Raw genomic sequence first — 72,089 nt, 5'->3', positions numbered from 1 at the left:
TACAGTAAGCGGCCCCAGAAGGTATAACTAGGTAGATTCAGTTACAGGGTTACATACGATATACAGTCCAATGACATAGTTACAGCGGGTATACAGTGAAAGTTACAGTTAGTTACTCATATACTTTTCTAGGTAGCACGAGGCATAACAGAGAGTGTGCTAGGTGATATAGTGGAGGTGCAGACCTAGACTGACGGGCTCTTTTATACAAAGAGCTGGGTTTTTAGGGCCTTGCGGAAGGCTGTGTGAGAATCAATTGATCTAATCTGAGCTGGGAGGTTGTTCCATAGGGTCGCTGCCATAGAAGGGAAGCTAGTGCCTCCTGCCCGCACTCTACGCGTGTGCGGGACAGTGATGCGATTAGCATAGGCTACTCTAGACGGTCTGGTGACTGTTTGTCTGGTGATCCTCTGTGTCAGATAAGGGGGGGCCTGATCGTGCAGACATTTATGTGTAAGGGCCAAAGTTTTGAAGACTACCCTTTCCTTAATGGGGAGCCAGTGCACCTGCCTCCTGATCCCTGAGATGTGTTCCTTGCGTGAGGTGCCCGTAGCAGCTCTTAAGGCATTATTTTGTGCAATCTGGAGTTTGGTGAGGTTTTTTTGCAAGGTTCCAATGAACAATGCATTACAGTAGTCCAGTCTGGAGCCAATGATGGCTCTGGCAATTGAGATGCAGTTTTGCTGAGATTGGAAGGGCCTGATGGCATTGATGAGTTTGGAGTGATATGCTGCGGAGGAGGCGACGGCATTGACCTGTCTGTCCATGGTGAGGCTGGGTTCTAGATATACACCCAATGTTTGATGGTTTGGGAGACTCTGATGGGAATATTATCCACGGTGAAAGATTGATAGTTGGCGTCAAGTTTGCCCAGTGTAGATGGGGAGCCGACAAGCAGTAGTTCGGTCTTATCACTGTTTAGACAGAGCCAGTTCTCAGCCATCCACGATTGGATGATGGCATAGATCCTGTTGAGTGTGTCCAGGTCTGTGGTGTAGTCACCTGACAGGGGGATGAGGACCTGTGTGTCGTCTGCATAGTTTGTATATGAGATGCCCAAGGAGTCCAGAATCCTGAAGAGAGGCCTCGTGAAGAGATTGTAGAGTGTGGGGGCTATGCAGGAGCCCTGTGGGACTCCGCATTTGATGGAGCTGGGCGTAGCGTTAGCGGAGTCAGGGAAGACCTTCATTACCCTCTCTTGAAGGAATGAGGAGATCCAATCCCATGCTTTGGTGGAGAAGTGGGCTGAGTTTGTGAGATGGTGGCATAGCGTTTTGTGTTCGACCAGATCGAAGGCCGCAGAGAGGTCAAGGAGCAGGAGGAGAGCTGGTTTGTCCGCATCTCTTAGGTCATCTATTTGATTTTTTAGGTCAAGTAGTGCCGTCTCGGTACCATGTTGAGGGCGGAAGCCCGACTGGCGTAGGCCAAGGAGGTGGTTGTCTTCAATAAACTTTTGAACCTGCAGGTAGGCTGCTTTGTACAAGATCTTTAACAGAAAAGGGACGGTGGTGATGGGACGGTAATTCCCAGGGATGGAGGGGTCGAGAGAGGTTTTTTTTAGGAGATGTTTGACCCAAGCTTCTTTTAGAGAGGTTGGTACATGTGATGATTGGAAAGAGGCGTTGATGAAGGCAGTGATGATAGGAGCCAGGGCTGGAGCGCAATCTTTGATAATGTGGGCGGGGCAGGTATCTCCCTTGCAGTTTGAGGGCTTAATGGATTGTATGAGTGCAATGACCTCAGATTCAGTCATGTTCGAGAATTCAAATTTAGGTACTTGACTTGGAACGTCTGGCGATTGTGCTGAAGGAACTTTAGTGCGGTCAAGTAGAGCGGATAGTGCTTTTTGGTGCGCTAGGATTTTGGAGTGTAGGGTATCTAGCTTGTGTAGCATGGCTGCTTGAATTTGGTTGCACTATGTCTCATCTTTGGTGATGGTGGAAGGTGGTATGGATGGAGATTCCAATTCCCTGAATATAGCGAAGATTTCCTTAGTATCAGAGTTGGCGTTGCTGATCCTAGTGTTATATGAGTCGGCCTTAGCCTGTGTAGTGGCTATTTTGTAGTCTTTGGAAATAGTCTTGAAGGCAGTTTTGTTTGTCTCGGAGGGGTGCTTTTTCCAAATGGTCAGTAGCGCTCTCTTCTTAGTACGGAGATCCGCAAGTTCTTGTGTGAACCATGCGTTGGAATGTTTGGTTTTTTTTAGCTTTTTTTGCGGTGAGAGGTGCGATGGCATCTACCGCTGTGGTTATCGCTTGGCTGAATTTGTTGGCTAGGATGGTGGGATCGTTCGGGAAGGGGATTGAAGAGCTAGTGTGAGCAGATGGGGAAGGAGCGAATCCTTAGTTAGTTTTTTAGAGCTCCTTGAAAGCCCTGCCGGCAGAAGGAAGGAGGGCCTTGCTGGTTCTGGTGAGGCGTCGACGTGAACGTTGATGCAGTGGTGGTCAGACAAAGGGATGGGATATATGTCGTGTAGGAGGATGGGGCAGTTATGTTGTGTCACCCAATCTAGTGTGCGTCCTTTGATGTGTGTGGGTTTAGTGATAGCTTGGAGGAATCCTATCGAAGCAAGCGCCTTTTGTAAGGATTGGGCGTTGTGGTCCTTGGTGTCGTTGAGCCCTAGGTTCATGTCACCCAGCAGCACGACTTTGGATGTTTTTTTAAGGTTGTTTGAGATTGAGTGGATAAGGGCTTCCTGGAAGTCATTGGCGGGTCCTGGGGGGCGATACACTAGATGGAATGCAATAGTAGTGTTCTGGGAGATTGTGAGTTTGATGGGTAGGTAGTCTGCGTTAAGGCCTATTTCTGCCTGTGTTCTTCTAATGTCAAGGGAGTCTTTGGCTATGATGGCCACACCTCCGCCCCTCTGTCCTGTCCTATCTTGTCTGTAGATAGTATAAACATCAGGAATGGCCAGTGAGAGGGCAGGTCCGGAGGTGTCCTGTAGCCATGACTCGCAAACAAAGAGCAGGTCAAGCTTGTCCCTGGTGATAAGGTCATGCACATCGAGCGTATGTGCAGGGATGGAGCGTGCATTGACTAGGGCACAGTTGAGGCTTGTCAGGGAGGGGCTGGTGGGCTGTGAGTTGGAAGTGGCAGTTGGGTCCGCCCTATTGTTCACAGCATTAGTGGGCATAGCAGTAGTGGTAGCAGGGGGATCAGGGCCAAACATAGCATTAGCATCATCAACAGTGGGCATAGCAATTGTGTCAACAGTAGCATCATCAACAGTGGGCATAGCAGCAATATTAGCCTCATCAACAGTGGGCCTAGCAATTGTATCAACAGTAGCATCATCAACAGTGGGCATAGCAGCAATATTAGCCTCATCAACAGTGGGCATAGCAATTGTATCAACAGTAGCATCATCAACAGTGGGCATAGCAGCAATATTAGCCTCATCCACTGTGGGCATAGCAATTGTGGCAATAGGGGCAGCAGGGCCCAGCCTAATGACTGCAGCCGAGGTGGGTAACAGGTGACTTAGAGTACATTTGTGTGAGAGTGCAGTGATTGACCTAAGGACCTTTGTCTGTGGAGGCAAGCTGAAGTTCTGAGCAGGCACATGTGAGCGGGAGCGGCGGCCGTGGATGAATCTCATACCAATGCGCGCATTCCGTGTGGCGAGGCTAGGCGGCTGGTTGTGAGGGGAGGGCATCATATGCAGCATGGTGCGGTAGCATAACAGTGCATTACGGCGGTCAACGCCCTGGGCGCAAGTTTTTTTAACAAGCCGGCTATGAAAGGCAGAGGCAGCCTTACCTTCAGAATTGGGTGATAAACTCCTGGGCGGGAACTCCGAGCAGCGGAGAGCTGCAGAGAGCGAGCTTGGCCTTTTCTCCTGGCCTTCGATCCTCAGCGGCTTCGCCTGGCGGTGAGCCCCCCCTCCATTAAAGGCAGGAGGGGAGGGGTGAGCTGGAGCAGGGGACCAATTGCGGGCCTCGGCAGAGGCATGTTGATTCCTGGTTGCTACGGCAACCACGGCGGCGGCCATCTTAGCATCTCCGTACTTCTCGTGGCCTGTAATGGCCATGTGGGGCATTATCATGCACTCCGGTGCTATGGCGGCATGGAGGACAGCAGATGCTGTTGTAGCACGTTGCTGTGGCCTGGAAAGCATTTCTGAGCACTCCTATGCTATGATGGTGCTCGGCATGGCATTCCTCTTAGAAGCAGCTGATGGAGGAGGGATCAGCTGGTAGTTCGCTCGCAGCGGAGCTGAGGAGAGCAAGCGTGGCCTTTTCTCCTGGCCTTCGCTCCTCTGCGGCTTTGCCTGGCGGTGAGCCCCCCCTCCATTAAAGGCAGGAGGGGAGGGGCGAGCTGGAGGAGGGGACCGATTGCGGGCCTCGGCAGAGGCATGTTGATTCCTGGTTGCTACGTTACAATGCATGGTATGTGATGGCATACCTTGGCGTATGAATGCCGTATCTGTCATGTGGTGTGAACACCTCGGCATATGATGATAATAACTGCTTCTTGATTGCAGTACCTGCGCACGTGATGCCAATAATTGGCATGCGGTTGCAGCAAATGGGTATATTAGAGAAGTACTTGGAGCCTGCCACCTGGTATATGATGAAGTACTTGAGCATAATGTGCCAATATACGGTACGCGGTGGAGCACGGCAGCATATGTGATATGACATCATTTAATGTAATGTAACAATGTAAAGTGGCTATCTATAGTGCACCTCTGCCATTGTGATGGCTTCACTACACATGCACCTGCATGGAAAGATGGCAGGTGGGGATGACGATGGTGAATACAGGAATAATTCCAGTAGTGTTGATGCTTGCTGGTTAGAAGTACTCAAATCCACAGTGCGGGTGCGATTCCTCGTGGATAGATACCCAGAACAAGACCTTGGGTGTGTGTTTCCTCCACAAACTAGAGCCCAAGACTGAACAGTTGATCTCCATTTAGTGTGCATAATGCAATGGTGGTGCTTTGATTGTTTGCGTTCTGTAGAACTAGAGGTGTAGATGGTAAGCCAATCTGTTTGTTAGAAGGCAGCTTACTCGCTATATTGCCATGAGCCTCAATGTTTACCTTTTTTGAAGAGATTACATTTGGGTGTACACTATCTGGCAGTTTATTCCTTTGTGAACATTTGAAGGGCTTCTTAGGGGCCATAACATCAAGGGTGTATGTTATTCAGTTGCAGAGATTTTCTGGTATTCTCTGGTTCTCAATCATGGACTGGGGTTTGGATGATTCAGGTTTTTCCAGCAGGATGCCCACGTGGGTCAGCTTTCTAGCCATGATTAATGCAGAGTGAGCTTTGATTGACTTTGCAATTGGTGAAATTATCATTGCAGAACAGAAGATTCAGTGTGTAACCAGCTGTGTGTGTGGATTTTTAACCAGTTTCTTAAGGTGTACTACAGCAATAATTGTAGTGAATGATTTTGTAGCTGTGCTTTACTCCTATTTCCACTAGAGATTGAAGTCTCCCAAAATAGTTGGGTGTTGGCAGTCTGCTGCAAATTTGGCGGCACCATCCCACAGGTTATCTGTGAAAGATGAGTTGTCAGATGGTGGTCTGTAGATGAGAATAACAATCAACAAGGGTGTGAGTGGTGGAGCAGATCAGGAGAAGTCCTGGATGTTGTCGCATGATGGGATTTTGAGTTTATAGAGTTTTGTGTACAAGTGTGATTTGTCATGTGAGGGTGACTTTAAGGATAATGGCTGAGTAGTCCCCTATACACCAGGCCTCTATGCTGAATAGTAGGTCTTTTAAATCCTTATGGAAATGATCATCTATGTCAGAGGGGTGTTTGGCCATGCACAAATATTTGGTTCCAACTTTTTGTTTGAGACTCCCTTCTGTTGCCATATTAGCCCAGATTGCTAATATGTTTGGAGATTTGGGTTTTTCAAACTTCTGAAATTGCTGTATTCAACTTTCAAAACCCTGACCAGGTTTTTGCTTTGGGTCTGGTTGGTCGTTGTGATTCCAGCGACCACTGGTTAGTAGGGAACTGTTTCATTTTGGGTGAGTCGACCCTGTAGAGAAGTGATAGATTGCAGTGGAAGAGGGGTGTCTGTTTCTGGTGTGGGAAGTTGTCTGGAAAGGTATCATGCAAAGAAGGATGTCAGAGGTCTATTCAGTGGGTGGCAACCACACAATGTGATGGAAAGTATTGGGCCTATAATTACAAGATTTGCTATGCAGTAGGATTATGTAGGTAAATCATTGTTGATCACACATTTGAGGACTGTATATAACATAATCAGTGAAAGAACTGCGTTAAAAGGACATTATGGTTAAGTTGCTCTATAAAAACCAGTGAAATTCAGTCAAAACACGTTTTTAAAGGGACACTATGTTTACTGTGCAAAATTGAAAAAACAAAAGAAACTCACCAGTTATGGTATGCTGCACAACTATAATTCATGCTGTCACCATGCACTGCACAGACTAATACCCAGGACATCAAAGATAACATCACAAATGGCATCATCGATGACATCACTTAGAAAAATCACATCACGTCTACCCTCTTCCTCTCCCCGCCCCTCCAGCTGATCCAGAATAGGGCTGCTGGACTTATCCTTGGCCTCAAGCCCAGGGACCATATCTCTCCATCCCTAATAATCTCTCAGTTGGGTCCCGGTTGCTGCAAGGATTACATTCAAATCCCTCTGCATCATCCATAAGAGTGTCTGGATCAGGGGACCACGCTATCTACAACTTGCTCTCACCAAATACTCTCCCTCCAGATCCCTCTGATCTTCTGGCTCCAACTCTCTGCATGTCAAGTGCTTCTCTAAGCTGCGAGCGGGCAGCCAATCTCTTTTTTCAGCTGGCTCCCACCTCTGGAACAGCCTCCCCCTTCCTCTCCGACTTAAACCGATCTCCTAAAATTCCACAAGCTCCTCAAGACTCTACTCGTCTGCTCCTCCTTCCCACTCCTGTGTGAAACCCCACAGTCACTGTTATTGGTGGCCCTGGCCCTTATGTGCCCTTCTGGGTCCCGGCCTTCTGTCCAATCGCCTACAGACTTCACCTCTTCCCTTTGGGCTTCCACTGACCTGTGCTGTCCCACAGGCCTGCACTTATTGTATTGGCAGGTGTACACTCTTTACCAAGTGGCCTCTGCCAGGCATTTACCTTTTTTCCTACAACTGACTCTCTGGCACTTCCCCCTCTGTGGAACCTCTAGCACTTAAACTGTGTTCCCTTTTCCCTTTTCTTTCTCTGCATTTAAACTTTTTGAATGTTCATAGGGACTAGTAGGACCGCCTCGGTCTTCGTTCATCATTGTTATTTTATTTGCCTTATGTTCCCTTCTTCCCTCCCCTGTGCCCTGTGGGAACTTTGAAACACAACTTCTTGTCATATAAGTGCCTCACAAATGCACAATAAATACATACTACATACATAAATACATTAATATCATGGTAATGTCTTTTTGTTTAGTGGCAGTAAGCAGTTTAAGCACTACCTGCATTGAAAACATTATAATCATACATTCATGGTTCTATATATGTAAGCCTTCACCATCCAGGATGTTCTTAACAATGTTTTTAATGTTCCTTAGGGTTTGGCCTGAGTCCTGGTGCACATACTGGAATAAGCAGGCCCCAGACAGATAATACAATGTGTATCCTTTATATTTATGATGACTGACTCTAATCTTAGTTTAATTCTATGGTCATAGGGGGTCATTACAACCCAGGCGCTAATTGCGCCATCTTTACCACCATGGTGTAAACTATGTTTACACCATGGTGGATGGCAGATTTACCGCCCCATTCCAAGGTGAGTGGGGCGGTAAATCCCCATTTCCCATTTTCCCTTCCCCATTCCCATTTTTGCCCCATTGGGCATAATGGGAGTGGGGAAGGCGCTAATTACGCCACCGTAAATTACGGTGGCGTAATTAGCATCATGGCAGATTAGCGCCATGGATTTTAACGGCTGCTAAAAGCAGCCGTTAAAATCAGAATAGGCGTTAAGGGTTAACGACGGCGTTAACCCTTAACGCCTGGGTCGTAATGAGGCCCATAGTATTTGTTTCCCACTTACTAGATGTTACTTGTCTGCGCGTATCCACCCAAGTGTCTTCTTAGCCCTTGGCTACAAGTTTAGCATTGCTGATTGTCCTGATAGACTTGGATTTATAATTCAGCTGACCAAATCTACTCGATAACGACTAATATACTTCAATGGTCCATGCTGCAACCATTGCCTATATTAATGTAATTTAGATTGTTATATCATCAACAGAACTTCAGTAGAGAATGATTGTTTGAAAACGTGTATTTTGTGATTCATGGACTAGTTCATGAGAGGCGTACCCACCACACTTAATATGTTGGTAGCAATACTTTGAACAGAACCCTTTGTAATGACCTTCTGCCAGGAGAGTTACAAATTAGTGATGTCATATGTGATGTCATCAGTGATGCCATCGATGATGTCATTTATGATGTTATCTTTGATGTCCTGGGTTTTGGTCTGAGCAGTGCAAGGTGGTGGCATGAGTTATGGTTGCATAGCTTACCATTACTAGTGAATTTCCTTGGTTTTTAGATTTTGCCTTGTAACAATAATGTCCCTTTAACAAAGAATTTTCTCTGAATGTTATAGGTTTTTTTAGAGTAACTTAACCATAACATCACTTTAACAAAACATTTGTATTGCATTTGACAGTTTTTTTATGACTAAAGAAGTTTCATGATGTATAGGCACTGTATATAAATTAATAATAATTTCACTTTAACATATATGAAAGAACTATAACACTCCTTTAACAAACATATTATTAACACTGCATTCTGGTGTGTGTCACTTTGAGCAGCACTTATTGGGGATGGGTGAACTGCATGAGCCTCAACCATGCCCCTCCAAACCACCCTCAATCTCCACTGGGTTTAGCCCAGTGTGTCCAGTGTCCACTATTCCCCCATAACAGCATTGAGAGCCACTGTCCATGGTGTACACCTACGACCAGTGGAAGCAATCCGCGCGGCATGGGCTTCTGTCATATCACAGTCATCATCAACCAATCCACAGTAGAAATTGGGCAAGGAAACTTAATCCTAATTCACCTTTAACAAAGTTATTTCAGTGAATTTCAATTATTTGTATAGCTGAAGAGGTTCCCTTCTGTTCCGGCACTTTATATACATTATTACAAACTACTTTTTAAAATATATGAAACAACTATAATGTTCCCTTATCTTTTTTTGCTGCACACATCGACATGCTTCCCTTTGAGCAACATATGCTGGGGATACAAGTTATGCAATACAGAAAGGTGATGGCTGGAAGGTTTTGAATAAATCATAACCACTGGCAAAGCTCTGGGCAACCCTCCAGACCATCGTTTTTCAGCCTGCCAAGCCATTACAGAAGGGGAAAAACCATATACAAATCAGGCTTGGTCCTACCCCAAAAGGGGCAGTCCAGCCCGAACTGCTAGGTCACATCCCTTCTGCACGAGACCACAAGCATCCCCAGACATGTTTCAGCCTTGTTGGGTGTCATCAGTGAGGAGTAGCTTGGGTCTCTAGGCCCGGCAGACTCGGGACCCACGTCTGGGCATACCCGTCCCACTCGGGGTGACTTTAGCAATACAGAAAGGTGATGGCTGGAAGGTTTTGAATGAATCATAACCACTGGCAAAGCTCTGGGCAACCCTCCAGACCATCGTTTTTCAGCCTGCCAAGCCATTACAGAAGGGGAAAAACCATATACAAATCAGGCTTGGTCCTACCCCAAAAGGGGCAGTCCAGCCCGAACTGCTAGGTCACATCCCTTCTGCACGAGACCACAAGCATCCCCAGACATCTTTCAGCCTTGTTGGGCGTCATCAGTGAGGAGTAGCTTGGGTCTCTAGGCCCGGCAGACTCGGGACCCACGTCTGGGTATACCCGTCCCACTCGGGGTGACTTTAGCAATACAGAAAGGTGATGGCTGGAAGGTTTTGAATGAATCATAACCACTGGCAAAGCTCTGGGCAACCCTCCAGACCATCGTTTTTCAGCCTGCCAAGCCATTACAGAAGGGGAAAAACCATATACAAATCAGGCTTGGTCCTACCCCAAAAGGGGCAGTCCAGCCCGAACTGCTAGGTCACATCCCTTCTGCACGAGACCACAAGCATCCCCAGACATGTTTCAGCCTTGTTGGGCGTCAACAGTGAGGAGTAGCTTGGGTCTCTAGGCCCGGCAGACTCGGGACCCACGTCTGGGCATACCCGTCCCACTCGGGGTGACTTTAGCAATACAGAAAGGTGATGGCTGGAAGGTTTTGAATGAATCATAACCACTGGCAAAGCTCTGGGCAACCCTCCAGACCATCGTTTTTCAGCCTGCCAAGCCATTACAGAAGGGGAAAAACCATATACAAATCAAGCTTGGTCCTACCCCAAAAGGGGCAGTCCAGCCCGAACTGCTAGGTCACATCCCTTCTGCACGAGACCACAAGCATCCCCAGACATGTTTCAGCCTTGTTGGGCGTCATCAGTGAGGAGTAGCTTGGGTCTCTAGGCCCGGCAGACTCGGGACCCACGTCTGGGTATACCCGTCCCACTCGGGGTGACTTTAGCAATACAGAAAGGTGATGGCTGGAAGGTTTTGAATGAATCATAACCACTGGCAAAGCTCTGGGCAACCCTCCAGACCATCGTTTTTCAGCCTGCCAAGCCATTACAGAAGGGGAAAAACCATATACAAATCAGGCTTGGTCCTACCCCAAAAGGGGCAGTCCAGCCCGAACTGCTAGGTCACATCCCTTCTGCACGAGACCACAAGCATCCCCAGACATGTTTCAGCCTTGTTGGGCGTCATCAGTGAGGAGTAGCTTGGGTCTCTAGGCCCGGCAGACTCGGGACCCACGTCTGGGCATACCCGTCCCACTCGGGGTGACTTTAGCAATACAGAAAGGTGATGGCTGGAAGGTTTTGAATAAATCATAACCACTGGCAAAGCTCTGGGCAACCCTCCAGACCATCGTTTTTCAGCCTGCCAAGCCATTACAGAAGGGGAAAAACCATATACAAATCAGGCTTGGTCGAACCCCAAAAGGGGCAGTCCAGCCCGAACTGCTAGGTCACATCCCTTCTGCACGAGACCACAAGCATCCCCAGACATGTTTCAGCCTTGTTGGGCGTCATCAGTGAGGAGTAGCTTGGGTCTCTAGGCCCGGCAGACTTGGGACCCACGTCTGGGCATACCCGTCCCACTCGGGGTGACTTTAGCAATACAGAAAGGTGATGGCTGGAAGGTTTTGAATAAATCATAACCACTGGCAAAGCTCTGGGCAACCCTCCAGACCATCGTTTTTCAGCCTGCCAAGCCATTACAGAAGGGGAAAAACCATATACAAATCAGGCTTGGTCCTACCCCAAAAGGGGCAGTCCAGCCCGAACTGCTAGGTCACATCCCTTCTGCACGAGACCACAAGCATCCCCAGACATGTTTCAGCCTTGTTGGGCGTCATCAGTGAGGAGTAGCTTGGGTCTCTAGGCCCGGCAGACTCGGGACCCACGTCTGGGCATACCCGTCCCACTCGGGGTGACTTTAGCAATACAGAAAGGTGATGGCTGGAAGGTTTTGAATAAATCATAACCACTGGCAAAGCTCTGGGCAACCCTCCAGACCATCGTTTTTCAGCCTGCCAAGCCATTACAGAAGGGGAAAAACCATATACAAATCAGGCTTGGTCCTACCCCAAAAGGGGCAGTCCAGCCCGAACTGCTAGGTCACATCCCTTCTGCACGAGACCACAAGCATCCCCAGACATGTTTCAGCCTTGTTGGGCGTCATCAGTGAGGAGTAGCTTGGGTCTCTAGGCCCGGCAGACTCGGGACCCACGTCTGGGCATACCCGTCCCACTCGGGGTGACTTTAGCAATACAGAAAGGTGATGGCTGGAAGGTTTTGAATAAATCATAACCACTGGCAAAGGTCTGGGCAACCCTCCAGACCATCGTTTTTCAGCCTGCCAAGCCATTACAGAAGGGGAAAAACCATATACAAATCAGGCTTGGTCCTACCCCAAAAGGGGCAGTCCAGCCCGAACTGCTAGGTCACATCCCTTCTGCACGAGACCACAAGCATCCCCAGACATGTTTCAGCCTTGTTGGGCGTCATCAGTGAGGAGTAGCTTGGGTCTCTAGGCCCGGCAGACTCGGGACCCACGTCTGGGCATACCCGTCCCACTCGGGGTGACTTTAGCAATACAGAAAGGTGATGGCTGGAAGGTTTTGAATAAATCATAACCACTGGCAAAGCTCTGGGCAACCCTCCAGACCATCGTTTTTCAGCCTGCCAAGCCATTACAGAAGGGGAAAAACCATATACAAATCAGGCTTGGTCCTACCCCAAAAGGGGCAGTCCAGCCCGAACTGCTAGGTCACATCCCTTCTGCACGAGACCACAAGCATCCCCAGACATGTTTCAGCCTTGTTGGGCGTCATCAGTGAGGAGTAGCTTGGGTCTCTAGGCCCGGCAGACTCGGGACCCACGTCTGGGCATACCCGTCCCACTCGGGGTGACTTTAGCAATACAGAAAGGTGATGGCTGGAAGGTTTTGAATAAATCATAACCACTGGCAAAGCTCTGGGCAACCCTCCAGACCATCGTTTTTCAGCCTGCCAAGCCATTACAGAAGGGGAAAAACCATATGCAAATCAGGCTTGGTCCTACCCCAAAAGGGGCAGTCCAGCCCGAACTGCTAGGTCACATCCCTTCTGCACGAGACCACAAGCATCCCCAGACATGTTTCAGCCTTGTTGGGCGTCATCAGTGAGGAGTAGCTTGGGTCTCTAGGCGCGGCAGACTCGGGACCCACGTCTGGGCATACCCGTCCCACTCGGGGTGACTTTAGCAATACAGAAAGGTGATGGCTGGAAGGTTTTGAATAAATCATAACCACTGGCAAAGCTCTGGGCAACCCTCCAGACCATCGTTTTTCAGCCTGCCAAGCCATTACAGAAGGGGAAAAACAAGTTATGGCTGAGGAATCTGGGGCATGCAGTTCAGGCATGCCCCAGGCCCCACCAGGCCACTCATAAGAGCCATTGGACCAAGCCTGCAGCCGGGTGCAGTTCCCACTATAAGATAATGGGAATGTGGGCCACTTTCCATGGATTATGACCATGGTCATGGCCACAAACCCTGGGGCATGGGCTTTAGAATTGTTGCAAGCCTAACAACGCAACCCACAGTGGAGATTGGTCCTGGTCTGAAGCCCGGCGCAGTGTCCGTTATAGCCCAATTGTGGGACCATGGCGCATTAACTACACTCCCTAGGCCGTGATATTCTCCCATATTGCCTACCCCACGAAGCAACCCACAGTAAATATTGTCCATGACCTGTAGCCTGGCCCAGTGGCCACCTTTCCGCAACAATCGGACAGTGGGCTACTGTTCAATGCTTGAGGCTGTGGAAAGAGTCCACAATCCCTGGGGCAGGCTCTGCTAGCCAACTCAGAGTAGACATTGGGAATTACCATAGACCATGGCCAGTACCAACGTTAACCCTATAGCTGATCCCCTGGTGTCCATGGCCAGTGGTCAGTGGCTGGAATGTCTGGGGCATGGCCATTTTCCAGACAATCTGGCCAATGTCCATGGCCACAGGTCCTTACATTGTGACACTTTTAAATAATGAAACACATGACGGATTAACAACACATTTTTCATGCTTTTAAGTCCTGGTCAAAGCTCTGCACATATGTTTGGTGAAAGTCCATCCAGAGGTTTGTGCTGCAGGTGTGACAGAATTTCTTTCCTATGCAAGCCAATTCAAATTTTGAAGGTTTAGGGACCCCCTCATATAAATCTGTTCCCCCTGTAAGGCTGCAGAAGTAAAGCATGTACACAAAGGTGACATAGCTTTGGTTATGCACTTTTATTAACCAGTAAAAGGGTTGGAAAAATGGCCTCTCTATCCCTGAAGCTAAGAGGTGTTTCCCTGTCTCAAAGAAAACAAATTAAAATGTCAGGATGTCAAATAAATAGTCAAGCACTGCCGTGCCCAAAAACCCTATTTCTTACCCTAACACGTAACTGAATTCTAATGTGCAAGGATGCTATATTCAGAACAAAAGTGATGAAGACAATCCTTGTCAACATAAAGTTCCCAATGTATCGGGTTGTCAAACAAAATAAATGTTTCTTTTCACAATGTAATATTCCAATGATTAGGGATTAGCTCCTTTCCACTGCATTTCTTCTTGTCCTACTTGGCAGGCTAGGAGCTTGTGTTATGTAGTTTCCTTTACTTTAGATGCACAACAAAAGTTTCTTGCTTTTCCGTGAACAGTCCTTCTTTGTTCACAAAGGGCTTATGTCAGGTTAACTCTCCTGCCAAAACATATCCTAAAACATTATAACCGAATTCCTCTTCATGGGTCCCAGCTCCCATACTTTCAGGAATTCTCTTCACTTTGATGTAAGACCTTCATATGAGTGCAAGTCCCATACTCGCAATGATGAATCATACAAGCTTGGTCTACTCTCCTACCAAGCATATGGTTTCCTCTTGTTTGTCTCTTTTGCTTTTTACAGTCCCAGACCCTCTTAATCTCTGGCTCTCATATGGGTGTGGGTCCCAGACTCGCAATGCAGCATCACAAAAGCTTGGTTTACTCTCCTGCCAAGCATATATGTCCTTCTGGACCGTCTCTGTTTCTCTCACAGACCCAGACCCTCTTATTATTGGGATCTCATATGGGTGCAGGTCCCAGACTCACAATGTTTCTGGCCTGCTTGGTTTAGGTGCCTGAAAAGCAAATACTTGTTTCTTTCTCTCTCTTCTATTCACATTCCATCTTATTTTGCACTCTGCAGTTGTTCCATGATTCCTCCTGGAACTCTAGCAACTCTCGATCTGCCCTCATACCCATTGCATGATTCTCGTCTTCCGAGTGGGAGTGGTGGTGCTCAGCTATAAGTCTATAAGGCTCTGGTAGGATCTTTTCTCCAGCAGCTCCCCAGACTTTGGGACCCCCAAAGAGTTGGTTATGCAGCAGACAAAGTAGCTCCTTCTCCCTGGACTACCTGTGCTTCCGTGCTCACTGTTTCGGCATTTCCCAGACTTCCTCCTTGGAAAATGACTGTGTCCATCTTGCTTTCCCTCTTCTATTTTGTATCAATCAAATACCGTGAAAAACTAGACAGTTCACTCCCATTCACTGGAGTGATCTTCATACTCATGAACATCTTCTTCTTCACAGTACTTGCATTGGAAATATATGGAAAGCAAATTATGTTCTTTGGTGCTTCAGTCAGATCTGATATACTGGGTTGGCTGACTTTACAATAAAAGATATTGCCACTAGTTGGGCAGAGGGAAGGAGAGCTAGGAAGGGAAAAAGAGGGTGGATATGATAAAGCTGTGGTATACTGTGTTCTCAGGGAATGGTTGTCCCTAATCCCATTAGGGCCTTCCTCTACCATGTGATCCTCCCTCGAAGTACCACCCCCAGGGAGACTATTCTACTGTGGATGAACCACCTTGGCCCCATGGGAAAGGTCTCCCGCTAGGGGAGAAGGGATGACATCCACAGATGTGTTACACCCCTTAAAGAAACAGCGCCAAACTTTCCCAAAATGTGTTTACATTTTTTGGGAAATGTTTTGTGCAGATTTGTCCAATGGTGCAAAAGTTAAAAGCCACCCAAAAAGTGCTCTTCCAATTGGGAATGCATCTGAACCACAACTATATATATATATATATAATTACATAGCCCGCAGTAGCGGCCGTGTAGTTAATGTTAAGTTGGTAAACTCATAGGAAGAGCACTTTTTCGGCAGCTTATAACTTTGATCCCCCTGGACGAATCCTCACCAAACTTTGCAAAAAAAAGTATATGGCCCGCTCTGAATTTTTTCTGCCAACTTTAGTGAGGTTTCATGCGGGGGGGGGGAGTTATAGGAGGTTCCCACATTTTTTTTTCCATAGACTAAATGGGGAAAAACTTTGTGCATGCCTACAGGCTGAACGGCTGGATGGATTTGCACCAAATTTGCGGCAGGAACTGGGGCTTTGGTCAGAAAGCGTGCTTTTGTGTGTTTGGTGGAAATCTGACCAGTACTTTTGTTGCAAAGGACTGAAATATACTGTTCCCTCCACAGACAGAAGTGTCATTGGCTTGCGGTACAGCGTGCTGTCAGAGAACTTTGGACGCGGCCGGTGGTTGGCTGGAGGGAAGCGTGCTCTGCATCAACATTTGTTGGTAAATGCTGCCATGGTGTATTGGGGGACAGTTCACCGGCGGAAGGGTCTACAAAATGTACTGTACGTCATGTGTTGGCAGCAAGAAGGAAGGGAATGGATGGGGGAGTGAGAAGTGGTTCATGTGACATATGTAAAAAGGTGGAAGAAAACGGAGGAGTGGCTCCAGTATTTGTGTGTATTGTGCCAATTCGCGGGTACCTAGGCAGGCAACTACTCTGTGTGGTGATTGGAGGCAGCTGTTGTAACGGCCCTATAGATTCTGCCCCGACTTGTTTGCGGCAACCTTTTTCAGTGGTGAGTGGTGGCAGGTGATTTTTGGAATGGGAGTAAATTGCACATGACATAGGTTGGGTGGGAGCGCGGGTGGCTGTACTCTGCGGATGGATAGCGGCAGTTGGGCACATAGTGGCATGCCTGAGTGCATGAAGTTGCAGTGGTTCTGTTGAAGGATTATATTATTGGGTGCATGGCAGAAGGCCGTAGACCGTAGGGCATGCACTTAAGAAACCTATGGCTTGAGCACACTCACTGCAGCAATGCATGTCTGACTCTGCATCCGGTAGAGGGTGGTGATTGCATAAAGTGGTGTATGCACATTGGTTGGAGTAGGGCCAATGTTGCGAACAGTGTGTGGGTAGGATGGCAGTGACACAATACTTTGTGAATGGAAGTGGGTACAGCCGTAGTATGTGAATGAAAGTGCACAGGGGTGCAGGAGACAGGGTTTTATTTGTACATCATGGTAACTGTTGCAGTTTTTTTCCTGCAAAGCTCCATGGTGGTGCACATGTTGGGTAGGAGTGCTGGTGGCAATGCTGTGTATGTGGATTGTCGTAGTTGGTGACATGGTGACATGCACAGTGGCATTACATTGCAGTGGGTGTGAACAAGGCCTAGACTATTGGGTGCATGGCCGAAGGCCTTATGCCGTAGGCCATACACTCAAGAGCCTAGGGCTTGCGCACACCCACGGCAGTAATGCATTTTTGACTCTGCATCAATTAGAGGGTGGTGACTTGTACAGAATGGGTGTGGAGCATATTTAGATGCAATAGAGCAGCCGAAGTGAGTTGCCATGCGTGTACGTGTGGTTTCGCAGGTCATGTGACTGTTAGAAAATGGTAAAGTTTTCCATGTGTGGTTGGAGATGGAGCAGTGAAAAGTCATGCAGTGTGGGCACTGGGCACAGTGTTTGCATAGTGTTAGTATGGTATCGCATATGGTTGGAGGGCAGCTTATATGTGCTTGGACAGTGTGCTGTGTTCAGATTGCTTGGAGTATGGGCAATGTGGTGAAAATTTTGTGGTTAGGTTGGCAGTGGCACAATACATTTGATTGGAAGTGGGTAAGACAATAGTATGTGAATGAAAGGGCATAGGGGTGCCGCAGACAGTGTAATGTTTGTACATTATGGTAACTGTTGCATTTAACACTGTGCATATCCATTCTGGTGTGTAGGTTTTGTAGGAGTGTTGGTGCCTGTGGTGCATATGTGTATAGTGGTAGTTGGCGACATGTTGACATGCATGGTTGCATTATGGTGCGGGGAATGTGTGCAAGGAGAACACCCACTTCAGCAATGCAGGTCTGATAGTGCATCAGGCAGAGGGTGGTGATCTCTGGGAAATGGGGGTGGATCACATTGTAGACATGCTACAGCAGCATAAGTGAGTTGCAAAGCGTGTACTGTGTGTTCCATGCTTGTGGTGATCGTTGCAACATGCTACAGTATTTGAGGTATGGTACGAGATGGTGCAGTGAGAAGTTGTGTAGTGTGGCCACAGGGTGCAGTGTTTACGTAATGTGAATATGGAAGAGGATATGGTTGAACTGCAGCTTATATGTGCTTGGTTACTCTGCTGCGTGCAGATTTATTCAAGTAGGCCCAATGTTGTGAAGCCGTTTTGCATAGGTTGCCAGAGACACAATACTTTGTGAATGGTAGTGGGTAGGGGTATTGCAAGCTGTGGTATGTTTGTGGATGCTGCTAATTATGACACGTTTTCCTGAATGAGTGTTTTATGGTATAGGGAGTTGGGTTGAAGTGCAGGTATGGTACGCTTGTGCATAATTTTAGGTGCCGCCATGGTCGCATGCATGGATCCATAGTATTGTGGTGGGTGTGGAAAGGGCTGCGCTGTTCTGTGCATAGCCAAAAGGTGTGCTGGGTGTGCCTCATGATCTTTGTGGATGCTGCAATTGTGCATTCTTTAGCAGATGTTTCTGATTGAGGGGCTTTGGAATCAAACGGAATGTGTACTGAGATTGTTTAATGGTAAATATGGAGTGGTGTAGAGAAGTGATATTGTGCAATACAGATGTTTTGTATGTGATTGCTGCATGCGTGTTTGAAAATTTGACAGCACCCAATGGGGGAGTGCTGCAAAAATCCCTGTGCAAAGGGAAAAAGTATTGTGTGTGCTTTACTGTGCCGTGACCCTCACTGTAGATGGGAAAACGCACGTGCCACATGCTGCCATTATGAGCATGATGGACATGGAAATGGAATTGTGGGAAAGAGGCAGTTAGGTGTTTAGGGTGTGGTTGACCGGAAGGGGTGGTACCATATCTTCCCAATACAGTGTTGTGAGGTTGGTGGAGATGGAGAGACGCACAGTGCTTATCGGCTGTGATACCTTTGTGCACCATCTGCACAGGTGTTGTGTGCAACGAGGCGTTGCTGGTAATTTCGGGTTGGAAGGAGTGGACACTTTCTGGGGCTGTCAGGGTGACTCCAGTTTTCGGTGGGATGCTTCAGTTTTGCAGATATGTGACGTCCGTCACGAATATTGACATTGTCGTGGTGCACGAAGGAAGTTTACATTTAGGTTACGTGTCATGTGGACCGTAAATCCGTCACCTGAAGAGTTCGCTGAATGCAGGGATGCAGATTTTTCCTACTGCCAAGGTCGTTTTCTCATGCATAACACCAAGAGGAGTATGGGTCCATGACAGTGTAATTTGTCCCCAGCCAGAGGTCGGAGGTGTGTTATAAACTGAATTATGCATGAATTTATGCAGACTGCTGGCATGTTCTCCACCCACTATGAGATCAAGAGGTCGCAAAATATGCAGTGGTTCTGTAGAAATAGCATTTATTTGAGCGCCATTGGCCATACCGTTTTCTTTTACACTGTGCAAGAAGCATGACCAGAATGTGGTAAAAATGTTAGGAGAGACAAACAGAAACGCATAGACAGAGAAACAACAAAAAAAGTTGCTTGCACGCCCATAAAAAAAAAAGAAAAATACATCTACGATGGAAGAACCAATCCCCTACCCAGCTTGATATTTCTTACCACGCCACCCACTGGTGGCCCCCCACCCCCACGCCCCCTCACTATCACGAAAAGGTAGCAGATTCCATGGATCCTTTGGGATTACACGTGCCACATCCTGGGTGGCCATGCGGATGTCTGCAGGTGGAGAATTTGTGCATACTTTTAGTGAACTTTGTAGTGGACGTGCTTTGGAATGGCACGACACTTGTACTGTAAATGTGTAACGGTACAATTGAAGTGTTGTACAGGAGTGACAGTGTTGGATGATGCCGGCTTCAGTGCGATTGGTGGATGCGTGTGTGCATATTTACGCGTAACCCAATGAGATAGTGCTGCAGAGAAGATAGTGCAAAGTGAAGAAGGACTGCTTCAGCTTTACAGGGGTGCGGCCCTCACGGTACTTTGGAAGGCGCATGTGCCAGAATCTGCCATTCGCACCATGTTGCGCAATTGCATGGCACTGTGGGGATTAGCCAATCAGGTACTGTGGGTGTGGTTAACAGGAAGGGGCTCTGAAACTGCTGTACATTATACTCTGTGTAGTGAGGGTGGCTGACATGGTGAAACGCATTGTGTTGACTGTATGGGATCCCTTTGTCATAGATCTGCACAACTATGCCCTTGAAAGACACTTTAATGGCATTTTTAGTTTGGAAGGAGTGGACACATTGTGGAACGCTGTTTATGAGTGCAAATTTGCCGATATGCATGCACTTTGTGAAGACATAGCCAAATTTCAAGCAGTAGATTTTATCATCATCCACTACAGCGGCATGCATATGGGTTACCTGGCTTGCTTAGATTTGTTCCCTAGATTTAGGAGATTGCTGGATCTCGTGAAGATGCTTTTTCCCACTGCTAAGGTGCTTTTCTCATCCATAATACCACAAAGAGTATGGGCCACTGCTCATGGATGTTGTTCCGAGCCAGACGCAGGAAGGTGTCTCATCAACAGAAGCATTTATACTTTTTTGTCCACTCGTACAATGTTCTTCTGCAACAATGACCTCATTAGTTATGGAAATGTGGAGTTTTTCCAAGAAAATAGCATTTTGTTGTCACCCATTAGCAATGCAGTTTTGTTCGCCCGTCTACACGATGCAGTGAAGAGTTTACTGTACTAATGTGAGCACAAGATAACACAAAAGCAAATAAAAACCAAAAAAAGGTGTTTCTGTAGAAGCATCTGAAAAAAAGGCTCTTCTAAGAACCAGCCCTTACTATGATCTCCCTCTACCCTTTTTGCAAGTTATTCCCCATGCCTGCATGCAGCATGAAAGCCACATCCGGGGATTTTGCGGGTGGTGGTCATGGAAATGGGACTGTGGGGATTGTCCAATCTGTGCTTAGGGTGTGCGGCAATAGGAAGAAGGACTCCTGCCACACTCGGGCCTGGCCCTCGCCGTACTTGGGAAACCACACGTGCTGCTAGGCCCTGAAGACCCTTTGCATATGGAAACAAGGCACAATCACCATACACTAGTGATACGACAGACACAAGGTTCCATTTCCAAGCACTAGGGTTTATTGCAAAGCAAAGCAAATATATTCTCAGTCTGCCGACTGGGGTCTAACGTCTCGCAACGTGTGTCACCCAGACCTCGTGAGACACAAGAGAGCGAACATTCTACAACAGTATCATATATGCGATCATACAATCTTTTTGTGACACATCAAAACCGCCCATAATGTATCTTCTCGAGCTAGGGTTCAGTAATTGACAATTATGACAAATGTGACACATTATGACACGTTTCTTACTCAATCTATATGACTCGTTTTAGCAACAGTTGCAATTTGCAGCTTGCAGACATAGTTCTTTGTTATGAAGAACATAAAGCACTTGTTCGGCAAGGATACTGTGTTTGTGGGAGAGACACATTCCAAAGCGTGTTATCTACTGGTTTCTATTTGTGAACTGTGGATCAGTCTGCTCTAAGAAGAGCCAGAGGGGGGGGGGGCTCTAGAAAAGTATAATTCATGTTTAATGGCCTGTTTATTTAGTTTCAACGAGACCGGCCGGCATCTGGGCCGCTGATTAAATGCCTCTCTGCTTGCCTTCAAGGACTTGTGAAGGAGGAAAACCATGTATTTCTGTACTGTTTGGCATTTCTGTCTGGGCCGGTCTCTCAACACGTAGACTGTGGCCTCGTTCTGTGCATGAGCTTTCGGAATAAAATACATTTTGCAAAGCGTTTAACAGAAGGGAAGAGAAAACAAATGGTGGATGTTACACAAAATGGACGCCCTATGGTTATGCTGACGATTCTCTCTTGGCAATGTAGGGCATATGATGCGATTGGTTTTCGGCCGACATAATATACCTTCTATACTTGCTTAGGGTAGTTTCTATACTTACAAACCCTCATTTTGGCCGTAAGCAAAGATCATCAACCGTACATCGCATCTTCATCTGACCATGTATCTAGTTCTGAACTATGCATGCTACTGTAATCATCCTCATCAATATTAATTGACATGAATTCTTTCATTGTTTCCATTTCGTTGTTTGCAATCGTATTCAACTTGGGAGTTATTTTTTCTGTTACCATGTGTACACATTCATTTGTTATTTCAGAGCAAAAGATTGGCAGACAGCGTATGCAAGAAAACATGTCATGAGGATTCCAAGTAATGTTACATGTATTGCAATTAGTTTACATCCCCATGAGCGCAGTAACTCCCTAAACCATGAACTTATATTCAGCTCCCAACCGCCTGTCAGGGTATGAATGTCAGAACTCAGAATGTGCAATTTTTTGATTGCCTCAAAAATTGTAGGGGAGGAGTCAATCACAAATACACAGCATGCTGACCCCACGATTTTACACACACCTCAACGATCGGCCAAGATTATAAAAAGAGCCATTCTATTTTGAAGTGTCATTAATCTAACTACCTTTTCTTCTAATTTCATATTATATAATATATTGGTTGTGCCATTTATTGTTTTTTCTAATGCCCTGGACAGTCTTCTTATATTCCAAGAGTTTATGGCTTGCCCACAAAATGGGATAAATGATTTTGCTATGTCCTCTGCAATTAATCCTGTGTCATCTTGCTGTGGCCTAGATCTGGATAATTTGGATATGTCTGACGTTTTGGAAACAAATACAACAGGGAAAAGGATCCCTAAGTTAACAGGTCCCTCCCCAATTTCTAGGCAACCAGGGATAGGTTTTTCTCCACATTTAAAATAAACGGGATCACCTAAATATATTGGTTCTTCTTCTTTCTCAAGTACTGCAATATTCATGCATTTAGTGAATGTCCCTACCGAGTAAGAACCCTTCTTTTGTAAACAAAATGGGACAGTGCACAGGTTGTACCTAATAGTATAGGAGTGGGGCACAACGTCCTTGTTCCCTACTGGATTCATGTGAAAAGTGATTACAGATGATTTATAAGGCACATAAAGTCTATCTACTGGTCTCACCACTGGTTTGATTACCCTTACTCTGTTAAATATGGAACAACCCACCGGTTCCATTATCACTCTTTCAAACTCATCTATGTTTGTTCCATCTAATTGACCCGTATCACTTTTGTTCCATTTCCGATAAAATAGTGCACTCAATTATGCATAACATGCCGTATTAAGGGGTAATGGATGTACATATCAACCCATTCCTTTCCCTCCATGCTGGGGTAAATGGGAGCAGATCCAACAATTTGTTCTATTCAGAATAATCTGAGTTATATTCATGATCAAAAGCAATGTGTTATTGTCATACCCCCTTCTGTGTCTTTCTTCTAGAGGAGAGAGAGTATAAGAGAGTACATGGACTGGACTGTCTGTAGCAGGAGCATTGGTAGCAGGCAAAAAAAAAAACTTAATGGATGCACACCCTCCAGATGCCATAATAATGGGATCAATCTACTCAAAATGTAGTGTTATAATCATTAGCATACATTTCCTACAGCAAATTCTTCTAGACAGTTTTTTTGTCTCTATATCTATAACATCATCAGTGTTGGTGCAGGAGGGAACAGAAGTGAGTATAGGCATTGTCTGAAATTCTTCTCTCGGCAATGTTCATCGCAAATAATTTCTTCAGAGCAGCACCCGTTTAAGCAGGAAAGCGTCTAAAAAAACCCAGCAAAGCGACTAGGCCAGTTCTCATTATCCTGGATTGATAAAGGTGTGGCAAGATTATTGTGACTCTGCACAGTGCTCCAAAGACTTTAGAGCAAGCATCAATTGTGTTGGTACCATACGTGCCCCACTTGTTCGCACGGGGTGATCAACACAGGTCATTCACTTTTCAAAGATAGCACCGGGAAGCCACATTCCAGAGCTTTCAATTTGATGCAGATTGATACAGTTCCCACGCTCCACTTCCCTAGGCCTCCGATTCCCAATTCATCCTTGTCGGGAATAGAGGCAAAACAAACATGTAGATCAGATCACTTCCGATTTTGAGAACAGAGGTTGTACCTTATCGCTCCAGGTACTGTGTGATCCATGAACAATGCAGTTTCACTTCCGGATGCAGGCTCAGTGTCAGCCTGTGATGCAATGAATGATGATGCAGGCTCAGCTGGGCAAGGTTAAGGAAGCACCTTCGGCCCTCTTTTCCTTGTTGCAATTTCCCCAGGCCCTTTCTTGTGTTTAGGCAGCACTTTTGGCAGAGAACTGGCTATGGTGTCTTTCTGATCAAGTGCAGCTTTTTCTTTTTCGACATCTGGATCAGGCAGCTCTTTCAACGGGAATGGAATTCTTTTCATGTGAGTGGCATGGATCCATGCCTTTCGACCATCCACTCGGACTGCAGTCTGTGTTGCCAGGAGGATCTGGTAGGGGCCCTTCCAACGCAGTGCAAGCAAAGACTTTCTTCTTTCAATATTCTTTACCAGAACCCATTCTCCTGGCTGCAGACAATGCTCTGGGCCAGTGTATCTGACAGGAAGAGCCTCCTGCACCTGCTGATGATTCAAATGCAGTTTTTGAGTTACCACTTTACAATAAGTGCTGAGCAAAGGGTATTCAATTTCATTCAAACATCTAGGCTGTGGGGTGCTACAAACATTCGCGGGTCTCCCCATCACGATTTCATGTGGGGAGAGTCCAGTCCTTGCCTGCACAGACGTGCGCATGCACAACAAAGCTAAGGGCAGCGCATCAGGTCACTTCAACTGACTCCCTGAACATATTTTGCTAATTTTGTTTTTCAAGACACCTTTCTGGCGCTCAACAAGACTGGCACTCATCGGGTGTCTGGCCGAATGGAATTGTTTATCAATCTGGAGGCCTGCACAAATTTGTAATATTACGGCGGCAACAAAATGCGGGCTGTTGTCTGACCATATGACACGTGGCAGGCCGAGTCTGGAAAAGTACTCCTTCAGCATCACTTTTGCTCTGCTCATCGCTGTGCAGTCCTTAAGCGGGTATGTTTCCACCCATTTACTGAATGCACAGACTACCACCAGGATGTACTTGAGGGTCTGACACCTTTCCATTTCTATGAAATCAAAATGGATGAGTTCAAAGGGCATAGAGGGGGGGGGCAAAACTACCTACTGGAGTAGTGGTTCCTTTTACAATGTTATGTTGCAAACATGTCATACAGTTCTGGACCAGTCTTTCGGCAGTTTTTCTAATGTGAGGATTATGCCGTAATGTGTTTCCTGGCACATATGTGTTGGGCTGTGGGCCATAATGACCATTGCTGTTACATAGGAGTTGGGCAGCATACACTTTTTACTCTCTTTGTCTACCCAGCAACCCTGTATGTCTAATTCTGCTGTACCCTCAGACCAATCTTTTATTTTGCCTGCAGTTGCTTCTGTTTGCATCTCCTTAACTGTGGCAATCCCATTTTCTATCATGCAGGGTACTTCTTCTGACCTCTCGATACACATCTTTGTATGTAAATCGGTGGCAGTTTGTTTCGCAATTTTGTCTGCAAATGCGTTTCCTTTTCCGACGTTACATGTTACTTTCTTATGCGCTTCCCATTTTATTATTGCTAATAGTTTAGGACGCACAAGTGCAGACAACAATCTTGCTATCAAAGAACCATGTTGAATCTTGGTTCCATGTGATGTTAGAAAACCCTTCTCAGCCCAGAGTTGACCAAAATTGTGTACCAACCCAAATCCGTACTGACTGTCAGTATATACGTTTACATTCAGGTTTTCAGAAATTTCACATGCTCTGGTTAACGCTATTATCTCTGCAGCCTGTGCTGAATTGTATGGGATCCTTTTGCTCTTTACAATACTCTTTAGTGTCGTGAAGGCATATGCAGCAGTTGATGTACCATCGGGTAATTTGAAACAGGAACTGTCACAAAACAGTTCTCCATGTGGCTCTTTCTGAGAGGTATCTGTTAGGTCAATTCTTCCTTTCGTTTCTTGTTCAGTAACCATTCTAATGTTCTACATTAGAGCAACGCTCATACAAATCAGTTCATGAGAGAGTCAATTGTGTGCGACCCGTACGTGAGGATAACCATAAAGTCAACCAATTAGAAAAAAGGAAACTACGTCTAAATATTAAAAAGTTAGTTCACTCCAAAAAAGGGGTGTTAAATGGCTCATCTATAACAGAACACATTTGTGACCTAAAAAAATGCCACAAACAGTGGTTAAAAACTCATAAAAAAGAACTTGAGTTAAAACTGTGGCAAAAGATAGCCAGACTATCCCTGTTAGGTGATGGCAATGCAATATGGCATCTTTTAGCTAAAAACAAAAAAAGAGACCTGACAATAAATTGCATTAATGAAGAATCTTGGGCCGACCATATAGCTTCGACTCTAGACAGTACTGAAACTGTCGCTGCAGCCCTACCTATCCCCAATTCTACGTGGGAATGTAAGGCCTCAATATTGCTCCCTTGCTGACTATTCTTAGAGAGGCACAGCTCCTCCCTACTGATGAGGTCCAACCAGACCGAAACACGTGTCTGGGGATGCTGTTGGTACTCTTGTTCAGAGGAGAATTGCCTAGCATTTCGGTGCTGGACTGCCCCAGGGCAGGACAAAGACTGATATGTTTGGGATATTTCTTCTCTGTGAAAGATAGTGAGCTAAAGACTCTGGGCAAGTCTCTTGTAACCAGGACTAATGTCTGGCAGAGGGACTCCCAGGACCCCCTTGTTAGTTTGCATATTTAAGTAACTTTGGGTCTCACCCTAAGTTACTAGGGGAATCCAGACGTGGACCCCTTGCTCACTATTCTTAGAGAGGCACAGCTCCTCCCTACTGATGAGGTCCAACCAGACCGAAACACGTGTCTGGGGATGCTGTTGGTACTCTTGTTCAGAGGAGAATTGCCTAGCATTTCGGTGCTGGACTGCCCCAGGGCAGGACAAAGACTGATATGTTTGGGATATTTCTTCTCTGTGAAAGATAGTGAGCTAAAGATTCTGGGTAAGTCTCTTGTAACCAGGACTAAGGTCTGGCAGAGGGACTCCCAGGACCCCCTTGCTAATTTAGGCCTCAATATTAGACATTATTGCCATTATTGAAAACTTAAAATCATCTCGTGCTGCTGGCCCCGATGGCATATCCGATTTGGTTTTAAAAAGTGATCCTCCATTATGCGAAGCTGCATTGCATATATTATTTGGCCATATTGGCATTTACGGAAATTTACCACAATCTTGCAAAGCTAGCAATATTCTAACTGTACATAAAAAAGGGAGCCTGGGATGTTCCATCTAACTTTAGAATGCTTGCAATGCTAGATTCAACATCTAAAGTATTCACTAAAGTATTACTCCATGAATTAAATGCTTGGATCGACAAACAGAAGATCCTTCCCCGAATCAGATTGGTTCTAGATCTAAATCTAGCACGTTACATAATTTGCTTATCTTAAGCTCAGCAATTGAACACTCTTGGGCGCGGCGGAATTTGGTTGTTTACTGTGCTTTTATTGATTTTTCCACCGCGTTTGACGCGGTATGTAGGAATCATTTATGGCGCAAATTGGTCAATTGGGGGATTCCAAGTGGATTGCTCCGTAAGTTGATGCTTCTTCATACAGATACTTCAGTTAGTGTTTGTCTTAATGCTTTAGGGAAACTATCTAAATCTATGCCCACTAAACTCGGCATCAAACAGGGCTGCATGGTAGCCACAACACTTTTTAACCTTTACTTGGCTGATATGATTGCTTCTTTAAATATCTATGCTGCTAATCCTATTAAAATTAAAAATGTCACCTTGGGATGGCTTGCGTATGCCAACGACCTTTTACTTCTTGATTATACCCCAGCTGTCCTACAACTTATGCTGAATGCATTAGCCAACTATGCATCCAACAATGGCCTAACTATAAACTATTCTAAAAGTAAAATTATGGTCTTCACACAGAAATTAAGGCCTAAGCGTCTACATTGGTTTTTAACTGACATCCGATTGGAGCAAGTCTCCTCCTATAAATATTTAGGCATCATCGTAGCCGACAAGTTGAATTGGAACTCTCATTGGGATGAGGTAAAATTGAAATGTGAGGCCTCGGTTAATTCACTCAGTGCATTTATTGGTCGCAATAATGGTTTTAGTGCATCGGCAGTCTTATCTATTTACAACTCGAAAATAATAGCCATGCTGCCATACGCAATAGCCATATGGGGACACAAATTCAAAAAAGCCCTCATCAGATTTGAAGCCAAACTTTTGAGGCGACTGTTTTGTTTACCTAAATGCATAAGTATTGAATATCTATACCTTGAATTTAATATAAAGGGTATTTGGAATGTTCACCTATCTCAATGTGTAATGCTCTTCCAACGGTTGATTACTGTGCCAACTGATGTGATAATTGCCCCGTACATGCAGGCTTTTTTAAGTCTGTATGTTACTACACCGTTGGGTACAACTGGTATTCTGAAATGTATCCATTATCAGTGGCTATACGAAGGAAGCAATTCATATGTCTCAGGTAGTATCAAATATTGGCTTAAAAGTAAACTATCTGAGTCTGCGTTCTTGAAAAATATCCATCATTTAGAAACCTTGACATCTGCCACTGAATACTGCAATTACGTATGGGCTCATAAATCTACTCCGCAATACATCTTAGCATATCCGAATCCTAATATATTCCGGGTTTACCTTCTTCTCAATTTGAATGTATCAGTTGTGCTATCACCGACAAGTTGGATGAACAAGAAAGTCTACAATCATAAATATTGTAGACTATGTGGTAATCTGTTGGAAGAAACCTTGTATCATTTAATCACTGAATGTGAAAGTTTGAACTGTCTCCGAATGAAATATTTTAAGTCATATAACAATGTTGTTACGGTGCTAGATATTCCCTGCTTATGGTTGAAATGTATTCAAGGCACTGACATCAATCTAATTTATTTTATTGTTAGATTTTATATGCATCTTGTCAAGATTTGTAATTGTTTAATATCATTTTAATTGTGTAAACTGATGAAAAGTTTTTAAGTTGTATGGAAACGACATATTTTAACTTGTATATCTTGTATTATGAGCGCATTTGGAAATGTTTTATATGGAAAGTTATACAAAGCTTTTGCTATATGTATATCAAATAAACTTTGAACTTTGAATTACTGTAAAAATTATACAATCATGGGGTGATGGTTCCTTTTCACCCGTACTTTCATTGGGAGGGGGCATTAACTCTGCAGGATTCAAAGCGCAACATCTCAAAATTTGAATATACGGTGCAAATAGGACAATTTCATATCTCGTCAGTCTAGCTGATGTAAGATGTTGCATCTGCGTTTCATTTAAAAGAACGTCTACTGTGTGAGGCACCATTAAGGTTGAGGCATGACCCAAAACCATTCCCTCAGTTTGTTTGACTGCCGCGGCAGCCGCAGCAACAGCTCGCAAACAGTGCGGCAAAGCGCATGCAACAGGATCCAGCGCAGAAGAAAAATAACTGCATGGTCTATTTCTCCCTCCTTGTTCCTGAGTCAAAACAGCCAAAGCACAACCAATACTCTCATGCACAAATAACTTGAAATCCTTTTCATAATTTGGTGTGCCCAAAACTAGAGCTGAGCACAATGCAACTTTGAGCAGATCAAATGCATCCTGACATTCCATGCTCCAGGGCAAAGGCAAAGCAACATCCTTCTTTGTCAATGCCACCATCGGTTTTACAATCATGGCGAAGTTAGCAATCCACTGCCTACAATATGAAGCCATGCCTATTATGGCTCTGACTTCCTTCTGTGTCTTTGGAATATGCATACCAGAGATGTTTTCTATTCTTTCTGATGTCAGTCTCCTTCCCACCTTCGAAAGTAGGTAGCCGAAATAGGCCACCTCCTTTCGACAATACCGGACATTTTTTAATGATGCTTTATGCCCATGTGCTGCCAAATGTGTCAACAATTTAGCGGTACTCTCTTTGCAAATGTCTTCTGTGTCAGCCGCAATCAATAGGTCATCAATGTATTGCAATAGTACACAACCCGTTGACAGCTCTAGCATGTCTAGTTGTTCTTTTAATGCTCTGCTATAAATACTCGGGCTCTCAGTGTGACCTTGTGGAATTCGTGTTAATGTGAAAGAACGTCCTCCTAATGTAAAAGCAAATAAACATCTGCTATCTGGATGTACCAGAATGATAAAAAATGCATTCTTCAGATCTATAACACTAAAATGCGATGCGGATGCTGGAATCATAGTTAAAATGGTAGTAACGTCTGGGACCAATGGAAATTGTGGATCAACTAATTTATACAATCCGTGCAAATCAATTATGAAACAATATGGTATTTCATTCCCTTTCTTGTAAACTGGAAGAATTGTACTATTGCAAGTGCTACCAGTAATTTCTTCAATTACTTTTCGTTTAATCAAATCAGAAACAATGCATTTCAATGCTTTTTCACCTTCTACTGAAATTTCATACTGTGGAATGCGTGGCAATGTAATTCCCTCCTTCAAAACTATTTTTACCAGCTCCATTTTCAAACAACCAACATCATTATCATTCATCGCCCATATACAAATTGGTACACTACTTAATTCAGTTGGTAATGGTTTAGACTGGCATCTTTTGTGGTGATATTGTCAAATACACTCCATCAGGAGAGTAATGAATAACCGCACTCAATTTTTTCAACAAGTTTAAACCCAATAAATTTTCGCCGCAATTTTGTGTCAAGAGAAATGGGCAAGACTCAGTGAATGGGCCTAATGTTATAGGTACTGACTGTGACACTGGGCTAATTACTGGTCTACCTGCGAAACCTACTGAAACATTCTTTTGCCCTGACAGTGGTATTTCTGGAACCAAGTGATGGTCAATTGAGCACTTCTGTGCACCTGTGTCAACTAGAAAAGTGTGCTCTCTATTCCTAACCTTCATTTCTATGTAGGGCCCTTTCTGGTCTACGGGAATAGATACTGGTTCCAACCCCTGTCTTGGGCTGTCCTAGTTGAGCAATACATCATCAGATTTAAAGTCGCCAGAGTAGTATGAAAAACACTGAGTATCAAAAATGTTTCCTTCCCCTGCACTATTCTGCTGATTATGGTTTTGGTTCTGATTCTGTTTGTGCATTCCCTCCGCCCCTGCTATTATTTGCTACCTGCTACATTAATACTCTCGTTTTTAGATTAACTCTGTCCCTTGTTTCTTTCTCTTTCTCTGTATTTAATCTATTCTTATAGTATTGTGCCATGTGTAATACTTCACTCTCTGACTTTGCTTGCCACACACTTTCAGATGTCATTATTACATTTTGAATTTTCGGTAGCAACCCTGTCACATACTTGTCAACAAATAATCTCTTCCCGGGTTCAGTACTCAAATCTTGGCCACTAAAATCTGGAAATACTTCTTCAAATCTATTGAAATAGTTCATCTTTACCTTGCACACATGCCGTTAATTTATCCCAGACAATTCTTTTTTCAGGTAATTTCTGTACAATTTGCACTGGTAATGCTAACAGAACCGGCGATGGCTTCTCGCCAGCTTTTCTGTCTGTATCCTCTTTAATCAAATGTTCCCATGTCCCACCCAAAATATCAACATCATCTACATTTCTAATTTGCTTCCATATATCTATCGGGAGAATCACAGGAAATAATAGATCAATATCACTCATTGTGAAAATAGACGATTTCAAATAGGACTCAATCTCCTTATAAAATCCCGCTGGATTCTTCCTTAAATCAGGGATTGTTTGTTTTATATTATTCACCTCCTGGCTGGAAAAAGGGACATGCACGAACTGCGCCCTATAATGGGCTTCTACTACCCTCGCTGGCTGTCCATCAGTGGCAGCAATCTCTACTTTTGGTACAAAAGGGGGGTACTTCCCTCATGGGCAATTGTAAACTAGGCATTTCCTCAATGGTTCGGTTATTAAGCAATATAGCTAAATCGAGGGGTAGGGCAGACCTTCCAGTTTCAGGTAAAAACGCTCTTTTGTATATTGTCATTAAATCGGGGGGGGGGCTCAAAAATTATTTTCAAAACACTCATCTTGCAAATACTCAACCATCAACTGCAATACCTTCCTCTGCATCTCTACCGTATACTGATCAAACGTATCATGCACCTCCATTAGAGTAATGTTAGCATCCGTAATCCATCTAATTGCCTCTCGCGTACACATTTTCATCTCTTCACTAATAGGTTTTAACGGCGAAAAAAATCAGCGCTTGACATTTGATACCACCTGTTGTTCCCCTCTTTTCATCTCTTCATGCAATTGATCAAGTTAACTTTTAAACTCAAATAGCTGGTCTACATGTTCTTTTACTTCTGCCGCACTTTCCCTCATATGCAAAAAAGCATTTAGATCCCACAACTTCTGCGGTGCTAACATACCAGTCAATTTCTTCCATCTATCTATAAGATACTCCCCCATGCATTCTAACAATACCTGTTGTTCACCAAGCTTCTTATAGTCATACATTGCACTCAGCGCGGATCCCTCATCATTGCCTTTAATGTACGTTTCTGCCCATTCTTTCAGTTCTTCTTTTCTCTCCCTGCTAACCGTACTACGAGTTACTCTAGTGCCCTCTCTTTGCGCAGGCCCCACCTCCGTAGAACTGCCTCCTGTCGCAGCTGCTAATTCATGCTCTGTCGGTGGTGGGGGAAATGGTGTCACGTGCACAGGGGGAGATGGTGCAGATGGAACAACAGGAATGGGGGGTGGCAACCGAGGTGGAGCAATGTGTATTGGTGCATTAGTGTCAACATTACTTTGTTCGTTCAGAATTTTATTTATTAGTTCATCTGATGCATGCAACTCTTGTTGTGGATATATTTTTTGTATGCCTAATTGAAAACTCCTATCCCCTCTCGTGATATCCTCTGTCACTTTGAGCTCATCTAGTTCTAGCATTTTTTCTGTGTTTGATTTGTGTCTTTTCTGCATGTTTCTCCCTACATTTTAAACAGAGATTAGTTTCCTTCCTCCAGTCTCTTATGACATCAAATGTCGTGAGGCGTGCTTTCTTGCGCAGCAGTACTGATTCTAAGTGTTCTATGCGTGCCAATTCAAAAGTCCCATCTTTCGGCCACTGAAAATCTGCTACATGTCTGTTCTGCGTATGCCAAAATACATTAAACATTATTGCTCCTATTCCATATTTCACATACATTTCAACCTGGCCAGTTTCCAAAGATTGTCTACCGCAGTGGAAAAATTCCACCAGACAGGAAGACAATTTCCCAGGCATATTGATCTTATTCGTACCTTACCCTGGGTGTGTGATCTTGCAAGAGCAACACTCAATCAATATCAGGGCTGTTAAGAATCGGGGCACGACTCACCTGATCAATCAGCTCGTCTCTCAAGACGCAATTCGTCCGTATACAGACGCAACCAGGGATCGTCGTGACTGCGTATCTGGCTCAATCTGCCTCGCTTCGGGACCCTCGCCTTCTTGCTCTCTGGCCGCTGCGCGTCGATCAGGGACCGGTTGTGTACAGATCTGCAAAGGAGTCTTTTATCACTTTCAGAGTAGCTTCCCGTACACCTCTCGATCCCGGCTCGACGGCCTAGTCCTCGATTCGTTTTCACCTTCTTCAAATTCAACGTACACGATGGAGCAAAAGGGGGAGGGTCCCTATTCAGGCGCCATTTTTTGCTAGGCCCTGAAGACCCTTTGCATATGGAAACAAGGCACAATCACCATACACTATTGATACGACAGACACGAGGTTCGATTTCCAAGTTCCAGGGTTTATTATAAAGCAAATATATTCTCAGTCGGCCGACTGGGGTCTAAAGTGTCGCAACGTGTGTCACCCAGACCTTGTGAAACGCAAGAGAGTGAACATTCTACAACAGTATCATACATATAAATAATCGATCATACAATCTTTTTGTGACACATCAAAACCGCCCATAATATATCTTCTCGAGCTGGGGTTCGGTAATTGACAATTATGACACATATGACGCATTATGACACGTTTCTTACTCAATCTATATTACTCGTTTTAGCAACAGTTGCAATTTGCAGCTTGTTATGAAGAACATAAAGCACTTGTTCGGCAAGGATACTGTGTTTGTGGGAGAGATATTCCAAAGCGTGTTATCTACTGGTTTCTATTCGTGAACTAGGGCTCAGTCAGCTCTAAGAGGAGCCCCAAAGGGCGGGGCTCTAGAAAAGTATAATTCATGTTTAATGGCCTGTTTCTTTAGTTTCAACGAGACCGGCCGGCACCTGGTCTGCTGATTAAATGCCTCTCTGCTTGCCTTCAAGGACTTTTGAGGGAGGAAAACAATGTATTTCTGTACTGTTTGGCATTTCTGTCTGGGCCAGTCTCTCAACATGTAGACTGTGGCCTCGCTCCGTGCATGAGCTTTCGGAATAGAATACATTTTGCAAAGCGTTTAACAGAAGGGAAGAGAAAGGAAATGGCTGATGTAACACAAAATGGACGCCCTATGGTTATGCTAACGATTCTCTGTTGGCGATGTAGGGCATATAATGCGATTGGTTTTCGGCCAACATAATATACCTTCTATGCTTGCTTAGGGTAGTTTCTAGACTTACAGTGCCACATTCAGCACTTCTCACCATGCTGGCCTATGGAAATGGGACTGTAGGGATTGTCCTATCAGGTGCTCAGGGTGTGCGTCACAGAAAAGCACGCCAATAGGACGAAGGACTCCTCTAGCTTTACTGGGGCGCAGCCCTCGTGGTGCTTGGGGAAAGGCACGTGCCACATTCTGTGCTTCTCACCATGCTGGCATATGGAAATGGGACTATGGCCTTTGGCCAATCAGGTGCTATGGGTGTACGTCACCGGAAAGAGCACCAATAGGGAGAAGGACTCCTCCCACTTCACTGGGGTGCAGCCCTAGCGCTAATTGGGGAAAGGCATGTGCCACATTCTGCGCTTCTCACCATGGTGGCGTATGGAAATGGGAATATGGCCTTTGGCCAATTAGGTGCTCATGGTGTACATCACAGGAAAGGGCGGCAATAATTTCTTCCATTACTTTGAGTAGTGCGGCTGGCAAGCATGGCAGGATGCACAGTTTTCATCATAGGTGATGCCTTTATGGATGATCTGGTCGTGTATGCCCTCCAAGAAGCCTTGTTTAGCAATTTCAGTTTGGAGGGAGAGGAGGCTTTGTGGCGCAGTGTAGAAGCATGCTATTTCAGTGGAGTGCTTGTAGAATGTCAACACATGGCCTCTTCTGGACCTGTACATGTTGTGATCGTGCACTTTAGAGACTTTGTTTTGGTTTCAGGCCTTGTTTCCTGTGTGGACCGTCAACTGAAGAAGATGATGAAAGCAGTGCAGCGCATTTTTCTCACTGCCAAGGTCCTTTTCTCATGTATACCCTAGAGAATAGTGTGGAACTATTCCAATGATTCCTGTCGCCAGCCAAAGGTCGGAAGGAGTCTCATCAACAAAAGCATGTGTGACTTCTTGAGTGCTGCTGGGATATTCTCCTGTGAGAATGACATTTCTTCTCGATTTATACACTTTTTTCCTTGGAAATGACATTTTCTTTCACAATCTACATGACGCAGTGAAGACCCTATTGTAAGAATGTGAGCTGATGTTGAAAACACTGAAATACTTATAAAAACTGCCAAAAAAGGTGTTGCATGGAAGCACCTTAAAAAAACAAAAAAACAAACAAAGGCTCTTTTAAGAGCCGCCACAACTAAAGACGTCCCCTACCCTGGTTGAAAGTTATTCCCTTACTCCCGCGTGCGCACAGCACAAAAAGTCAGCGAATATCATTATAGTTGCATGGTGGCATGTGTTAGATACGCCCCTTTTGCAAATGACGCCCATACAAATGGGCTTGTACAGGCTATGGGATTGGTCAATAAGGTTTGTGGGAGTGGTGTGTACGCAGAGACTGTGGTACACAATGTATTTGTTGACAGAAATGCAGAGGGTGCGGTTAGGGCTGTGTGTTTCACGAGCCACAGTGTGCAGGTATTAGGGGAGTTTGCAATACATTGGCTGAAAGTGAATGGAAAACACTGTGCAGTGGCTGCTCATTTTGGAATCTATCACATTGATGTGTAGAGCTATGCAGTCCTTACAATGAAGTGACTGATTTTGGTTTGTCTGTGTGACACTTTGGTGACACGCAATCATGCTGATATTATTGTTGTTCATTGTGAAAGGAAAATTGCACATCATGTTACACGAGTTTCAGTGCCGTTTGCGATGAAGGAGGCTCTTGCCCAGGTCATGCGTTTGTTTCCGATGTCTTGCATAACTTTCTATCGCATTATCCAGACACTGATGTGGCTATGTAATTTTCTATTTGGTCCGCAAAGGGAGAAAGGTTGGTACATTGCGAAGAAGTGTATTTGTGCCTTTGTACGACATGTGCCAATGGCATAATTCACACATGGGAATATGACGTTTCACAGCACAAACAGTTTTCCCTAGATATACCGTTCATCTTACTATGCCTGCCACTCCTCTCGCCCTCCATCGGTTCATTGAGAATTACATCTTTCCTCTGTAAAAGGTCCTTTCCTTATTTCCCTTTTTTTCTATCCCAGTTCATTTCCATTTATTATGGTATTCTGACACACGCCACATAAGGAACGCAGTAAAGGCCCTGTACAGAAGAGTCAGCACTTGCATGGATATTATAGGGGACGTGCCGGGAGATGGAATTAATGGGTGGCCCTCGTCTACATAGGCGCCAGTCATTGTCATGCTCCCAGAGGACCCTTCCCATACACTTCCAAGTACCTTCCCTCTGTAGAGTAGTGTGTTGCAGTACATGCACAATATAATGCCCTTTGTTGGGTAAGGGTCTGTAGTGTGGCATATGCTCTGCAAGGATGTTGGATGTTTTAGAGCTACGCTGTCCTAAAGGAGTGCCCCTCTTGTTACCCGCAGCAGATGTGCCAAATGCTTTACATGAAATTACCCTACGTAATTGTTGGAAGGGCGGTAGAATGCCCACTGGTCTCTTGTGCTTTCATTTCCGTTGTCGTCACATGCAGTATAAACACTTCATGCTACGCCATTAGTCTTAGGGGTAGCATTCCCGGTGATGCATACATTGTGGAATACAAGAATGTTTATAACAACGCGAAACACAGCTTCATTACGTGCAGCAGGAAGCCATTTATTCTGTGTGGCACATGCAGCTACAGTACTTTCCTAACCACCACTAAGATTGTTTGCGCTCTGCGTATTGTTCTGTTTGCTTACTTGCCTTTACATGCACTGGTATGTGCGTGACCAAGTCACAGCAGGTTTGTCTTTGTGCAGACTCACTACAAACTGTCCCACCTGCAGTTACATGTTTTCTTCAACTGTACGACCCGCAAGTGACCTCTTGACACTTTCTGCCACACTGCTCAGTGCAGACACGATGGGTCTGTTTCACGGGTCATCGAAATGCAAGCAGCACATCAATCTAATTAATGTGACATTTAACATGCCCACGTTACACTGCAGGTTGCTGTTCCTTGTTTACCAGTGGGCATCATACAGCCAGGCGTGCTTTAGCCACCAATTGGTAGCTTTTCAGAGCCATCCACGTAGTCGGCAGGAGTACCTGAAATGCGGTAGTCTACGTATGAATCCGTAGGACTGGCGACAGGGGCGTTGTTACCAGCACACAGTGCATGACCTATGCATGGGTATAGGTGTGGAACGGATACACGTGCGCTTCCACAACTACTTAAAATTGCATTAGAAGATACGGACATGCAGCCACTAATGGAGTCCTACTGATACTTGCAGTGTGACTGCACATATGCTGACCAGGTGCAGTCTACCTAGGAACGGTCCATATTGCTCATCTGTACTCATCTCGACCAGTACTGTGCGCTGTGCGGCACAGATTCACCATGCAATTTTAACACAAAAAGTGAAACTACACAAACACACACCAACATTGACAATGTACATCTGTAATTGCTAACATACCCCAACACTATTCGGAAAAGGAAGGGGTAGTGCAAATGGATACATACACCAGACAATTTGGCCTTTTCACACGTTAATCTTTAGGGCAGCCAAGGAATCACTAACAAACCGTTGTAAACGGGACGTTATGGTTCCGCTGCAGTTCCAAATAGCTGTTATCTTTACAGAAAACCCCATGCTAAAGCAACATTGTGGTTAAAGGTGCCCTACTTAAAACCTATAAAATTCACTAACAAAAACATTGTTAAAGGGACATTATGGTTAAGTTGCACTAGCAAAAACCTATGAAATTCTATGGAAAAACGTTGTTACAGTGACGTTATGGTTACAGGTAAAACCGAGAACAAAAACGAAATCCGCCAGTTATGGTAAGCTAAGCAACCATAACTCGCGCCACCAGTGTGCACTGCAAGGACTAACACCCATGACATCAAAGATGCCATCACAAATCGCATTGATGAAATCACTGATGACATCACATGTTCATTTACTTTTCATGGAAAGCCTCCACAAGGGATTGTTATTGTAATGGTGGCAAAAAACGATCAAAGATCATTGGAAGAACTATCATGAGATAAGTAGTTCATTGAGCAATGCACTGCTATACACACCATTGTATTACATACATTCTTGCAGTACATGAACCAACTCATGTGGACACGTAGCCATTGTCTGCACCATGCCCCATAGAAGTGTAATCTTGAATATCTTCCCATGTTACATAGCGAAATCATGAATGCTTTCGTTTTAGAGTTTCGGGTACTGTGAAACATGTAAGAGGTAGCTACCATTGCCTTAATAACTACTTAATTGCACTACTGCACAGAAAACATGAAGAAATCACAATGCATACAAATATGAGCATATACAGGGAAATTACAGTAGGCAAACAAGGATCAGTATTACCGGAAAGTGTTCATAACATAACTGATTACCTGCATGCACAAAAATGATTGCTGTGTTTTACGCTTTCTTCTTCCATTATATGTATATGTATCATATGATGTGAGTGAACCCTGAGGAATGTAGTGCAAGAACATATGGGAAGGGTGCCATACACAAAGAAATCAGCTTTTGAATTGTTACTTCCTGACTGGTAGCGAAGAAAAGCACCTGGCCTACCTATGTCACTGAACAAAAAAAGGGGAGCCACACATGTGATGCCATAAGTGATGTCATCAATCGATTTGTGATGGCATTTTTGATGTCATGGGTGTTAGTCCTTGCAGTGCACACTGGTGGCGCGAGTTATGGTTGCTTAGCTTACCATAAGTGGCGAATTTGGGGGATTTTTCGGTTTGACCTGTTACCATAACGTCCATGTAACAAAGTTTTTCCATAGAATTTCATAGGTGTTTACTAGTGCAACTTAACCATAACGTCTCTTTAACAATGTTTTTGTTAGTGATATATATTACACAGACACAGTAGTGGCTGTGTAGTTATGGTTAAGTTGCTAATCCCATAGGAAGAGCACCTTTTGGGTGGCTTATGACTTCGCTCCCCCTGGATGAATCCACACCAAACTTTGCAAAAAAAGTATATGGCCTTCTCTGAATTTTTTTTCCACCCAAGGCCATGCACCCAAGACCGAAGTTGTAAGCACTGAAGTTATAAGTCAGCATGGGTGTGATATGCTGCGGTGGTTGTGGGTGTGATATGCTGCGATGGTTGTGGGTGTGATACGCTGCGGTGGTTGTGGCCAGGGCCTAGAGTCTTGGGTGCATGGCCGCAGGCCGTAGGCCGTAGGCCATACAACCAAGACTCTAGGCCCTGGCCACAACCGCCGCGGCATATGACACCCATAGATCACACACATAGAATCGAATATTTATCAAATGTTTGAAATCTACAGTTTCCGTACTGTTTGATTTGTATAGTTTATATGTGAAGTTTTGGCTATGTCATGTCATTAAGATTGTAGAGTTTGGTAACAAGCACTGTAGTATGAAATATCCATGGAAGTGAACATTTTGTATTGTGGTGTATGGTTAGATGTTTGCTTCAATGTTTGAAGGAACTTGCTGATGATTTTGATTAAGAATGTTTTGCCTGAAGCAGCTTCACCACTGACAAATAGTAGTAAAGGTTTGTAATTTTGGCAGGTACATTCTTTATTTTCATGATGTACACCATGTGCAATTTCTTTTGTTACTTCTTCAAAAATGGTGCGCTGCTCTTTGTTCAGTTTTAATTGTAGTACAGTTAAGTCTACTGTATCTTCTTCATAGTGACACATGGGGCCTCATTCCGACTTTGGAGGTAACCACGCCGCTATTTGAGGCATGGCTGCCTCCAAAATTGTTCCGACTCCGCCCTGGTGAATGGAGTAATTACCGGTCCATTCCAAGGTTGGAGGGACCGGTAATTCCCCATTCACCAGGGCCCTTCCCATTCCCATTTGAGCCCCCATAGGGCGCAATGGGAATGGGGAAGGCGCTAATAACGGTACCGTAAATTACGGTACCGTTATTAGCACTAAAGTGCTTTTGCGGGTCCCGTCCTTAACGCCTAGGACCCACAAAGGGAACTCGTAGTAGGGCGGTAAGGGTTTAATGGCACTGGTCTCATTACCGGTGACCGTTAACCCTTACCGCCCTACTCGGAATGAGGCCCATGGTGTTTTCTTCTTCTGTCATAGCTAATTCTGCCTTATTTGCTAATAGTGGCTGTCCCAGTGGTTCTTGGCTTCCTGTTACATAAGGTTGACTACTGTCGGGAGTGTCCTTATCTAGTTGAGCCAGGAGTTCTTCTTCGTGTTGCTGCTCATTGTGCAACATTTTTTTTTGTACTGCATAAAGTTTACATTGGTGATAGTGCTTTTATTTGTTTTGAAAGCATCTTCATAGGAGTCATAGTTATCTAGTATCTCTTCTTCTTTTCTCCATGGTTAAAAAAGTTGTAGCAGAGACATGTAATATAGTTCTTTCTGTTGAGGAGTTTTTAATGACAATTTGATATGATTAATTAAGCTTCGTTTGGTAAGTTTCACTAAGCTGCCTTCACAATCTGTCACTCTATATCTATCTTTTTTTCATCGGGTTTTATATTATTTTTGTATGCAAAGTTTTGGGCTATGTGGTATAGACACATGGTTTCCAAAGTGGTACTCCTGTTCGGGTAGTATGTGTCTAGTAAATTGTTTTTCAAAATGTCTTGGCTGTTGGGATCATTTTTGGCTATTGTTTCTATGTCGTCGTATGATTTGAGAACTCTTTTTCTAGGACCAAGACTTAGCCATACTATATTTTCAGATTTTCCATACAAAGCAGTACCGGTTAAATGATCTGCAGCTTAATAGGAGCCACATTCCCTATGAGAGAGCGTTTTTATGCCTAAGCTGTACAATTTCAGAGATAGTGTTTTGTCCGATGATAGGTAATTCCAGAGGTCTTGAAGCTCTGTTTTTTCTGCTTTTGTTAAGTAGGCTGTAACATATCGTGCAACTGCAGTGGAATTGTTTGCAATGTACTGCACATCTATGTTTGCATTCCATAAGCGGGCAATGATTGCATTGTAATTATTGATATATTTTGCTTCATCTGTTCTTTTTATGTAATATGTGTCCTTAGGTGATTTACATTTAACACTATGGCCCTCATTACAACTGAGGTGCTAAGTGCACCAACTTTACCACCATGGTGTAAACGTTTACACCATGGTGGATGGCGGATTTACCGCCCCATTACAAGGTGAGTGGGGCGGTAAATCCCCATTTCCCATTTTCCCTTCCCCATTCCCATTTTTGCCCCATAGGGCATAATGGGAGTGGGGAAGGCGCTAGTTACGGCACCGTAAATTACGGTGCCGTAATTAGCACCAAGGTGCCTTAGCACCATGGAACTTAACGCCTGCAAAAAGCAGGCGTTAAGGTGGGAATCAGGCGTTAAGGGTTAACGGTGGCGTTAACCCTTAACGCCTGAGTTGTAATGAGGGCCTATGTCTAACTAAAGACATGAAGTTGTTCACTTCACCTGTTTCTGTAACTGGTCTAGGGAAACCAAAGCGGCATTTGGTGTAGTATTTCCCTTTGTTTTTGTATTTCCGACAACAATATTTGCCACATTTGTGTCTTTGAAATTGTACAATTTGTGCATGAAGATCACTATTTGTTGCTTCCGATGGAATTTCACAAATGACATGTTTTTCAATAAACTGGAAAACAGTGGTATCACTGTCTTGGACCAAATTTAGGAGCATCTTTAATCAATAAAAGCATGTGGATATGTGGTGCTCCTCTGGCTTGGTATTCTTTTCTCCAAAAGAAGTGTTGCACTTCTCTGAGGGGAGGAACAGTTTTATTACAAATAAAGTGTAGCATAGCAATGAAACGATGATGGAAATATCTTGAAACATTAACAGGATCTAGAGAGCAAAGTTCTCCAGATGTTAGTATATCTTTGTTTGTTTCGTTTTTGTTTCATATGCGTAGGAAATCATGTAAATCTTCCCATGCATATTCTGCACAACTTAATGTAACAAACCAAGTGGGTGGGCCAAGGTTTCTTATCATACAACATACATCTCTGTGACGTCGGAACCAGTACTCTTTCGTACCACGCATGTTTGCTAACAGATTAGTAATGCTTGATTGTAAAACGTCATCTTCTTCTTGCACTTTTTGTGTTAATTGCGTAGCTGACATATTTTGAAAGTGGGTTCCTGATTTCAATGTGTGTGCAACTCTGTAACACAGAGTTGCTAGTTCACTTTCAAAGAGTAGGTGGAATATGTATTCCACATTTTGTCTAAATCTGGGATCTTCAGAATACATTCGTAACGAGCGGTATTCTGATGCTGTTATCTGAGTGGGTCTATCATCGTACCTTCCTGCTTTGCCAGTAGGGAAGAGTAGAGGAAAAGCATGTGCTTCTATACTTTTTTCCCATATGCTGATCGGTGATATTTTGGTTTGTCGCATTAGGTATGTTTCTAGTGCATCATCTATGCTGTCATTAGAGTGTAATGGATGAATTGCATAATAGTCTAAAATACTGGATACTGTAGCAGGATCTAGAAGTTCAAATTGACCAGTTTCTGGTGACTCTTGAATTATTTCAGTTGTTTCCCTTAAGTTTTCTTCAATATTTATTTCTTTGTAGTATTCATTATTGTCTTTTAGATATTGCAAGGCTTGTCTAACTTTATGTAAGTTTATGAGTTGTTGCCAATTTTTTTTGTCTTTTGGAGGTACACCATTTACTAAGACAATTAAAGATTGCTCTATTGGACGTTGCACTCCCAGAGTGTGCACATTTTCTTTCAGATCTAATGGTAAATAAACTACTTTGCCACAAATGCCTTTCACCAATTCAGAGGGAGGTAATTTTGCTGTTTTTGGTTGAAGGCGTATTATTGCTTGAAATGGGTGCACTGTTTGTATTATGATGCTCTCATATAAATTGAGTTGTTGCAGGGATTTTGGTAGTGGGAATAATTCCAAGTTATTTGTGATAGCACGTGAAAGAGTTTGGTTGTTGTCAAGTTTTGTAGTGCAGTAACTGCAAAGTATTAAGTGGTCAGTTATTTCGTATTTGTTTTCTGCTATAAGGTAGAGAGCTAATTCAAACCATTTGGAATCTTCATTGTCTTCTATTTTGGATGTTACGTCTACAGTTTTTGTGTTACTTTTATAAAAAGTTCTGCGGCAAAACACACACACATGGTTTGGTACTTCAGCGGATGTACTTTCAAATTTTAGTATTTCTTTTTTGTATGTGTGTAGTAGAAGGTTGCCATGTGTAGAATTGTTGCTAGTCTGTTGTAAAGCTATTGCATTTTGTGAGTGGCTTTCACTTCCAAAATATTTTTTCTGGATATGGTTGATTTCTTCGAGTAGGTCTTTGGCTGTACCATGTAGAAGATTATTATTTAAATTGGCAAGTGCTAAAGCAGGAATTTTAGCATAGTACAATTTATAGACTAGATTTTTTATAGTTGAATGATGTGTTCATATCATTTTGATATTATGGAATGTGCTTTTGCAAATAGGTCCTGAAATGCAGGCTAATGAATGTCCTTGTAGTCCTGTGTATTTGCGCACTGGACAGGTATCCATATTTTGCAGCAGTTTCATTTTGATTTTGTCTTTGCCTTTATCATACTGATTGAGGAACTGGCGTAAAGATTTGAAAGATTTTTTGGGAATGTTACACATTGACGTGCATGGCCATTTGTATACTGGACGTTCTGGTTCAGTCGAATGGAGAGGTAATTCTGAGCTTTCTGGGGATATTTTTGTAAGGAGTATTTCTTATTCCATTATGGTATTATTAAGTTTTTCATAACCTCGTCCACTGCTATGTATGGCAATTGTGTTTGTTTGGTTTTGTTTGTATGCTACTTCATTAAAATATGGTTCTTTGCTCGTGGTGTGACTCCATTCACCTCTTAAAGATATTTAAGAAGTTATTTTTGTTGAAATTCCTTTAATTGAGAAGTCTTTCTTGTAATTTAGTAGTTAGTTTTGTTAGTGCTTTCATTCTGTTCAACACTAAAATAAATAACTTTCTTTTGAGAAGGATTGCACTGTCTATCAAAGCTTCTAAGATTAATTTTCTACGGTAGGTATTAAGGGTTGTGCATGATTTGTCTCCTGTTTTTATAAGATTCTGAAGGACTCTGTGGCGGAACATTTTTGCTGAATACTTTTTTTGGTATGGTTACTTGCTAGTATATCAACATTTATAGGAGCAGTTTTAGCAGTAGTGGTAGCTGAATTCTTCTTAATCATTTTCTGTTTCGTTTTACATTTTGATAGAGGAGGCAAAGTTTTTGTACTAAAAGCTTAATTTATTTTGCTAAATGACTGTATTAGCTGTTTTGTTTGAACTTTTTGTACAAACTCTGGTAGAGATGTATGCTTATTTTGGACACTTTTATTTTCATTTGCTCTATTTCTGCGTTGCTTTCTACGGACTTGCTTTTTGGTAGGCATTCTTTGGGGTCTGTTGAAAAAAAAAGAAGGTATGGGTTGGGCCGTTCTGCAATGTATGGGTGCTGTGTGCATGAGTGTCTGAGTATGGTGGGAAAGATGTATGTGGTGGTGTGTGATTGTGCATTGGGTAGCTACAATTAGTTGGGACGGCTATTCTTCTATTTGTGTGTTACTATACTGTGGTTCACATGAGAGTAGAAAGTGAGCTAGTGGTGAGGAGAAGCATTAATAGTAAACCTAATGGTATAAAATTAAAACAGTTCTTTGTTTTGTAATACTAACATTCTAGGGGTTGAGTTATGTTATTTGTGTTCCAAAAAACATGGATTTGTGAGCCATTCTGCCTGCTAATCCCTCTTTAATAAATGGGATTTGTGGGCAGAATGGTTCAGAAATCTCATTTTTTTTGGTGCGCAAATTACATGAATGAACCATACAGTGGGCCTCATTACGAGGTATGCCGGTAGCCATGCCGCTATTGGCGGCATGGCTGCCGGCAAAACCGCATCCGTGTCCGTGTCCTCGGAATGAGGACTTACCGGACCATTCCGAGTTCGGATGGCCTGGTAATTCCTCACTCGAAGACATGGACACGGTTCATCCCCATTCCCATTTCAGCCCCCATAGGGCTGAATGGGAATGGGAGAGGGAGTAAACAACGGGCTATTACGAGATGGCCAATTGTTTGCTCCCTCTTCCCCTCGCGGGACCCGGTATGCACGCCTGGTTTTCCCAGGCGTGCTTAACGTGTCCCGCGAGGGGACCTCGTAATGTGGCGGAACGGGTTGAACGGCGCCGCAGCCTTTTACGGCACCGTTTAACCTGTTCCGCCAGGGTCGTAATGAGGCCCAGTGTGTTTGAGGAACAGTAAGAATATTAAGGTAGTATTGTACTTACTCTTTTTTTGTGGAATGATCAGGTTTCTTCGGATATATTGTTTGTAGTTCAGATGCTGCTGATTTTCAGGAGAGTGGTCTTCACTGCAATTGTAAAAGAAAGAAGTTAGTAATTTTGTGTGTTTATAGCACTGATGTTAATTTAGACATTGGGCCTCATTACGAGTCTGGTGGTAACCGTGCCTGAAATTCCGACAGGTTACCGCCGGACTCATATTACCATTCTGCCTCCGTGATTCCCAGAATTACCGGGGCATTACGACCCCTGTGACCCGGGAATTCCGGAGGCGGAATTCGGTAAATCCCCATTCCCATTGAGTACAATAGGACTCAATTGGAATGTGGAAGTGGAAACACCAGCACCATCTACTGATGGTGCTGGTGTTTCCACGTCCGTCTGCAGGCGGGTTCTGTTAGACCCGCCAGGTCAGACATGGCGGGAATGACACCTCCGCCTGCAGAACTCGCGATCACCCGGTATGGAAACAACGGTGGTGGCAGATTTACCGCCACCGTTTTTTCCATACTGGGTGGCCCATAATGAGGACCATTGATTTTTATGTTTTTGTAGTAGTATTCTTGCTTGATATCTGAACATAGTGTATGCATGCATTTCATTTCACTATGTGCAGCCTTTATATTTTATTTACAATATGTTAGTTCAACATGCTTTGCAAATGAGTAGTATTTTAAGTGTATGAAATTCACTTGGTTTTTTAAAGCTGTTTTGTAGATAGCAGACAGGTTTGGAAGTGACAGTTGATTATAGTAGATGGGAAAAACTGCAGTAAGTTCATTTTATAGGTTATGCAAGTTTAGTGGCATTACTCTGTTTATATGCATTCATAAGAGTTGTACATGTACTTTGAATAAAATATGCATACCTGTAGTTTGTATTCATTCATGTGGATATGCATCCAGCTGTAAGTAGAAATCTTGGAGACTTGTAGAGTAGTTTTTGTAGTAGGTCCTTTCCAATGATATGAGACTTGTACTCAGAGTGATCAACAGTACATTTGAAGTGTGGAACTCTGATGATGGAGTTAGATGTAGAGGTCTTGGATGTGATTGGTGGATGGTTGTGTGACTGCTTATCTGTACCCAATGAGGGAATGGCACTGAAAGTGATGTGCAAAGGGTAGAAGGGCTGGCTAAGAGTTACGTGCCATGCGGTCCCCGCTGCTGTCTGCGGGTAGGGCGTGCCACATCCAGGGTTTTCCAGCAAATCCAGTATGGAAAGGGGACTGTAGGAATCAGCCAATCAGATGTTGACGTTGTGGATTTGTGTTGAAAGAGACTGTGTGTAGTGAAGATGGCAGAGGTGGAGAAAGTCAGGGTGTTTGTGCTTGGAGATATGTTTGTGCATGCTTTACAGCAGTATGCTCAATGCAGGCATATGGCAAACAATTTCGATGTTAAGTGGAGGTGGTGTGGAGTGCTGTGCCTGATTGCAATGTACAGCAAATTGTACACGTTTGTGAATTTATGGGCAGGGTGAACAGTCCCCATCTGTTAGTTTTGCATTCTGGTGCTTTCCATTTGGGCTATGTCAGTGCCCCTACCTTGTTGGCAGATTTAGAACCGTTGGTTCAAGCAGTAATAAACATCCTTCCAAATGCGAAAGTATTTTTTTTCTGGATTACTACCTAGGGTAATATGGGACAATAGTTCTGTTTTTTGTCCTCAGCAAAACATTGCTAGGTGTGCAATCAACCAAGGCATGTGTGCTTTCATGCTTAGAGCTGGTATGTTTTTCTGTAATAATAAGAATATTGATTCCAGTAATACTGTTTATTTTAAAGAAGATGGCATTTCCTTATCTTTTTGTGGAAATGCTATGCTGTTTTGGAATGTTAGGGTTGTTTTAGAGAAGGTTATGTGAAGATTTTAGTGTAAAGTAAGAAGAAAATCCCCCCAGAAAACAAAATAACAGGTGTCTGGCAAGCATCCAGACATTACATTCACCACGCTCAGATTTTCAATATGTCTGCGGACATGGCGTTAGTCCATGGACAGTGCGTATTACATACAGGGATTTTGGGGTGAAGAGGCATGCAAATGAAAATGAGTGGAGCTAGGGATTGGTCAGTAAAGTTTACTGGGTGTGTTGTGTAAGGAGAGATTTTGTCAGAACGTCTTTTTCCTGAGAGAAGAACAGATAGCTATGGCTGTGTGTTTCCGAAAACAGATTATCTGGATTTTGGGAGACTCATGGATACATTGGTTGGAGGTGCAAGCAGAAAGCTGCAGAGTAGCTGCAGATCTTGGATTCCCTCATGTGGAAGTGCACTGGCATGGAGTGCGTGGACTGAAGTGGCTGGACTTGGTAACACTCTGTGCTACTTTAAAGACAGAGCATCATACAGACATAATTATAATTCATTGTGGAGGTAACAGTTTAGGACATGTGTCTGGAATTTCTTTGCAATTTGCGAAAGAAGGACTTGGGAAGGTCATGGACATGTTTCCAAATTCCCAAGTAATTTTTTCTCGTATTGCACAAAGACAAATGTGGCTGCGTTCTTCTTCATTTGGTCCACAAATGGAGAAAGCGAGGCACAATGTCATTAAGGCTGTTTGTGCCTTTCTAAGAGATGTTGGCATGTCATCTTTTCACTATTAAAATATTATCTTTCGTAGCGCATACATTTTTCGCAGGGATGGAGTCCATCTCACTTATGCAGGCAATCAGATTTTTCTGAGAAATGTACAAAATGCATTGCAACCTTTTTTGGAATTACAGTAATCTATTTTGCAGTAGATGTTGATGATTTCAAGTTTTTCAAACACACAAAAACACCACCAAAAGGCTCTTTTCAGAGCCACCACTTCCTACCAGAGAAAAGTGCATTGGTTTTGCTAGGGCAGCAACCCTAGGACTGTCCGCGGACTTCCAAAAAATGCACAGGGCCATGCACTGTTTATTTGCCACTTCTATTTTTAAACTGTGAAAGGTGGCTCTGAAAAGAGCCTTTTTTTATTTTTGTTCTTTAATATATTTTTTTTTGTACATATGACACACTATGAGAGGAGAGGAAAGGAGGGTAATGAAGGGACACCAACCACAGGGATAAGACAGGGCAGGTGGAGAGAGGACGATGTAGGGTGGGCCTTACTTAGGTAGGTAGCAAGTCTTCGGGTGCTCAGTGACCATAGTCTCGAAAGCACTTTGAAGACTCTCCCCCCTGTAGAGTATTGCATCGCAGTACGTACACAATATTGTGACCCTTGAAAGGTAAGGGTCAACAGCATCGTGATTGGCCTGTGAGGCAGCTGGAGGGATGTGCTCTCCCACAGGAGTGTCTCTTGTGGTGAGAGGAGCAGAAACGGAGGATGTGGTAGAGGAACTCAACCTACTAAGTTGATCACAAGGTACAACCTTACGAATGGCCCCACTGTGGAACGACATTAGGTGCGCTTCATGGATGTCGTACCAAAGCTGTACGAACCACGTCTCCCACGACTCAGCACCATTTTGCACTGTTTGCAGGTGACCTTGTTCGCACGTGCTTTTGGTACATTACCATGAATGGTAAACAACCACCACACCCAAGACTCCCGGCGAGTGGTGCTGGTAGTAGGAAGTTCCTCTACCTCATCCTCTTCATCCTCGTTCTCTACATCCTCACGCCTGTTCTCCTCTGCAGGCCCTTGGGGAGGTGTGGTGGTGGAGGGTTTGGGGGTGGTGCTGAGGCATATGTAGCAACAGCAGCCATGGATGCCATCAGGGTTGATGAGACAATCTCAGCAAGAGCAGCAAAGGCAGAAAAAGTCAATCTGCAATAGCCAGAAGTACAATGAAGAGTACTCCTGGGGTGTGGCCTGTTATAGGGGTGGAGGGGTGCTCTTCGCGGACTGATCAAACACCCCAAAAAAGTTCAAAAAGTTCAAAAAAGTATGTGGAAAGCCAGGGTCATTGTCTCGGACATGTGCAATGGTGATTTTTTACTGTAAAATAATTTGGTTTGTCTGAAAAAGTTATTTAAAAATGTTGGTAAACCGGACAGTGTCCGCAAATTAGGACACGTGCTCAGCGTGGGTGCGGTCACATGATGATGTCGGGAACACGTCTGTGAAGGGAACGGGTGTCCGCAGGACACCAAATGCACAGGAAATGCATGCGCGTCGGTGTTCTACGGACAGTGTTCGGGTCCTCAAACAAATTAAAAGTGCGACACAAATGAGACAGACAGTTACGGACAGGCGCGATGTTTGCAGGATTTACGGGTGTGGTGCGCATGTGCGTAGATGTTCTGTAGACTGTACGGACAGGTATAGTGTCCTTAGGACACCTCCACTTTGTTTAACTACGGACATCTCGGACACCGCGCGTGTTCAAAGAACAGTTCCATCTTGCTTGTGAACTATACAGACAGGTATAGTGTCCTTAGGACACTCCCCTTTTGTTCATTTACGGACATCCCGGACACCGGGTGTGTTCTAAGAACAGTTCCATCTTGGTTGCGAAGGGTAGGGACAGGTATAGTGTCCTTAGGACAACCCCATTTTGTTCATGTATGGACATCCCGGACACTGGGTGTGTTCTAAGAACAGTTCCATCTTGGTTGCGAAGGGTACGGACAGGTATAGTGTCCTTAGGACACCCCCATTTTGTTCATTTATGGACATCCCGGACACCTGGTGTGTTCTAAGAACAGTTCCATCTTGGTTGCAAAGGGTACGGACAGGTATAGGGCCTCATTACGACCCAGGCGTTAAGGGTTAACGCCGTCGTTAACCCTTAACGCCTATTCCGATTTTAACGGCTGCTTTTAGCAGCCGTTAAAATCCATGGCGCTAACCTGCCATGATGCTAATTACGCCACCGTAATTTACGGTGGCGTAATTAGCGCCTTCCCCACTCCCATTATGCCCTATGGGGCAAAAATGGGAATGGGGAAGGGAAAATGGGAAATGGGGATTTACCGCCCCGCTCACCCTGGAATGGGGCGGTAAATCCGCCATCCACCATGGTGTAAACGTAGTTTACTCCATGGTGGTAAAGTTGGCGCAATTAGCGCCTGGGTTGTAATGACCCCCCTAGTGTCCTTAGGACACCCCGATTTTGTTCGTATTCTAAGAACAGTTCCATCGTGCTTGCGAAAGGTACAGACAGGTATAGTATCCTTAGGACACCTTAACTGCTTTTTAAAAAAAATAAGACAGAAAGGATTTAATTAAAAGACACATAATATTTTTTTTTTTATTATATACATATACACAATTTATGAAAGAGAGGGGGACGCAGAAACTGATACAAGTACAGGGGAATTAGGGGTTTGGAGAGGATGGATGGGAGGGGATGAAGGAATGGAAGTCTCATCAAAACGTTTTTCTTGATGTTGAGGGTTTGGGGATAGTTGACTGGGACATGGAGAGTGGGAATAGGTTCATGTGGGACAATGGTATTTATTTTTTTCTTTTATGTGGTCCTCCACAAAATGTTTCAAAAGATTTAAATTTTCCATGTGCATATCCATTTTTTGTTCCATGAGCTGCAGAGTATTTTCCAATGTGTCTTTTGGTGTATTATTTTCAATGTTTGTATGGTATGTTAAAGAAAATATATATATGTTAAGTACACATAAAGTAATGATTATTAATTTGCTTATATAGGGAAGTGTCTACCATTAGTATCACTGTCTTCAGACATTTCCTCACGTGGAAAATGTTCCTCAAGCTATTCCAAAGTACTGGAAATTTCTGTGTAAAAAACTAAAATATATTAATTTTAGTGTACCTAATACAAAAAGTTTAGACATATATAAGAAAAATGAAGTTTACTTACTAGTTTCTGGTAAGTTGTATTCTTACTGTTGTGTAGGTCTACTGTTACGCCTAGCTGTGCAGTTTCTGTGAGGTAATTATTTTGGAGGCAAACTTTTTTTTTTTGGTATATTCCATTTTTCTACATATGGTATTTAAATGGATAGTTGATGTGATACATATATAGGTTCCACTTCTTATATATTATTACATATAATGTGTTTATATGCTGCTTTTTGAACTTGTGCAGTGTTTATATGGCATGATAGAACAATTTAAGATACCCCCTGAGTGTTTGGGTAGTGTTGATGCCATCCGCGTCCATCCGCAGTTCTATGTTACATGTATATAAAGTAAGGGATTGCTAGTAAACATCTATCAAATTCACACTATGAATATGTATATTCAGTAAAATAAAATTTGATAAAGGGAGGTTATGGTTAAGTTGTGCTACTAAAAACCTATGAAATTCAGTAAAAAACGTTGTTAAAAGGACGTTATGGTTACAAATAAAAACCGAAAACCCCCTGAAATTCACCAGCTACGGAAAGCTAAGCAACGATAACTCGTGCCACCACCGTGCACTGCTAAGACTAACACCCAGGACATCAAAGATGACATCACAAATGTCATTGATGACATCACTGATGACGTATGATATGATATGGCATTTATAACGCGCCTATACACAAGTGTTTCAAGGCGCGACGAGGCAAGGGGGGCGACAAAGGGAGGACAGACAACAATCCTACTAGGCCAGGTGTCATTCAGATCGCGCAAGTGCATGGGAAGGGGGGAAATGAAAAGTGCATGGGAAGGGGGGGAAGGAAAAGTGCGCAGGGGGAGGGGAGAGGGTAAAGTGCAGTACATGGGAAGTGGAATAATAAGACAAGTAAAACAGCCAGCTAGTGGCCAGTGCAAGGAAGTGCAGATGTAAGTGCTGGTGGGGGGACTGAAGGGATACAGAAAAACAGACCCCAAGTACATGGGTTGCCAGGGAGGCAGTGCAGGTGGGCAATTGACAGGACCTGGGCCAGAGATCAGAAGGGTGGCCAGGTAACCAGTGTAATTTCAGTCAGGAATTCAGCAAGGGATGGGAGGAGAGAAAGCAGAAGCAAAGAGGAAGGTTTTGAGGTGTTTCCGGAACCGTGCATTTACCTTTTTCATGAAAAGTGTGTACAAGGGATTGTTATTATAATGGTGACAAAAAAGTGTCAAAGGTCATTGGAATAAATATCATGAGCTACTTAGTGCAATAAGCAACACATTGATATAAATAGCATTCTATTATAAAGTTCTATCCAGTATACTAAACTACTCATGTAGAAACATAGGCATTGTATGCAGCATACATGATGGAGGTGCAATATTCATAATCTTGCCATGTACAATAATGAAATGATAACTGCTTTCTTATTAGAGTTTTGCGTACTGTGAAACATGTAATAAGTAGCTAATAAAACCCACTTACTACATAATTGCATTATTACAGACAAAACACAAAGAGACAACAACACATTCAAATATGAGTATATACAGGGAAAGTGAAGTAAGCATAAAAGCAGCAGTAGTAGCAGAAAGTGTTCATAACCTACCTGATTGCTCTGTTTCAAAGCTGCTACTTACCCTATGTACATGTATTACATGATGTGACTGGACCCTAAGGAAAGTAGTGTGAGTACAATGCATACAAATATGAGCATATACAGGAAAAGTACAGCAATAAAAAAACAATAGAACTATCAGAAAGTGCTGATAACCCTACTGATTATCTTCATGCACAGAAAGGATTGCTGACTTTCAAGCTTGTGTCTTCCCCTATTTATATGTTTCATATGATGTGACTGGACCCTAAGGGAATTACTGTAAGAACATACTTGAAGGATAAGTCTACAAATATAGTACCTTTTCAATTTTTAGTTCCTGAATGTTACTGAAGAAAACCATGTGGCCTAGATATGTCACTAAAGGAAAAAAGAGGGAGCCAGACATGTGATGTCATCAGTGATGTCATCAATGACATTTGTGATGTCATCTTTGATGTCCTGTGTGTTAGTCTTAGCAGTGCACGGTGGTGGCGCAAGTTATGGTTTCTTAGCTTACATAACTGGTGAATTTCAGGGGGTTTTCGGTTTTACTTGTAACCATAACGTCCTTTTAACAATGTTTTTTATATATATGAATGCCCTCAAACGTTTGCGAACACCACAACAATCTCCCTGAACATCTTATTTTGCAGACATCCAAGATTAAAATCACCTACTTTTTGGGAATTTTCTCAACACCCTGCACATCCACAGTGGTTGTTTCATTTGCAAGACATGTGAAATGTTGTGTTTTTGAATATTTTCTCACTGCAAAGTTCACAGACTACAGGTGCATTTCGTGAATCCAACATGGCATCTATTTCAAAAGTTTTCATGCACCTCACATTTCTCCATTAAATCAGCACCTTGACACAATGTCTGTGATTGTTAGGGGGCTTCCTGATTCACCTAGGGGGGGCCATGGAGACTGCATCAGGAATTGAGTCCGCAGACTGAAATGAGAAAAACAATTTGTTTTTACCTACTTTTCAGGAACTTTTAAAATATCAACACCACATTTTCAAAAGTACACTTTTTTGCTGAAGGCCGCTGCTCCAGAGGAAAGTTTAGTGCAAATTAGTCTAGCGGTTCGGCTGTAGCTGCAAGCTAACTTTTATTTCATTCAAGCCTATTCAGATTTCATAAGGTTTCCATAAAGTTTGGGATCCCGCTTTCAACTTTGCTGCCTTGACCAAACCATACCAAACTTTGCAAAAAAAATCAAATTAGGGTGCCTACATCTTTTTTGCGCAAAACTTTACGTGTATTCGTCAAACAGTGCCAAAGTTGTAAGTCACCCAACATCACCATAACTACAGGGTTGCTATATAAACTGATTAGTTCCACAGGCAATGGCCCTCATTTCAACACCGGCGGTAACCAATGGCGCTATTAGCACCATGGTTGCTGCTGGTATTGTAACGAGTCCGCCATTGGTAAATGGGGAAATACCGCCCCATTCCAAGGTTGGCGGGGCGGTAATTCCCCATTTACCATTGGCCCTTCCCCATTCCCATTTTTGCCCCATAGGGCTCAATGGGACTGGGGAAGGCGGTAATTACGGTACCGCAAATTGCGGTACTATAATTACCTCGGAAGTCCCTTTGCGGATCCCTACTTTAACGGCTGGTCCAGACCAGCCGTTAAGGTCGGGAGCCCCAAAGGGACCTCGTAATCAGGCGTTAAGGGTTTAACGGATCCGACACCTATTACGGCGCCGTTAAACCCTTAACGCCAGGGTCGTAATGACCCCCAATATAATTAGTCCATGCACATAGAACAAAATGCATGAATGCAAACATATATAATTTTCATGTCAACAATACACATTAAAATGGGCTAATAATATTAAGTGACTGAAAAACTAAAATCTTGCATAATCTTTCTTGTATATCATTAGAAACCTTGTACAACCCAGTGCCTCGTACAATAGGGAAATGTCCACGGTCAACAAACATGGCCATTCATAATCGACGTGTTCACGAACGGGTGCCAATGGCTCTGTGACACACTTCTAATTAATCTACGTACACTAATGAAGAGCAGCTGTCGTGTTGAAGCATCCAGTTACCTTAATTCTGAGCATGGTGACATCCATAAATGCCCTGGCATGGTCTTCAAAAAACAAGCACACCTGTACTGCATGATGGCGCTCTGAGTGATCGGTGCATGGTGTTCCTGAACACATATATCGCCATTTAACTTGCCTACTAGCAACTTTAAAGTTCAATCAGTGCCCTTTACAAGTGCCTCTGAATTTCTAGCTATTCTCTTCATTTTGTTAAAGTTCTCCTGCCTTTTGCCAGCATTGGAAGTCTGAAGACAGGGAAAAGAGACTGAAGACAAAGCATCCTAATGTCCCACCCCTATCTTCTATTAATTCTCAAGCACACTCTGCACCTGAGCAGACTTTGAAAAGTTTCAGGACCACCTAGAACAATGGCAGCTGTCATGGCCATTACTCACATTCAGGCGCCACCACCACTACAAGAAGGTCATGGAGAAGGGATTGACAGGGGCCCTGGTATGTTTGGGAACTTCTTTCACCATATGTTCCTCGAACCCTGTGCTTATATTGACGAACTGGTTGACAAACCCTTGTTAGTACACTGCCCATGATATATGATATGATATGGCATTTATAATGCGCCTATACACAAGTGTTTCAAGTACATGGGATAAATAGAAGAAATAAAGCAATAAGAGAAGTACGGCCAGCTGGTGGTAAGTGCAAGGGTAAGTGCAGACATTAGGTGTCAAGTGCTGGCGGGGGACTGTAGGGGTACAGAAAACAGTCCCCAAGTGTGGGGGTTGCCAGGAAGGCAGGGCAGGTGTGCATCTGGCGGCGGAGGGGACCTGGGCCCGAGACCAGAGGGTGGTCAGGTAACCAGTGCAGTTTCAGCCAGGAGTTCAGCAGGGGAGAGGAAGGGAGAAAGCAGAAGCAAAGAGGAAGGTTTTGCAGTGCTTCCGGAACCAGAGATGGTTCTCCTCAAGTTTCAGGCAGGCACGGAGGATGTTCCAGAGTGAGGCCCCGGATGAATAAAGAGATCTACCACCAACTTGTTGCTTGGAGAAGCGACTGATCCTGAGAGAGTTGGAGGCAGATGAGCGAAGAGCTGGAGAAGGAAGAGAGAGTTGGAGGTATTGAGGGCCCAGGCCCCAGAGGGCTTTGTGGACAATGCAGAGGGTTTTGAACTTAATCCTCACAGCCACTGGGAGTCAGTGCAAAGATTTCAGTCCTGGAGCGATACGATCCCTGGGCTTGAGGCCAAGGACAAGTCTTGCAATCCTGTTCTGGATGAGTTGCAGAGGGCAGAGAATAGAAGCAGGCAGATTTAGAAAGCGGTTGTTGCAGTAATCCAGCCTATAGAGAAGCAGTGCTCTGGAGACAGTGAGCTTCTGAGGGAAGGAGAGGAAAGGAAGAATACCTCTGAGGAGGTGCAGCTGGTAGTATGACTTCTTAGAGATGTCAGAGATGTGAGGAGAGAAGGAGAGTGTGGAGTCGAAGATGACCTGGAGGTTTTTAGCCTCGCAGGTGGGAGCTGGAAGAGGGCCAAGAGAGGCCAGCCAGAGATTTACAGCAAAGGAGGGAGCGGGTGTGCTGATAAGGAGAATTTTGGTCTTACTGGCATTAAGGCAGAGATCATTGGCAGCACACCATTCCTGGATGGCAGACAGACAGTCGGAGATGAGAGACTGAGAAGAGGTGGCCGAGGATAGCATGAAAATTAGCTGAGTGTCATCTGTATAGCACTGAAAGTTGATTCAGAGAGCAGCAATGCGGTGTTGTGTACGTAGTACACAGAATGCGCATGCGCGGCATACAAGCCGGCGCATGCGCAGTTAAGAATAAAGGCGGCGCCCGGCGGTTGGAGCCGGAGCGCCGGAGCAAGCAGACGTCTCCGTGTCTGTTCCTGCGCGGCGTTGCAGCGCGCAGGGCCCATACGCCGGAGGGGCCCGCATGACACCAGCGGCCCCCCCGACCACCACATGCGGTGGGCAAGAAGTTTCAGGTATTGGTTGAACAGCCAGGAAGAGAGGTTAGACCCCTGGGGGACAACACAGGTAGAGATAGAGATAGAGGACAGAAAGGACCTAAATTGGACCTGGGAGGGTCGATCAGAGAGGAAAGAAGTCAGCCACGCCAGGGCCTGACCTGTAATACCCAGGTTATCATGGAGACAGTTGAGCAGGATGGCATGGTTGACCGTGTCAAAGGCAGAAGAGAGATCAAGTAAGATGAGGACATAGGGGGTGTTGGAATCAAGGTTGGAGAGCAGGTCTTCACAGATGTTCAGTAGAGCAGTTTCCTGGCAGTTCTGAAGCCAGACTGATAGTCATGAAGACAACCAACAGATTCAGTGTGAAGATTAAGCTGGTAGATGGACAGCTTTTCCAGGAGTTTGCCCAGGAAGGGAGTGATGAAGATTGCGCGATAGTTAGCCAGGGATGACAGGTCGGTTGAGGGTTTCTTAAGAAGAGGGTGCACAAGGAGGTGCTTCAGGGGGGATGGGAAGACTCCCGTGGTGAAGGCGTGGTTGCAGCCAGAGCAGGAGCCAGGGAGTCAATGGGGGTCATTACAAGATTGGAGGTAGCCATGGCACTATTAGCACCATGGCTACCCGGTTACTGCCTCCCGGGTCTGGGTTCCCTGAATGGGGAATTACCGGGCCATTCCAACCTAGGAGGACCCAGTATTTCCCCATTCAAGGAACCCATCCCCATTCCCATTCAAGCCCCCATAGGGCTCAATGGGAATGGGGACCATGCCAACAACGGGCCCGTTAGTAAAGGACCTCGTAATGCGGCGGTAAAGGGTTAACAGCACCTGCACCTTTACCGGCACTGTTAACCCCTTACCGCCAACCTTGTAATGACCCCCTATGTCTTTATCTGAGTGACTTTTATTGATGACCTATCCTTAAGAACTTTAGCCATTATGGAAATATTGGCCTCAAATAAGGATCTTTGGGAGGCTTTAAAAGAGGGTTTTTAGGGAACTCTAAAGGGAGGTGATGTTGAAGTGTTTACACATTGTTGAAGGTATAGATTTGGGTATCTTCTTTTGAGGGTTCTTCAAAACCCCTGAGCATGTAAAACTGTCCCTTGGTGTGAGTGGCGAACCTGTGGTGTGCCACTCTGTTCACCCTCTGAGATGCACTTTGGGTAGTGGTATGACCACCTAATGCCTAGTAGATCACCCCTTCATCCAACTCACCACACTTGAATAAACTAATCCAAGACAGCCTATTACCATACTCACCCAAACAATTGCCTATGAGCATAAGAAACTTTGTGATCTTTTTAGTATAGCGACTTAGGCCCTGATTCATGGAAGCATTTTATAATGATGCAATCCCATAGGAAAATGCTCCATGAATCAGGCCCTTAGGTTTTTCACCAAAGAACAGTACTTTAAATAAATGTACAATTGTTCAATTAAAGAGATTCCCCATGTATAAACTGTACCTCATCCTGGATAACCACTTACCCCATAGGGTAACATGTTAACATCTGCCCACTTCACTCTTGAAAGCTCAACCTAGACTTATGGGCATCATAGGAGAACAAGAATGAAATAACAGTGCACAGTTTGCCTTTTTTGGGGACTTCTGAAACCCTCTATGTTAGAGTCTTAGAAATACTCTGGACATGGTGCACAACGACATCAGAAATGTACATAGTACTACTATTGCTCGGACAGGTCTTTGGGTCATTGCTTTCAACTGTCCAAATTTCATTGTTGCCATTTTACGAGGCCCAGACAAGTATTCTAAGTGTTTTCATTGCCATCACAATATTCCAGTCATTGCCCCCGTTCGAAAAGACTACCACTAAGTTGGTCATTGCACCAGTGCTTCTGACAGAACGGTATGTGTGCTATGGAAAAAGTCCTGGTGAAAGTTCTGGTAACAGGCCTACCTAACCCTGACCTACTTACTGATGCATTGAAAGCTGGCAAAGGCAGATTGAGCTTGAAAGGCTCAACCGATGCAAGTCAGCCTGAAAGTGAAGTCACTTTGTAGTGCTGTGTTCACAGCAAACCTTCATAACAATTTAAATTAATGTAATGCAGTTCCTTAAAAAAGGTGAACTTTGAATCACCTCCCATAGTTATATTTTGAAACTTAATGTCAAATATACAAGGAAGAAGTGCTTAGTTTGCACCAACAAGATTGCCTAATGCAAAGACAGTTAGTTTATTCTGCTATTTGTATGAAATGCATACACACGTATACAATGTTTATGTTAGCATTCTGTGTGGAGATCATCAATTGTAATATATGTTGTTTATGCCTACTTTTATTAAAATGGTATTATCAATAAGAATTACACAGGACATTTCTAACTTAGAATAGTCAATTTAGTTACACTCTAGGATCCTGGGATATGCTTATCGAGGGCAATAAGTGCAGAGGGCAGCTTTCCATAAAACAAACATCCTCATTAACCTTTCATTTGTGACTATCCCATTAACAGATTAGCATGGGCACGGCGGGTAAAAATGCCCTTTTTATTATACCAAGAATAAAACAGCTAAATGTGAGCAATATTAGAAAGTAGCTCACATCAGTGATCCTCTAGGTTTTATAAGGCGAAAAAGGACAGAGTTCAGGATATGTGGACAGCTAGTAATAGTCACTTCAGAAGACCAGAAGTACACATACGTCACCATTATGTGTCTATTTCATGAAAAACACACCAATAAAAGATGTCTTTGTTCCGCAGATATCAGATATCTGTTCAGTAAATGTTTTCAGATGTTAGCAAGACCCTGCCATTGGAAGCTGTTGAAAATATGAAAGGTGCAGCCTTGGAAAACAAAATGCATTTATTGAAATATATTATCGGCTTTAACGTGTGTACCCTTTGCTCTATATCAAAAAACAAGAATAGATTTGAATACAGCAAAGCATCTCAATGACACACATATAAACTTGTATATATTAATATTTGTGAACTATTAATGCATTTCTATATTTGAATAACTTTCTTGTGCCTGATGCTAACAAAACCTGAAGGATGAACCAGAATGTAATATTTTATTGTGTATCTGAATGTATAGGCCTCGGCTATGGCATACACAAAATGATAGGAGAAAGAAACATTTCAGCTCAAATTGAGCAGAATTCCTAAGGGAAGGGCTAGCCAACAGTTAAATACACCCACTTATGACTGGGCAATACAGTGGGCTAATCGACGCCAGGAGAGTGATTCTGGTGGGTATAAATATGTGAGTAGAACCTATCATAAGCTCCATCCAATTTGAAAGTGCTTTGTCAAGTGATGCTGTAGGGATGAAGTTGTGTTTGGTATTTGAGTATTAATAGTTGAACACAGTTGTAAGAGTTATTGGGGAAGTAGCAGGGAAAGAGAGCCTGTCTGACAGGATAAGCGCTGATTGGTGTTCCACCTGGATTTAACTGATGAAAATCCTCTTTAAGAAGGCATTTTACAGAAGGAGCTACATGCAAAGCCATTCCCAAGACAGAACCTGATTTCTTGAGAGAGATTTGGGAGCAGTGGGACAGACCAAAAGGAAGAGTTTACCTAGCAGAGTTGCCTGGATCTTTTGTCTTCACCTGTCCTTTGAAATACAAAACTGAGTATAATAAACCCAGTGAATTTAAATAAATGTCCCAAGAGTTAGTAAAATCCAAGATAGCAATAGAAAGTATTTGTGGAATCCGTTTTTACATGCTATTCCACTAAACAGGTCAATTGCCTGTAAATGATTTTTTGTAGAAGTTTAGAATGTCCTTGAATCTGTCTTTACATAGAGCATGTTTGGCTCTGACAGTAACCAATAATTACTTAATTACCTTGGCATATTCTATTTAGGTTTGTGAGCATGATGCACAAAATCATTCACAGGTTTTATATGGATTGATAGACTTTTGATCTGTGAAAACCCTTGATTAAAATAATATAGAAATACAGAACAGAGCTACACCTCAAACTGGAATACTTATGAGGTTCTTTGCTCCCCTTTATCCTGAAGAAAATAATATCAATTTAACTAATTAACATAATATTCCTAATAACATTGCTCAGGACAGAAAGGAGTCTGCCTTAAATTGACTCCTAATGCAAAGTTAAGATATTTGCTGATTACAGTTCCACTTCAATGTTATGATCTCATACTTGTGGTACTCTTTAATACATCAAGATAGTTTGCTTTCCCAAATCAAAGCTTCTACCCTAAACCCAAGCCTCTAGACAACTCAGCCAAATTACCCTACCAAATATTCTTGTATCTTGTGTACGGGTGCAGAAGTATGGGTTTGACACAGAGGTGTCATATTTGGTGGCAAATACTTTTTTTAAGCATAAAGAAAAGGAAAAATCTATCTGGTCCTATTCTAAGAGGGGTTTCCATACCTCAACAAAAAAAATAAGGACTCTGTCAGGATTTCCGGAAACGTACAATGTCCACTGCCCTGTGTCCAAACCTATTTCTGTCATTTACACTCTAAACTTGGGCCTTCTGGATCCAGAAAAAGGTGTCTCTTGTTCTGGATTCCAACTAAAATGTGCAGTTCTTAATGTTCAATTCTTGGCAATAAATTACAATTCTCAAGTATCAGGGGGGAGTCGCTTCCCCTCCTTCTTCTTTCACTTCACCAATGTCTTAACAAGACTGGTTCACTATCCTACCGGACTTGATTTGTAAGTCCTTTTGTCATCAAAAAGAAAAGTTCACATAAATTGCATCAAATCTGGTTTACTATCCTGGCTGACTTTACTGTAGTTCAGCTGTGTTTTAAAAGAAAACCATAACAAAAAACAATGTTCACAAGTGGAGCACCAAGTCTGATTTACTATCCTATTAGCTTTTATTATAGCTTTTGTTGTTCCAAACAAGTTATACTTTCAAAATGATTACAAGACATCAAATCTGGTTAACTCTCCTGCCAGACTTGATTATGGTTCTTCTCCTTTTCACATGAATCTGTGTTCCACAAGAAAACAATTAATCAAAAGCAACGTTCATAAGTGTAGGATCAAGTCTGTTTTACTATTCTGCCAGACTTGACTGAAGCTCTTGTTGTTCCAAAAAGCTTGTTTATGCAAAAGCAAAGTGCTCAAATGTAGCATCTAGTCTGGTTTACTATCCTGTCAGATCTGGCTGTAGTTCTTGGTATTCCAAAAAGTGTGCTTCTTCTCTTCACCGGAAGTTTTGTTCAACAAAGAAAACAATAATCAAAAAGCAATGTTGACAAATGTAGCATTAAGTCTGTTTTACTATCCTGCCACACTTGATTGTAATTTTTTTGTTTCCAAAAAGTGTGCTCATCGATGGACCATCGCCACGTTATCTTTAATTCTTCTTTCTCAGTTTTGTAAGGGTACCAGGGCCTTCTGGGACACTTTGGGGTCTTCCTGATTTTTCTGCATCTTCTCTCTGTTTAATGTGGTTCACTGATCCCCGTAAGCTTTCCTCAGGGCTTCCCAACCTCTTGTATGGGTCCCAGATCCAACAGGGATACACTGGGGTCTCCCGGCCCAGCTCTGTACCTTTTCTCTCCTTTCTGTGGGTCCCTGACCCCTCTATGCCTTCACAGTGCTTCCCCAGCTTGTCATAGACCTCAGCACCTTTTTTGCATAAACTATAATGGGTCATTGACCCTTCTGTTCTGTTCTCATGAGGCTTCCCCATTTTCGTATGGGTCCCAGACCCCTCTCTCAGGTTTACTGCAACTCTTAGCCAGGCCTGGTTCACTAACCTGCCAGGCACTGTTTCTCATATGCCTGCTTTGTGTTTCTTCCCAAGGACTGGAATGAATCAGAAGGGGTTCCTCGGTTTCCCCCAATGGCCTCCATCACTCTCTGTGATCCGTGTCACATGCTACAATAACCCAGGTATCAGTCATGGTGTTATCATGTGATTTGGGAAACTCAGTAGGTCCGACGCAGCTTCTGTCTCTCTCAGCATCTCCTTGCCGTGCTTCCAGGTATGGTCCCTCTTGGCTTGCATCTCTTTTTGTGGTCCCGTGGTCCAACTCCAGCCAGGACAGATATGAACACTGGTTTAGGGTAAAAGATTTGAATACAAAGGTTCGAATAACAATACATTCGAGTCAAAAGGACCGGAAAAAAAAGACCGAATGCACTTTTATTTTTTGGGAGGGCCCCCACACAAACCCCTGTTTTCTGGCCGGAAACCATTATTTCTACCTATACCAAAACCAAAAAAAATAAATACATAAAAAAAGGCCGTTTGGTCTTTTTTTCCGGTCCTTTTGACTCGAATGTATTGCATTCAATCCTTTTGTTTTCAAATTAATGACTGGACACCATGAACACTACCTGTGTTGAGCAGGGCTATGCACCTGTCTGTTATTCTTTGTGGGAATTTGACAGCCAGCTCTTGGTTCCTCCAGAGAGCATCTGCCCCAGCATACAGTCCTGCTTGCCTTTTTAGGACTGAGTTTGAGTCTGATTGACTATACAACATACGTTGGCTCCGGTGTGGGGGTTTTCCGCCTTGCCCAAACCTCTTTGCGTCAGTTGTAAGAAGGGCTCCATCTGGGTAGTTCTTACTCTTCCTCATCCCAGTGTGGTTAAAGTGGATGAGGTCTCCTACCCTAAAACAATATATAGACTTCTGGGGATTTATAGAAGGTGGAGTAGAGTGAGAGGAGTGAGGGGACAGAGAAGGAGGGGGTGCATACCATATTCTCCAAGGATAGTTGTCACTGATCCCCCCCCCATGAGATCCACCAGCTGAGTACCACCCCCAAGGGGACTATCAGGTAGCAGCTTCACCTCCCTGGCCTCATGGGAAGGGGATTCCCCCATGGGAGCAGTGACAGTACCCTGGGATTCGTCACACTATGTTCAAGCTGGAATCTAATATTGTAAAGTAATTGCATTTTATGTGAACCCAGTAATTTTGTCAGAAGCCAACACTTGCTGATCTTTACAGAAAAAGGTAATTTAATAGTAATGTTTTAAGTTTATTCTGAAAATGGTTTTGTTGGTTTGACATTGATAATCAATGTTAATTTCACATTAAAGACGATTTTACTGTTTTTCTCTAAAATGTTAACAATGGATGTCTCTGTGCCTTGTGAATGTAAACATTAGTGCGATAATAGCAGGCAAGTTGTGTTTCTTTTCTGTAGACAGGCTGGCTTCATCTATGTGTAATATTGTGGGCGACTTGCCAAGCATAGCAATCAAAGTTAGCTGACCTTTCATGTATTTATTATTTAGATACAAAAGAATATATCAACGAAAAATAGTCGTTTTCTTGCCTTGGATTTTTCGAGTATAATTGTCGCATTGTCGGGACTTAAATTAAGGACATTTCTCCCTAAGCAACCCATATGTTAGAAATTCATATATAGTCCATATATTCAATTCATTATTATGTATAGTCTCGCTGCCCATCTAGGGTCTTGGAACACTGTGGAGAGTATTTCCCTAGCATCATGTTGGCCATGGGTGAAGAAGCTTAAAGTCGATAGGAGCTGGGAGTAAAAGCCAGATTTTAGGTTCCAAGTCTGCATAATTAAAGGGAGTCATTATATGATTGCAAGGTATAATGGGAACTGACAATGAAGTGCCTAATGAGTCCAAAAGTGCTACTCTGCTCATTGGGTGTATTGCACTGCAACGAGTGCTAGAAACCATTCTTCACTCTGCTTGGTCCCCTGTGGAAGGCCTGGCAGACCCCTTTCACCATGGCTGAAGTCTATGTGTTAGGGGCCTTTTGGGGATGGAAGTCATCCCCACCCCGACCCCCACCGCTTAACTGCTGAAAAGATGTTAAGACAAACCATTAAATCTGTTCTTTGACTGTTTGATCAAATTGAAATGGCACCCGGGAAGGGCACTCAGGCAATCAGGTGGCTAGGAACGTGGCCGAGAACTTCCAGTGTACTGCCCACATTTTACCAGCCACCTGAGGCTCTTTTCTCGGTGCCATCATTTCTTGTTCAGCCCCCTGCTCCCTTGTCAACTCCCTGGCCCTTCCCACCATACACTCCGCCCCAAATGCTGAATTCAAATATTTATTTAATTAAGGGGGTAATTCATAGAATTCAGCGCACAAGTGGCGCACGCGGCTGGCGCACAGTGTGCGCGTGCGAATCCCTGCGCCAGCCGCGTGCGCTAAAATCCATTTCCGCGCACAGCGTATTCATGGATTCCAGCCACCAAAACCAGCCGTGGCGCACAGTGGCGCAGCGACCCTGCAGCAGCGCCAGTTACGCCCCCAAGAACGCCTCTCGCGCAGGGAAAAGCCATCAATATACCCAATCCAGCGCAAAGGGCTGCGCTAACCCTGTACCAGCACAGCAAGCGGGCTACGTGTATCACTGGGGTGCGCGGGAAGTAACTCACGCGATTGGCCCCGTGCGAGCAGGGTACGCGTATTACAGGGGTGCGCGGGAAGTTCCACACGCGATTACATCATGGTACGTGTATTTCAGGGGTGCGCGGGAATTTCCACACGTGATTGGGCCCGTGCGAGCAGGGTACGCGTATTTCAGGGGTGCGCGGGAAGTTCCACACGCGATTTCATCATGGTACGTGTATTTCAGGGGTGCGCGGGAAGTTCCACACGCGATTCCATCAGGGTACGTGTATTACAGGGGTGCGCGGGAAGTTCCACACGCGATTTCATCATGGTACGTGTATTTCAGGGGTGCGCGGGAAGTTCCACACGCAATTTCATCATGGTACGTGTATTTCAGGGGTGCGCGGGAAGTTCCACACGCGATTCCATCAGGGTACGTGTATTACAGGGGTGCGCGGGAAGTTCCACACACGATTTCATCATGGTACGTGTATTTCAGGGGTGCGCGGGAATTTCCACACGCGATTGGGCCCTTGCGAGCAGGGTACGCGTATTTCAGGGGTGCGCGGGAAGTTCCACACACGATTTCATCATGGTATGTGTATTTCAGGGGTGCGCGGGAATTTCCACACGCGATTCCATTAGGGTACGTGTATTACAGGGGTGCGTGGGAAGTTCCACACGCAATTTCATCATGGCACGTGTATTTCAGGGGTGCGCGGGAATTTCCAACACGCGATTGGGCCCTTGCAAGCAGGGTACGCGTATTTCAGGGGTGCGCGGGAAGTTCCACACGCGATTCCATCAGGGTACGTCTATTACAGGGGTGCGCGGGGAGCACCACACGCGATTCCATCATGGTACGTGTATTACAGGGGTGCGCGGGGAGCACCACACGTGAATTGCACGTGTGGGTCCTCCCAGGTGTTCCCTCTACACCCTCCACGGCCCCTGCAGGTGGCTCACACCACAGTGGCCTACCCTGCACATGTCCTGCAGGCACCCCATCCACCATGGCCATGCCCCCCAGCCAACCCACATGCCAACTTGCACTACTGCCCACCAACGCATGTCCCCCTGCACCCCCAGCCACCAGGGGCAGCCTCCGCCAGGCCCCCACCCATGTCTCCCAGCACCCCCACCCCCCAGCAGTGCAGGGGCACCCACCACAAGGCCCCCACCCATGTCTCCCACCACCCCCACCCCCGAGCCACCAAGGGCCGGCCTCCACCAGGCCCCCACCCATGTCTCCCAGCACCCCCACCCCCCAGCAGTGCAGGGGCACCCACCACCAGGCCCCCACCCATGTCTCCCAGCACCCCCACCCCCCAGCACTGTGGGGCACCTGCCAGCAGGCCCCCACCCATGTCGAACTCATGTTCCCCACCCCCCGCCCCCCAGCACTGTGGGGCACCTGCCAGCAGGCCCCCACCCATGTCCAACTCATGTGCCCCACCCCCCACCCCCCAGCACTGTGGGGCACCTGCCAGCAGGCCCCCACCCATGTCCAACTCATGTCTCCCACCACCCCCACCCCCCAGCACTGTGGGGCACCTGCCAGCAGGCACCCACCCATGTCCAACTCATGTTCCCCACCCCCCACCCCCCAGCACTGTGGGGCACCTGCCAGCAGGCCCCCACCCATGTCCAACTCATGTCTCCCACCACCCCCACCCCCCAGCACTGTGGGGCACCTGCCAGCAGGCCGCAACCCATGTCCCATCCATGCCCCCCTGCACCTGGGTCCCACCAATCCCCAATCATGTCCGTAATGGCCATCCTCCCCTGCCAAAAGGCACAACCAACTATCACATCCACCCACATATCAAAGGCAATTACATGTTACACACCCAATGTAAATAATGCAAATGAACACATGTCTGTCACACACAATGGCTGCAAGTGAATGTTAAGACACCCAACATGACATGCATGAAAGCAATGAGATGATACGACACATTGAAGGATGAAAATAAAAATGTATTTAAAATCATTTTGAATGGAAATGAAATGAGAAAAACCACAAAGCAAAACAACCAAAAGAAGAAGAATGTCCATGAAAAAAATCAAAAACACACAGCACAGTCCAAAAAAATGGTGTCCAAAGTCACAGTCAGAAAAGTAATCCAAGTGTAAATGATAAACAAAAACCATTGCTCCATGGCGATGAAAAAAATCCAAAAAATAGACAAATCGATTGAAGAACTATTTACAAGATAATCCCGGGTCCATGAGCCCAACCAAATGAAACCTAACTATGACAACTAACTAAAAACTGAACTACATGCAAAAATGTGGCGCATTGTCCAATCGCAACCAAATAAAAAAAATAAATAAAGGAAACCTAACACTAACTATATAACTATATACAAAGGCAGCGGGCAAGTCCAGCGGCTCACTCCGTGGTGTTCCGGGCCGGGGCATCATCAAACGCCTGTTCGATGTCCCGGAGGCGGTCCTGTTCCATGGCCCCGATGGTCCGCAGGGACGACGCCGTCTCCTCCTCCAACCCCCTGCGGATTGCCTTGAGGCACTCGGCCCGCCTCAGGGCCCTCCGCATGGAGTTCTCCGCCCTGACCATTGTGAGCCGCGCCTCTTCCGCCCGCCGCCGCTCCGCACCTATCTGCTGGCCCAACCGCTGCCACACGGAAGACACTTCCCGTCCTGGGTCCTCCTGCCCTCCGGCCGATGCCTGCCCCTCCGATGTTGATGGCCCCGAGCCATGATGCCTCCCACGTTGACTCCTCCACTGCTGCCTCCGACGCCACTGCCTCTGCCAGCACGACGGCATCCAGGCTGATGGAATCCACCGACGCCGTCGTGCACGTGCTCTGCCTGATGATGCCGGCACATCCTCCATCTGCTGGGGCACAGTTGCTGTGGTGTCCACCCCTGCTGGACCTCTGACTCCCGACTGTGGCAGGGATGGGATCCCCACCGAGCTGGCTGCATTGGTCAGGGCAGGTCCACAGGGGGCCCTGGTGGCATCTGGGCCGGAAGACCGCAAGGAGAACGACTGGCGTATAGTCTCCACAGAGGAGGAGAGGGCCGCCAGATTGGCCGACACATGCAGGAAACCCCTGAACATGGACAATCCCAATTGGGCCACGTCGGCACGGAGCTCTTCGTGATGACGTGCGTGCTCCTCCTGGGAAGCACGCACGGCATCACGAATCACAGCCGTGCGCATCGCGATCCCAATCAGGACCTTCTATATAGGGCCAGGGGTCCCCTCGTCCGCAGGTGGAGGGGAGTCAGATGACATGGACATCCCCTCTACCTGCGGACGGGCCTGGGACGGGGCATCCCTGCTGGTGCATAGTGGTGCACCCACAGGGTCAGGGACAGCGACATGCACAGGCCCCTCCACGGTGACCTGTGCTGCCTCCTGCCCCTGGACTGCACCACTTGCACCAGCAGGGATGCCCGCACCAGGCCCCATGTGCGCCTCAGTGGCGGCCTCCTCCTCCTCTGTGGAAACCACCAACCTGGATGGCTCCTCACCGTCTTCCGCCGTAGCAGGCCACTGTGGGGGCTCACCCACCCCTTCCGCTGCAGCCGTGGGGGCATCCCCGCCGCCTTGCTCCACAGCGCCGTCTCCACCCTCTTCTTCACTAGCCGCTGCGTAGAGGGAGACATAGAACACAAGCATCAGGGTACTGTACAATGGTCCCCTAGACAGGAAGCAATAGCAGATGAGTGCCACTGTCAAAGTACACTTCCATCATGTCCCTCCACAACACATGTGTCAGTCCAGGCAAAACACACACATTGACAGTCATGGTGCATGCCATGGACATTTCCATACATGTCCAATGGACTCTCGAAACATAAAATGTAATGGAACTCACATGCATCATGGGTCATGCCTATCACATGCACACACTTCACCTAAGTCACATCCATCTGGCCCCGTACACCCCAATCACAGTGGATACAAGGATGACTAGGCTGCATCAGTGAATCTATACATTGTCACAGACATGTGTCATGCATCCAGGGCATTCACAAGTCACAGACACGCAGGTCAGGCACACAGACATGGATACCATATATGTACCTGGCATCAGCACCCATCCCTCACCCCCACCCATGTCCAGGAACAGAGACTGCCATGCTCTCATGTGTACAATCTGCATAGGGCTCCCCATGTCGCATTTAAACACATGCAACAACCGTGCGGTTCACACATTACTGGTCGCACATGCATTACCATGATGTCCCTGCATACATACATGCGTACATGGCCTATGTCACACATACAGGCAAGTATCAGACAACCAGCACACTGCAACATGCCCTGTCTCACACAGCAATGCTTGGCCACTTACCGCTCAACACCAGATGGGTCTCCCTCTCAAGGACCTGGGCGTGGAGCGCTGGGTGTACGCGTTCCAGGACCCTCATCTGGATGGAACTCATGCGGCTCCGGCCCCCCTCCAAGAGGCGCCGGGCCTTTATGAGGGTCCTGGACCTCAAGTCCTCCCAGCGCTTCTTGACCTTATGGATGGTGCGGGTTGCCACCCCCTCCGCGTTGATGGCAACCACACAGTCTGCCCAGATACTCTCCCGTCCTTCCTTGTTGGCGCGGGACGATCCGAAGAGGGCATCATACTGCCCCAGGACTTGCTCCACCAGGACACCAACTTCGGTGGCAGTGAAGCTGGTGCCCCTCTGCCCCTCTGGCCGGGGGTTGCCACTGGTGCCAGATGTGGATGTGCCCGACATGGCAACCCCAGGGGCAGGAGTGGGTGGGCAACTGGGTCCTGGGGCTGGGCTGTGGAGCGATGTTATCCGAGTCGGGAGTCTTCTGTTCCAGCAGGGGTGGACACAGCAACTGGACCCCTGCAGATGGCTGATGTGCAGGCACCAAATGGCAGGGCACAGTGGCAGCAGGAAGGTAGGCAGGCAGGCAGCAGCAGATGGCACGTGGGAGGCTGCTCGGGGCACTGGGGGGCAGTAATTCGGCCTTCTGGGCAGGAGCGTGGTCTTCCGTGTGTTTTCGCGTGGCCAGCTTGATACGGAGTGATTTGGCACGTGAAAATTCTGCACGTCAGCGTGAAAATCGAGGAAAGGCCCTTAGCGCGTAAGCGCGTCAGCACGCGTACGCGATTTCATTGGACCAAAGGCCCTTACAGCGTAAGCACGTCTGTGACGTTTTGCGCACGGGCGTTGCCCTGGCAGGGCTTGGAGATCCCGCGTGCCTTTACACTGTTCTGTACGTGCTTTTCGTGCAGTGCGTGTGTTTTCCATCCGTTGGGGTTCACACGCTATTACTTCAGAGCGGGTGTTGGCTATGCGTTCTTCTACACGCAAGGCAGATGGTGAGTGGTACCCCGCTCCCCCAGGCCTGATTTTCATGCGAACCCCTGATATACACGTAGCCCGCTCCCCCAGGCCCGATCGCGTACCCCTGATATACACGTAGCCCGCTCCCCCAGGCCCGATCGCGTGAAAAAGTTCACGTGAACCCCTGATATACACGTAGCCCGCTCCCCCAGACCCGATCGCGTGAAAAAGTTCACGCGAACCCCTGAAATACACGTAGCCTGCTCCCCCAGGCCCGATCGCGTGAAAAAGTTCACGCGAACCCCTGAAATACACGTAGCCCGCTTCCCCAGGCCCAATCGCGTGAAAAACTTCACGCGAACCCCTGAAATACACGTAGCCCGCTCCCCCAGGCCCGATCGCGTGAAAAAGTTCACGCAAACCCCTGAAATACATGTAGCCTGCTCCCCCAGGCCCGATCGCGTGAAAGAGTTCACGCGCCCCCTGAAGTACACGCAGCCCGCTCCCCCAGGCCCGATCGCGTGAAAAACTTCACGCGAACCCCTGATATACACGTAGCCCGCTCCCCCAGGCCCGATCGCGTGAAAAGTTCACGTGAACCCCTGAAATACACGTAGCCCGCTCCCCCAGGCCCGATCGCGTGAAAAAGTTCACGCGAACCCCTGAAATACACGTAGCCCGCTCCCCCAGGCCCGATCGCGTGAAAAACTTCACGCGAACCCCTGATATACACGTAGCCCGCTCCCCCAGGCCCGATCGCGTGAAAAAGTTCACGCGAACCCCTGAAATACATGTAGCCCGCTCCCCCAGGCCCGATCGCGTGAAAAAGTTCACGCGAACCCCTGAAATACATGTAGCCTGCTCCCCCAGGCCCGATCGCGTGAAAGAGTTCACGCGCCCCCTGAAATACACGTAGCCCGCTCCCCCTGTGGAAATCGAGATAATATTGTGACCCCAATCGCATTGTTTAAATGTATGTTGGCCTACGCCAAGCTGTCTAAAAAATATTATGAACATAGGTTCCGCGGCAAGGTCTTGACCTTTATGTATCGTGAAAGCTGCCATCTTGGATTTAGCCGCCATTTTAGGTACTCTTGCCGTGCGAAAGTCACCTCGAATCACAAAATGGAGGCCGAATGACATTTCGAGTAAGACTTCGGCTATGGTGACCTCCGCACACGTGAATGAATAATATATCCGCAGGCTACCTGTTAGGGTCATGAACTAAGACCCTGTCCTCTGTTTAACCTAGGTGTAAATATGTAACTGTATCAGCGAAACCGATCTAATATATGGAAATTGCATGTTCGACCTGGCTACGAACCCTAGCCGTTGTTCTAAGAATGGTTAATTTACAAGAGGGCTGGCCAATGCAGTACAAAATGTATAAAAACCAGAGCATCCCGATGATCGGTCTCTCCCACTTTCAGTGCGAACCTAACGTTGAAGGTTCGTGTGTTAGTCAGAGGGCCGAATA

The sequence above is a fragment of the Ambystoma mexicanum genome, chromosome 4q, assembly GCF_040938575.1.
Source record: "Ambystoma mexicanum isolate Mex_15411 chromosome 4q, UKY_AmexF1_1, whole genome shotgun sequence".
Taxonomy (NCBI): domain Eukaryota; kingdom Metazoa; phylum Chordata; class Amphibia; order Caudata; family Ambystomatidae; genus Ambystoma; species Ambystoma mexicanum.
Note: the sequence above shows the minus strand (reverse complement) of the source record.